This window comes from Anabas testudineus, chromosome 2, assembly GCF_900324465.2.
Source record: "Anabas testudineus chromosome 2, fAnaTes1.2, whole genome shotgun sequence".
NCBI classification, from domain to species: Eukaryota; Metazoa; Chordata; class Actinopteri; order Anabantiformes; family Anabantidae; genus Anabas; species Anabas testudineus.
This window is the reverse complement of record NC_046611.1, coordinates 12,358,524-12,430,612: the sequence shown is the minus strand read 5'-3', so window position 1 is coordinate 12,430,612 and position 72,089 is coordinate 12,358,524. Positions and strand designations below refer to the sequence as shown.

At 40.0% G+C, this 72,089-nt stretch overlaps 2 protein-coding genes across 2 annotated transcripts; both read left to right on the top strand.

Annotated features, from left to right (window-relative positions):
* The first annotated feature begins 13,421 nt into the window (after positions 1-13,421).
* Positions 13,422-58,422, top strand: runx1 (RUNX family transcription factor 1). Its single transcript, XM_026363579.1, is given in 10 exon segments — positions 13,422-13,516; positions 35,347-35,443; positions 41,517-41,665; positions 41,819-41,929; positions 43,805-43,961; positions 49,192-49,296; positions 50,632-50,835; positions 55,652-55,798; positions 55,884-56,134; positions 56,136-58,422. Coding segments are annotated over 9 exon segments (1,509 nt in total). The 5' UTR covers positions 13,422-13,516; positions 35,347-35,355; the 3' UTR covers positions 56,433-58,422.
* A 1,884-nt stretch (positions 58,423-60,306) lies between these two features.
* LOC113164324 (DNA replication fork stabilization factor DONSON) lies at positions 60,307-64,058 on the top strand. Its single transcript, XM_026363577.1, has 12 exons — positions 60,307-60,842; positions 61,102-61,176; positions 61,295-61,495; positions 61,584-61,762; positions 61,995-62,070; positions 62,168-62,270; positions 62,404-62,515; positions 62,640-62,762; positions 62,863-63,061; positions 63,161-63,230; positions 63,412-63,542; positions 63,686-64,058. The coding sequence occupies exons 1-12, from the start codon at positions 60,390-60,392 to the stop codon at positions 63,824-63,826; spliced, it is 1,863 nt and encodes a 620-aa protein (XP_026219362.1). The 5' UTR covers positions 60,307-60,389; the 3' UTR covers positions 63,827-64,058.
* Positions 64,059-72,089: the final 8,031 nt, after the last annotated feature.

The window sequence follows — 72,089 nt, the reverse complement described above, 5'->3', positions numbered from 1 at the left end:
TTTTCAGCAGTCTGTGCTAAAGTAGCTTTTCCTTGTGATCAGACTAGATATCCTTTGCTTAGCAAGACACAGAACCTACCTCTGAAAGTCATACCCAGTTCAATAAATGTGTGATGTTGCTATGATGACGTTTGGCACACAGCCATGATTCCCATAGTATTTGACAGTACCACTCCTAGAACAGCAAAGTGGGATGAGAAGGCATTGGTATGACGTTTTGTATTATTTCTACTTCTACTAAACGTCCTGGCAGGAAGGAATTCTGTTTAGAAACTCAACAGTGTTAAAGTTTTGGACTCATTATCATATTAAATATCAATAGCAGTGAGTTGGGAGACACTTTATGAATTAGTGAATCATTCACTTTGTCATTAATTTAAATGCTTGTGAGGAAAAAGTTTTTTTAAATTGATAAACATTTCAATTGATCTGGTTCATCAAAAAGTTGAAACCGAAAAACGAGCACTTCTGTAGGAACTATGTAATGACTATTTAAAATCAGACAAGCAACTCCAGAAATCCTTTCACTAGTGTTTGAGTCCCTGAGGTGTGTTTAAGCGTCCAGTCAAGAGGCATCAGACAATAGGATATTGCAGCCACCTGCTGTTCTTCGTAGCTCCTTTTACCTGTAATTACACATTGTGTGTGTGTGTGTGTGTGTGTGTGTGTGTGTGTGTGTGTGTGTGCTGGTGACATAATTATGGTGTTCAAGGTAGCGTGGCGCTCTTGTGTCAGTGCACAGCCTGCAATTAACACGCCAATGATCAGGTTGCTGCACGTGTATGTGTGTGTGTGAGTGTGTGTGCTGCTTGATAATTAGCTGGAGCGTTGTGGACAGCTTTGATGTAAACAGCAGAGAGACGGAGAGACATGAGGAGACAGGGAGACAGAGTGGACAGATGCAGGAGGTGTATCCACCCCAAACACACAGCAAACCTATGCGTTACACATTGCCGGCGTCAGCATTTGACTGACTGTGTGTGTTTGTGTGTTTATCATGGATAAATCCTGCACTGAATGTGTTCAGACTTTGAATGTACACATGTACCTGTTGTACTCTGATTGTACAGTACACGCTGCTACTTTACAAAAATGTTTGTCCAACTGAGAAGAATTCATTTTCTAGCAAATTATATATATTATGTCCTTTGTTCTTGACTTGACTCAACTTAAAATGATGAGTTGAATCAATTAATTCATTTTAATGAAACACTGAGAGTTCGTTCATTAACTCATTAATTCAAGTTGGTAAAAAAAAACTATCATGCCAGTAGAGTTACCAACATACTGTACAGTGTTTAAAAGGTTATAACTTAAAGAAAATATTCACAGTGGAAACTTGCTATTTGTTATCAAAACAAGTAAACATTAGATGGTGTTCAAGGGTAAATTAAACTGAGTTAATTCCAACTTCCATAACTCTAATTAAATCAACCTGTTTTACATATTAGTTACAAGATCCAACAACTCCTATACTTCCTGTTGTTGCTGGTGCTATGCAGAAAAGGAATGCCACTTGCTCGTGGTCTCTTCTCCAGACTTTTACCTGCCGTGTTCACGCATGAACTCACACAGACAATACGTGGACGTTGTAATAGTGAAAGTCTGGATAATCCCCAAGCTGACTGACTCAGACATTTGCGCTTTCACATGCAGCTCGCCCAGGTGAATCTAGAGAAGTTCAGGGTTCCAGTGCATATGTGAAAATGCACTGGAAACCTGACCAGTGTGTTATGTTCAGGTTACACAACAGTTAGGTGCTTAGGTTCCACTTTTTGATGTGCAACCCCATAAGTAGGAGCCCCTACTCCCACCACTTAGCCATTAGGCCATTAGTGACATTGAATCACACATAAGATAGTCAGCTTGTTAATGTAGTCATTAGCACACTCTCACACAATATACAGTAAACGTGCCATCTAATTGTTTCTTATCACTAATTATGTCATAAATGCCAAACGGACACACACACACACTGTAAGAGTGCAGTCCAACCCTAAACCATAAACCTGCTCGTTACATCGTAAGCCCTCACACACACACACACACACACACACACACACACAATGCAAATGTGCCATTAAATGTGCACGGGCTTTAAATTTACTAATCATGTCATAAACGTCAAACACACAACGCGTCATAGTCGTCAGCGTGGATCGTCAGCAGCGTTAGTCCTCGTTACTGGAGGAGGTCCACATGTGTCTCCCCCTCCCTCCCAGCCATATATCCATCATGCTGGTGGTTCCTCGGGGGGCTGTTCATCAGTCAGATCATGTAAAGAGGAAATGTGTATTGTTGTTACCCAAACAGGCAACTTTCAGGCTCTACTTTCACAAGTCTAATAAAGCTCTTTTCTACTAAAAACTCAAGTTTGCATCAGTTTTATTAATTTAATAGACCACACTTTTATACTGTTACTATACTGTTTATTATTAATTCTTATCTGAAGTCAAAACGGCTTCATACTATACAATTGCAAACCTGGAAATGAGTTGCTTCTGACCTCACCAGAAGTTTTTATATGCAGCTGAAAGTAATGTTTAATTTCAGTTCAGCCATCAGTAGAACACAAAGATTTTTGGGGATGTGAAGCTCATGGTTCAGCGGTTTCAGAGTAACACCGAGGTCACAGAAAGCTGCACAAACACTCAGACACATGGATGTGCTTGTAGGGATTTGAGGCGAAAACATAGCATCAGCATAATGGCACATTTTCTTTTAAAAAATATTATAATTAAGAATCTAAAATCATGAGATGGCTTTAATAGAAATAATGAGACAAAGAATTATTTTTCCTATTTGTAGTAAGCTGTTCAGCTTCAGTCATTACTGGAAAATAATGAGTCACATGTTGCCTCATGTGTTGCATCACAGTGATGTTTAGTAATAAACTCTTATTTATTAAATTTGCCTTCATCTATCTGTCAAGACACTTAAATCTGCTTATTGAAATAAAACTTTGATGCAGTTCAACCTTATGTTAACTTTCTTTCTACTGATATACATGACATTTGATTATACTAATGCCTGTTCCTGTTCTCTCGACTCTGCACCCATCGTGACCACATCACAACATGTACCTTGTATCCTTTCCTGAGAAATTGATTCTGGTTTCTAATGAATCTCAGTGTGCTTCAACATACAACGCAAGTGAGAAAAAAAGCACACACAGTATAAAAATCTGTGTTTGTAGTATATATATGTGTGTGATGTAATATTGAGATGGGTTTAAAATGGGAGTTTTAGAAACTCACCTAAAGTAATACATATGACACATTTGATAACTGAACTGTATTAAAAACAAACTAATTAACTACAGATGTAATTTACAGCATATTTACAGATTGAACCACTATCAGTAATTTGTATGCAGATAATGTTTTATTACAATATGATATTTTACAATACATTATGATACTACCACATGTTACAATGATATATCAGGTCACAATGCAATATAACATGATACAATACAATATTACTTAATTGTCAGTTGACACTAAAATCCATCTGGCATCTCATCTCAGCTCCATCCAGTTGTTAAATAAGTGGTCAGCTTGACTTTAACATCTAACAACATTAAAGTCAGATAATAAATAATGGATATTGGAAACTTAAATCCAAAAATATCAGCCTCTTATTTTTCTGCCTTGTGTGTTTACGATCTTACTACGGTTTTACTTTACGTTTCTATTCCTGCTTTCTTTACTATCTTCCTCTTTCTGTGATAGTGTCTCCACTTTCTCTCCTCAACCTTTTTTAAATTTCAGTTCTCACAGTTAGTGAGAACTTTTTGCACTTTTACACTAAGTGCTACAGTATAAATTATGTAAAATAAAAAAAGGTCTTATTCAAAAAGACTGAATAAACAAATAAACAACCCCCCCCCCCCCCCAGACACACAATGAAATACACTCCTGAAAACCACTTGGGACCAATTATCACATTTGCTATGCTCTGTTTGCCAACCCCGGATCTCTATAATGACAAAGAGAGAGAAAGAGAGAGAGAAATACAGTAAATGCTCAGACTGTCATCACCTCATTAGCCTTAGATAGCATACAGCTTCTGTGTGTGTGGTTAATAATGCTGTATGTATTGAATCTGTTCTGTAAATATGTTTTAGGTTACACTGAATATGACAGCGTCCAGTTGAGACTATTATGTTCACTAAAGTCTTTTAATGCAAAATGCACAGTGCAATCAAATCAGTAAAGTCCCGATATAGATATGACGCTGATGTTTGTGCGTATATATATATATATATATATATATATATAAATATATATATATATATATATATATATATATATAAATAACAATGTCATATCTATATTACCGCTCAAAGGTTTGAGATCACATGCCAATTTCTTTGTTTTCCAAAGAAAAACACATTCATGCAATTCACAAACAATTAAATTAAATAGGCCTCTATGTAGATAAAATATAGGTCATTCTTTAAAAATCAACTGTTATTAGTAATTGTCAGTCATCTCCTGGTATGGCTGCTAATTCAAGTTAATTATTTTAAGGTTAATTGATTATTAGAAAACCCTGCAATTGTGTTGCTCAGCTGACAACAGTTGTACTAATGGAGCAAACAAGGACACATGACGTTCTTTAGGTTAGTTAGTGGTTAGTATCTGAACATCAGCAGTTGTTTGTTTACAGGTTCCTATAGGTACCAACAGCCAGAAAGAAAGAGCAATAATTTCACTATTGTTGTCCTTAGTATAGACTCTGTGCTAGAAATTGTGAGGAATCTTAAAACTTCCTATCATGCTGTTAACTACTCACAACTGTCTGTAACAGAGACAGAAAAGGGAGTGGGAGGCCCTGATGCACAACTGTAAACAAAGACAAATATCTGAGAGTGTGTAGTTTAAGACACCTCACAGGTCCTCAACAGACAGCTGCACTAAATAGTACACGTCAAACATCAGTGTCAGCATCAACAGTGAAGAGGAGACTTCAGGATGCTGGACTTCAAGAAAAAGCTGTAAGATTATATTTGTTAATACTTTTGACTTCAGATCATGTTTTACCACAAATTAATGAAGAAATCCCCAAAATTCCAAAGGGTTCACATACTTTTTCTTGCCAATACACATCACACCTCGAGTCTTTTCAGTATTATGCTACAAGCTTGGCACAGCTATTTTTGGGCAGTTTCTCCCGTTCATCTTTGCAGTACATCTCAGGTTCTATCAGGTTGGATGGGGAGTGTCACTGCACATTTTCAGATTTCTCCAGAGATGTTCAGTTGGGTCACTTATAATGGACTATTTTTTATATTGTCGTATATACTGCAAGTTAAGTATCTAAATACATCTGTGCTGTGTGCACCCAGCATTAGTGTTCCTATATAGAAAGATCGTATGTAACAGAAGCATAGCAGGCTTTTGTTTAGCCCACACAATTGCTCTGATTACTTTCAGTTTTGATTTGGTATAAATCTACGTTGTTTTTGAGATTCTTTTTTCCATGAACACTCAGATACTGAATATTTACACACAGCCTCTCTAAACCTGACGTGCCGTCCATGTTATCTGTGTTAATGTGCAGCTGTCAGACGGAACAGTGACTGACACAGAGACTGAGGAATGACAACACCAGGTGTCTCGGACTCAATGTGTGTGTGATGCAATATCTCCAACATCTCACTGCTCCATTATCTACTGGTGTGTGTGTGTGTGTGTGTGTGTGTGTGTGTGTGTGTGAGGAGGTGTTTTACTGGAAGAATCCCCCTTCTGCTGTTGAGTCATCAAAATGGAGGCGATGGAATCTCCCTCACATCTCTGTGAAATACACACACAAACACACAGACACATTTTCCCACTACTTCTGTGTGTCTACCTTTTAGATCCCTAAATCTTTCTTTAAATGTACTTTTTTTGTTTTGTGCCTGTGTTCTTCTTTAATCACACACACATGCATACATAGTAACAAACATTCATGTAAAATGTAAGAACAAAAGAGGTTCTTCAAGGACAACGTTGCTCAGACGATGCCTCATCGACATCTGTTAAACTCACAAACACACACACACTATTCAACTGCATGGCTAAATGATCACTCATCCATTACATCACCAACGCTCAAAGGAGCTGAGGAATAAAACACCCAGTGTGTGTGTGTGTGTGTGTGTTTCTCCTGGTAAATGAGCTGACCCCCTATAATGTTGCAGACACACACATAAGGAAAATTCTTTGTTCCCAGATGGTTACTTATAGTGTTGTGGTTTAACAGCCCCGCTTTCTGATCAAACGTTCCTCTGTATTTATATATTTTTTAATTATAGCTTTGGTTCTAACATTAAATATTGTTTCTCACAGACTCAGAGACTAATGTTAACTCAACAGCTTAACTGTTAAAGAAGCAGGAGCAGGGCAGAGGGGGACCAGAGGAGGCACAGGCCCCTAAATAACCTCCACCCAGGTCAGAAGGTAACAGGTACCAGGCTTATTATCAAGGCTTATTATAATTGACTGGAGAACTGATCAAATTTAACAGTGGAAAAAAATATTTGCTTAATGAATAATATATATAATAAAATATAATAAGTTTGTAGTAGTTGCAACCAAGCAGCTGTTATTATTTGTTTATGACTATTTGATTTACACACTATATTTGATTAATGTTATTATTTATTATCAGAAATGTCAACTGTATTTTATATGAATAAAGTTTTGTATCCGGCCCCTAACTACACTACCTTTCTGTGACAATGTGCCTCGGTCTGGCCACCCCATGAATTTCTATACTCAGAGCTCACTGACATCAATAAGAAGTTTTTACATTAGGTCTGTTAGGAAATCCAGAATTATACTATTCATGCTGCCGATTTGTTTGCAGCTTAATTTATATACATTTACAGTATATTAATCAATGACTACTGTGACCATAAAAGACCATCACATGTCAGTGATATTAACAGTTTTGGTGTTCACTGTAGTTTAGAAATAAATAGTAAGAAGTTTGTAGAGACTCATTCAAAAAGAATCAGAGCTGTGATTCCTGCAAAAGGGCTTCAGCACTGAATTAATGTTGTGAATACTTGTGTATTGGATTTCAGTTTTCATTTCAAAAACATTAGTCATATTACGTGTTACTGAACGTATATTGATTAACAAAATTAATGCAGAAAATAAAAGGATGAGAATGTTTTCTGCAGCAACAGTATATCTGATATTCCTCTGGCTAAACTAGTGTGTATCTATTGTTCGGACTGTCAAGGCTGCAGTTTCAGCTGCGTATGTCTGTGAGGATGACTAACTGTGCTTCCAACAGTTTCTCACACTGATCAGACAGGCAGCCAACTGGGAGAACGTCTTTCCTTCTGTCTCTTTGTGGCCTACACTCCACCTCGCCTCCTCCTCCTCCTCCTCCTCCTCCTCCTCCATCAACCGTTTCCCAATACCCCTCCTCGCCTCCTCTCAGTCATCACTGTATTGCTATGGCAGGACTGGCTGCATACATATAAAATGTCTGTCTAAAAATTAGGAAATAGGCTCACGGGGAATGAACCTAGATTTCCAGCCTAGAGGAAAACTAACAATAGCAGCTGTAAAGGACCCATCCTGGAGGCTGAGTCAGGAATCCCCCTTACTCTCCTGATGGTTGCAGTGGTACAAGATGCCTACACCTTCTTTAATGTATGAGGCAGTGAGGCTCTCAATTGTCTTTGAATGATAATTTAGTGTTTTTTCTTTTTTTTATAGAAACAATTTCAACTATATGTAAACCTAAACGTATTTAAAGTTCCAGTCTAAAACAACTTTCTGTTTTAGCTACTGTAACTACAAGGACGTGACATGTCATTAAATATATGACGTATGTTAAGGTACAAGTGATTTTAAGTCAAACCTCATATTTACAGTATGTATTTATTAACCCTAACTGAGGTTAAAGATCAAAACAGAGCTAATAGATGAGTAAATATTGGACTTCAGATGGACACAATCATGACTCCATGACAGGATGTTCTGCTCTGTGTTTTCAGTAGCCTAATATAGCTCAATAATATTATTAATTATTGAACTGCTGTATATTCAAACTCACTGCCAATTTGACATCATTTGGTTTATGATATGTGAGCTCAGTTTAGGTTTCTTGTAGCTGTCTAACTGCTTATTACTAAAATATTTGTCAGAAAATAGTTAGGATTTTGTACTTCAGGGCCACACAGACTTATGAGAAGCCAGTAATTTAAATCTACAAATCTAAGAAAGATATATGGTAAATTCTAGCTGTGGCTGTTAAAAGGTAACAGCTGCTCCAGAATCAAAGACATTACACTTTTTAGTTTTATAGATATCTGACCAGTCAGCAGGCTCAGTCTCTGTTCTCAAAAGACACGAGTGAGTCGAGTATGATGACTCAAAGTCTGGCCATGTAGCCAATTTAGTCCACTCTGAAGTTGAATGGTAGCCAGTGAAGACCGTCTGCCATTGGACAGCATCCAGGCTTCACTTATAAATTGACTTTTTTTTGTTTTTTGTTTGTTGATGAATTCAAAGGCCACTTCAACTGTTGTATTTTAGCAGCTGGTAAGAACACACACAGCGACGTGCCCACACACACATGTGAGCAGGGTCTAGACATGATGGGATTTGATGTCGTGGGAGCTCTGTGGGGTGTAGAGAAGGATGAAGAGAGGGAAGGAAGGGGGGGAAGGGAAAGAAATGGAGAAAAGGAAGAGAGACGGAAAAAGCTGAATTAAAGGAGGACGCTGAGAGAGAGAGAGTGTGTGTCGGGTGGGACTGGGGGGTGGGGGTGGACAGCTGTTCATGAGACTGGACCTGCATATACTGAAGAACCTCCTCCCACCAACTCCTTATATACTTTGGTGTTTTTCAGCTTGTCATTTTATTTGTACATGAGTCTACCTGACAGTGCAGGCTCTGCCAGACACAGCCCAGTTACATTTACATTTCAGAAAAGCTTTTTGTTTCATAGTTTGAAATATTATTAAATATTTAATAACATTTAATACAAAATGTGCAGGAAGAAACATTGATACTAAAAAAAAAGAAAAGTAAAGTTGATAAAAACTGTATTTAGACCAGGCTGTGTTGAAGAATGCACAGACTCGCTGCTTTAAAGTCTAATAAAACGGTAGTGGACCTGCTCTCTGTTTATTATGTATGTGCAAAATGCCACATCTGTGCTCCATTCTTTTGTTGTTTTGATTTATCAAAGCTACTATAGTACTGTTTATGTAAGCTGGATTTGTATTAAATCCACCATGGGGTCCATAGTGCTGTTTATAGCTTTGAACTTGTGTGTCTATTTTGTTGCTTCTGTAATTGTAATGTAATTGTAATTGCTTCTGCTCACTCCCCCAGCAGCATTTGTTTCATGGTATTCACACTTGAAATTGCCTTTGTCTCTTACAATGGTGCTAAAAGGGTGGCTAGCATTTTCCTCCCCTAAATAAACCCCAAAGCAATACAGTAAATGTATGTAATGAGTGTTAAAGTTGGAGGACTTGTATTGTAATTAATTGCAAAAGCAAAGTAGTGCTGAGGATGATGGAAACGGCAGTAGTTTTGCAGACAGTTTGTGAAAGAACTGCCTAAGGACCATTAGTATACATCATCAGGATCAGGGGTGGCAGTAAAGAACTTCATGCCTTCAGTCTGGGCCCAAGTGGTGAGTAGAAACACAGACTGACCATCCTACCAGGTCAAGCTCTACACACTGGTTTTGTTCTTTGTTTCCTTAATCAGTGGCTACTTAATAAAAGATCTGATTAAAAAGAAAATCTCTCAGTAATATCGTCTCTGTTTTTCTCTTCCTCACAGTCATAGCCGACTCACCCTTGTGTTGGTGTCTGACCCTGGTGTCACCTAGGAAGTTGCAGCTGAAGGTCATGTTGTGTCTGGGAGGGGTCAGGGTGAGCAGCCTCCCACTGAGCTCTCCCAGGACATACTGTAGTACAGTTCCCAACCTAGTCCCTGTGTCCTGATGGTTTTGGATCAAAACGTGGGACACCTGACCCAATAAAAGGCTTGAGGGCTATTGGCGGACATGTACAGTCCAACGCCAAAACAAGCATTTTCAGTTAATGTTTTTGTAACATGATCAGATTTAGTTTGAGGCTCAGGGTCAGAAACCTAAACCTGCTGAGGTGAGGCAGCAGCTGTCCAGGTATTGTGCATGTAAGTGTGTTGAGGTGGCAGAGGTGGCGTTAAGGAGGGGTAGAAGTGTGTCAGTACAGGTGTTGGGGTGTAAAGAGGCGTGGATCTGAGGGTCAAGTTGCTTGTGGGCGTGCGTGTGTTTGCACTCCAACAACCCTGCTCACAAAAAACTGATTACAGACACAAAACCAGCAGGTGTTAGATGTTTAGTCGCACAAACTCACTCCGATCAGACAGACTTCTTACAAGGTTTTTTATTATACAGTAAATATCAGCTTTTCATTTGCTAAAACAATGCAGCATGAAACAGTGAGTGGGACTTAGAACCTAGTTTAGACTGTAACTTTCCAAATCCAAATGACAACATTTACTCAGGCTCAGAGGATGAGAGCCCCCGTGGGCATGTTCTACTGGGCACAAATAACATCGCTCAAAAAAGTCAGAGAAGACAAACACAACAGGACTTAGAACTCTGCTTTAAATCCTATTGGCTGCATCCTTTTGAAATAAACCTAAAGTGAAATGAATAGTAAATAATAATTTTACTCATGCAATTGTATAACCATCTGCCTATACGGCATTTCTGTGATTAGATTACAACCATGAGGTGGTAATTCTAGGTTTTTCTTTAAATCCATAACCATCTCTGATGGGACACATATTCTGGTCTCTTGAAAGAAGTCTCTCATCCAGCACCTGGACTTTAATAAAGAATCATTACTCTAAAAGGATGCCCAAAATCTAGACTGTGGAAGATGGGCTGACATTTAGTGCTTGTAGCACGTGTTAAACTGCAGATTCCAAACCTTTGAATCCCATATTTCCCATAATGCAGCTCACTAGTGCCTCATGTTTGATCATCACTAACATCTTAGTGAAAAGCCTGGGGCTTTAATTTGAAACAGAGGTTTAATTTTTGTTGAAAAGTCTTAACAATCAATCATTGTTTTTCCACTGTATCTGACTGATCCAACATGACTCCTCTTGACCTGACTCTTCTTGATTTCCTTTTAGTACCTAGTGCTTCACTTTCCAGACACAGTCTGTCAAAAACAGTATCCTCAGAGAAGGGGGTACTGTATTTGACAGACTGATGAAGAAATCAAGAGAGTTTGGGAAATACTATATAAGATAAGACAACATGAAAACTGAGGTAGTAAGTTTCTCTCTGACCTTTTGGTATCACCTCAGCTTGTTTGGAAACCTGAAGCACCAGGTAACGGGTATTATTCACTTGCCTGATGGAAAAAAAAGATGAGTATGTTTGAATTGAGCTAGTACCATATGGTTGACAACAAATTTGCTGTCACTCTAACTGGCTCCTGATTTTTTACTATAACAAAATTTCAAACCTGCTTTAAGTGGCACAATTAGTAACAGTCATAAGGGATTTTTAAAAGTAACATTCACTCTATTAGCATTGTGATTATTAAAGATAAAATAACAATTATTGTAGTGTGGAATGCTCCTTTAATTTGTTTATTATTATTGTGTATCTCATAAAGAACCTTAATCTCACACACACACACACACACACACACACACACACACCAGTGGTCACAGTGGTCTAACATTATGACCTGCAGTGAGGCTCGTTGAAGTAGAGGTGACTCACTCACTCTCAAACCCCTGCTACACACACACGCACGCACAAACCACAAATGCACATATGGGTGCTCAAGAACACACACACCACAACGTCCTCTCCCTCCATTTCTGTCTCTCTAACCACAGCTACTTCCTCAGTGAAAACTGTTGGCTGAGGGGGGCAGGTGGTTTGTTTGATTGCACACACGCCAGCACGTACACCAACACACTCACATGCACACTCCAAAGCCACAATGCCAGATTAATAGAAACCAAACTTGGTGGCTTGTGATATTGACAGAAAGACAATCTCTCTTCTGAACGTCAGGGAGACAATAAACTCTGAAGACAAAAAGCCATCAGCAAGGGGATTTGGACCACAAACCAAAACCCGGGTGAGAGAAGAAGGGAGACAGTCAAAACAGCACAGAGAGATAAAGGAAGATGCGCATGGCAGCAGAGAGAAGGAGCGGAAGCAGAACAGAGCAGTGAGCAAGCCAAGAAACCGAGAACGATACTGCAAGTAGAAAAAGAGAAAGCAAGAGAAGGGTTTGTGGATTATTTTACATCTGAGTCACTGGTCAGCTGGAAAAAACCACAAGTACCACATCTGCCCAGGAACAGGACGCCTCAGCTGGGGTAAGAATAACACAGCTTCTTCACTTCTTCTGTTAACGTGTTTTAATGATGCTTCTTTTACTGATGCATCATACTTTACACTCCAAAATATCAGTATCTATTCTGTATCAGAAAGTTTTACAGTGAAAAGGAAAGCAGCTTCAGCAGAGAACTTCCCTGCGATTAAATCATCACCAAATTATTTCGAGCATAATCGTGAGTTTAGTGTGCATCAGTCGTTCATCTTCCAAATTTATAATAGCGCCAGCCTCATTTGAGCAGGTAAAACAGCATCGACATCATTTTTATTGTACGTTTCACGAGACTTTCCTTCACATTTGCCCATGTTTCTCACACTAGTTGTAAGACAACTAATGCAAAACTAAAATTCTCCTCAGTTTTTGTGTAATAAAATAATGCCGATCTCTAGTATTGTGTATGTTTTGTTTGATGTCTGTTTAAAATAACTTTCAATTCACCAGTCACTACGTGACATCACTCTATGGCTCACTGTAGTGGGATTCTGTATGTTAACTCAACTTTTAACAAACCACAAGTTTTTAAAATCCACTTGTCATGTGCAAGATAAATCAAAGAGCAATTTAATGAGAATATACACACACACAGAATTCAGGCAGTACCAGGATGACTGTTGCATTTACTGAGCAAACTATTCAACATCCTATAAACTGGGCTCAGGTATGTGAAACTTGAATTCTCAAAGAGATCAAACAGGAAATGATTTCATATCCTCAATGAGCAGTGACACACCAGCTACTAGCACATACCCCCACTTAACGTAAATTTTGCTTGGTAATTTTATATCTTATTCTTTTTTATGGAGCAGTAATCTCTGCATGATGTGTTAGTGTAATCCATGTTTTTTAACAGTGCTGCAAATAAATTACACTACATGCTTTTCTTCACACACCCGCCCACATAGACAAATGTGGTTTGTGGTAAAAAGACTGGTCATGAATGTTGACGTTTTAGCCTGTTGGAGAATCTCTCATTGACTTTTTTATTGTCTGTGCGTGACTGTGTAATTTGTCATATGTTATTTATGTACAGAGGGCAGAGAGGAAGTCATCAAAAGAATAATCGTTTCATGGCATCTAACAGTATCTTTGAGCCTCTACCATCCAATCAGCCCATTTATTTACGAGGTAAGGTTGTTTTTCTGTACGTGTATGTGTACCTTATCTATTGATGTGGTATTTTAGGGAGTTTCTATTAAAACTGCACAAATATTAGCAGTGGCAAGGTCCAATATTTGATTGGTTTGATTTGGGGTGCTGTAACAGCTAGATGGGGTGGTGAACTGATTCACTTTACTGTATCAAAGGGAAATTACAATTATATAAATACACAATAGTTCACACATGGCTGACAGCTGCAGCATAGGTTAGGTAAAACAAGATGCAAATAGAACTTTTCCACTGCAGGAACTTACCTATCCGTAACTGAACCTTACTTCTTGGTTCTGGTTGTGTTTTTGTTTCCACTGTCCTCCGCCCACTTTGGAAACTATTTCTGGGAATTCAATTTTAGTACCCCTCAGGTACCCCTCAGAAGGTATTGCTAAATCATGTTCTAGGAACCTGAGGGGCGCTTGTGCGGCTGTCACCTGTGACTGGCTAAAGGTAAGACCTGTCATGTCTGAAGAATTGGCACAACTTGCACAATGTGAAAACACTCACAGGTTGTAAACAGCAGCCAGCACAAATAGAAAAGTGGAAGAGCAAACTAGAACAGAACCACGTTTGTCCTGTAACCACATGTTCTAGGAAGCTCCGTGTTCCAGTATGGCTCAGGAAGGTCCTGCTGCTGCAAAGAGCTAAAAGTGGAAACTAGCAAGCTAGGAAGGTAGTTAGCACAACTTTATCTCTATCATCACTATCTCTTCAAATGTCTATTTGTGGCAGTGGTAGCAGTAGTAGTCCTCTAGCATCAGAATTTAGTACCTTACTCCTAATTGTGATTCAAATTGGAAATACGTCCTAAGTGCAGAGGCTGACTGGATATAAAACTTAACACACTGTGTTTGGCAACTCTTCAATCTGGGCTGTAAGGTTGGGCATCACATCTTCTAAAGTGCGAATCTCATAACACCTTTTAATCATAAATAAAAATAAAAAAAATTTGATTAAAATGTTTACATGATCCTAATGAAATAACTTTATGTAAACTTATGTGAACTGCCTCAGTGCAGTTGGAGATTCAGGTGTCTCATCCACATGAGAAAGTGTAGTGAACCAGCAGCCTTCAGGTCACACGGCCGCCTCGGTCAGACTGCAGGTTCCCAGCTAACAGGGAGGATGAGAAGAGGGAGGAGAGTGAGGAATGTAGCAGGCATTCCTTCCTGGTGCATCAAGCAGCAGCTGTGAGAATTACTTTACATGTCTACTTCACTTTCCCAGCACTGACTGTCTGTATGTTATCCAGCCTATGAACATTAGTTTGCGACCTCCGACTGCTGCTATGGTTTTAGTTAGTGTGTTAGAAAGACGAATCCCCAACACATATGTTGTTCTGGACAGTTAGTACAACAGCACAGAAAACCATGGCTGTAAATACTGTAGGCAACTGTAAAAGTAAAACATGTCTTCACTTGGGTCAGTAAAAAAACTATAGCAATAATGAAACGAGTATACTGGTGCTGGTGGAGACAACACTGGCATCATTTGTTGGTTAATGTAGTGTTTGCAGCTTCTTTTAATGCAGATTTAACACAACAGACTATATGGGTGTGTTGAGTGTTTAGTGTTCTCTGGCTAATGTCATTTTCAGTCAGAGCTAATGCCAGCGTCATTTATCACATACGACAGTATGAGGATTTACATTTTTAATGCAGTATTACATCAAAGTAAACATGGACAGAGCTGTAGCACTGAACGGTTTATCTCCAAACTAATGTAATCAGAAGTCTTTCAGCTGTTGCTGTATTAGTATTATCACAATACTGGTTGATGTACTAGATAGTGTGAGAAATTGTATTTCCTGAAAACTGATGTTGCATGTCTCCAGCAGTTTTTGCTGCGGAAATTCTCAAGAACACTATGTGACAGCGTGCTTGTACGTAAGTGTGTGTGTATATGTATGTGTGTTTCCTGTTCATTTTTGGTTCAGTGCTTTAAGTGTCACAAAGAAGTACACATTTTCATGACTGTGTTCTCACTTCTGACATCCCTGTTTGCATCTGCACAGACTTAAGTTGCACACATCAGCGGATATGCTTTCACCTATAAACCTACCGTCTTGTCTAGAAACTTGAAAAAATAAATATTACCTACCTAATATCTCTACATGTGCACTGACTGTTGTGTGTTCTTTGAACTTCACTGTCAATTCACAGTGCAGAATCTACATGACTGCCCCCTCTGATTGGTTTTCATTTGCCATAGTTACATTGGTTATTGGTGCATGCTTATGTCGTTAGTTAACAATCACTGCTTCTGCAGCCACACGTACACTGAAGTCACTTTTTTGTACATCAGTCTGCAGTTTTATCAGTGAGTGCAGTTGCAGCAGTAGCTCACTTGTTGAGATGACCTGCTGTGACTTATCTGTACTCCAGCATAGAACAGGCTTCATGTTATCTGAGCACATTCAGCTGATTCAGAGGGCACACCTTATTTGAATTGAGAAGTTAGAATGTCCAAACTTCAAGTCAGAGATTTTATATAGAATATCCTCTGACGTTGGAACCTCTTCAACCCTGACTTCAAAATTGAAGATGCTGCTTCACACATCAGCAGGGAAAGCTGTAGTAATGTATAGTAAAGTACCATCCAACTTCGACCTTTGAACATTTTGCTATGGTGGCCAATCCATGTGTGAAAATGATGTGCCATGCTCCCTGAACCACTCTTTCACTATTTGAACCTGATGAATCTTGTCATCCTGGAATATGTCCAGTTCATCAGGGAATTAAAAATCCATTGATGGAATAACCTGGTCATTCAGTATATTCAGGTAGTCAGCTCACCTCATTCTTTGGACACATAATGTTGCTGAACCTAGACCTGACCGACTGCAGCAACCCCAGACCATAGCACTGCCCCCACAGGCATGATGGGTGCATCACTTCACCCTCCTCTCTTCTTACCCTGACGCTCCCATCACTCTGGAACAGGGTAAATCTGGACTCATCAGACCACATGACTTTCTTCCACTGGATAGTTCTTAACCCAGTTTTAGTAGTTTCATCAATCTCCTTAGATGTTTTCTTTGCTTGATGCCAATAATTTGACCCTTCTGAAACTGATTAACATCTTTTCCACGACCACAGGATGTGTCTTCAGTTGTTTAAGAAATAACAAGTTACTCACTGCATCAGTCAGAGTTAAATAACTTGTTGCTAGCTGAACAATAACCATCCTTGCAGTAATTATCTAGTGGAAGGCTCTTACTGTAACTATTTGCTTAGTTAAATCCAGGTGGTGTATAAAGTGTAATGGGTTGTTGTAAACTTTGTACTGGAAGGTGGTCAGCTTGTGTCATTTCCAGCTCTAATATCCATGGTAAATGATATGCTTGTGTCTGGTTACAAAATATCATATCTTGGACAGTTGGATCATATATGGGCAAAGCTGAATACAAGTGTAAACAACCAATATGGATCATGATCAGACCACTTGCAGAGTTGGTCTGGGACCCATTTGACTACATAACTGTTGTAGTGTTAACGCTGATGTTTCTTGATGCAACGTTGTTGCAGGACAAAGTGTCAATAATGCAAGACATAGTTGTATTTTTGGTTTTAACTTCTGAACTATAAAAAAGATCCATATTTTCTCATATTGATGCTAAGTAACATTTATAAAGTTTATAAAGAGATCTGATTAAAGAAGTGGTTGATTTTATGCAGAATAAATTTTTAAATTTAAATATTATTCATTTATGGATATCTATTATTATTTACTATCACTCTGAAAGATTTGATGTTATTTTTTTATTTCTAAATTTGAATGATCACACTATTACAAAATAGTTACCAATTGTTAATATTACTTTTCATCCATCCTCTCCATCCTCCCCACCTCATCTTGCTCACCTACTTTTTCTTCTTCTTCTTCCCTTCCCGGTCCATATATCTAGGTTGTCTGGCTTAAACTCCAAACCACTCCAAGTTGTTTTCGTGCATTTCCATCATCTAAGAGTAGAATGTGCATTGTTTCTTTACTTCAATTCATATGTCAAACTACTTTGAAACTTGTTTTTCTGCTTTTCTGTCACTTTTAATTTACACCTTTCATCACGTCTCATTTCGCCTGGCTTCATCAGCCACTTGTCAACATTGTTCGCCTTTCTTGTCCACAAAGTACGTGCCTGTCCAGAGCCAATTCTGGTTATCTGGAGACTACACCTGCTTTTTGTGTGTGTTATCAGGAGACAGCAAAGCTCAACAGAGGAAACTCCACAGGTCTGCTTCAAGCTGATTTCAAAAGAGGTGATGCTGACATATTCACACATTCATACAGTTCTTATAATCTCACACAACAATAATATATGAGCTTTCTCACATTCATAACTTATTGCAGTGTCAAAGTACACTTGTGTTTTTTCAGTAAATAAGGAGCAACAAGTGCCAGAGTTCACTGGAACTTCCACCCAGGGCAGATATCAGGGGCACACTGGACTTATATAAAAATGCCCCTCTTCTCTGTGTGCTCCAAAATGATGGATACATCATATTTGACTATAGTTAGGAACTATTTTCATTATTGATTTCCTTATTGATTGATCAATTTGTTTAGACTACTATTTAAATATCACAAAAACAGTAAAACAAAATCAAATATTCCCAAGGCGATGATATTAGATGCCTTGTATTGTTGAATGTGTTCTGTCCAAAATCCAAAAATAATAATAATAATTTCCGTGACATAAAACAATAGACAATTACTGCAAACCAAACACATAGAAGTTATGAAATAGTCATTTAAACAATTACTCACTTCCAAAAAATGGATAATTGACTTTATTTTTAAATACATTGTGTTCACATCCGTTTATTTTTAGAGCCTTATAAAATCAGAGCCTACTTGATAAAAATAATAACATAACCAAAATATAAACAAAATATACTGTATATATTGTACATACATGCCTTACACTACATGTACATATGCCCAAATCGAGTTAAATGAGCTAATTAGTAAACAAATAAAATCACAAAGAAAGAAATTTGAAAATGTATTTAATTTTTAAATAATAGTAAAAATCAAGTTAGGTTTTACTACATAAATGTAGAAAATATTTAAAATAGCTGTATTACTGTAAGCATATCACTTCAGTAAAGAAAAATAAATAAACAAAGCGACAGTTCGCCTGAAGAAAACACTAAACACCACTAAATTACGTTAATGTACGCATTTTTTTTAGCTTTGACAACTAATTTCATTCCAATTATTCACTATCATTAAATGTCAGAAATGTGAAGTAATTAAGAAATGACACTTATTTGTGTCTATTAGTTGTTTTAACTGAAAATTAAAGTATAGAGTGACTTCGTGTTTATTTACAGCTACACAATGGGCTCAATAAAGAGCCTTTAGTATAAAGTTATTTATTACACAACAGTTATTCAGGATATGTTGTTAGATATGTTGCTTAATAACTGTAAATAATTGCATGAGTGAAAGATGATACATGAGATTATATATGTTTATCATGTTGAAAGGTAGTAGATAGTGTTTTTTGTAAATATGAAGAAATAGTGGCACATTGTTGATATCCAGCTGAACAGTTACAGTGCATATAATACTAATACTTATACTACCAAATAATGAGAAATGACAATAAAAAGTCATTGTGGGTGGATGGGAGACAGGGCCTATTTCAAACCAAGAGTCAATATTATAACTTTAGTTAGGTCTTTTCTTTCAACCTAACCAACTTTTGTTTGTCCTAAACCCTAACCTTGTAGTTTTTTTGCCTAATACTTTGTAGATCCACCTTTATTATTGTGACCATGAAGGTCTGGAGCCTGGTAGTACATGATAACCACCTACTGTGCCTACTAAGATATGTATGGGCTGATAAGAACTGATAACAGGCCATTGAATGGAGTGATAACATCCAAATAAGGTGGTAGAGAAGAGAAGTGTTTGATGTAGATGAGAAAAAAAAAGGTTTGACAGAAACTGATCCATTTATATTTATACATGTGTGTTAGTATGGTGCACATGAGTTTTGCATTGTGTTACTGAAGATCAAAAGATACTTCAAAGATCAAGACTGTTCTATTTTGTAATGCTGCTGGTTGTTACAATCTGTGGCTTATGAGTGGCAATGTTTTCTTCTGACTCGTGAAGTGTGTTAGTTGCATTTCGTGACATTTTCTGAGGTGTAACTGTTTTGCTGAGCTGCTTGTGGGTAAAGACACTTCGAAAAAACATGAGCACAAAAAAGTATGTGTAACTACATTTACAAAAAATAAACGTGTTCCACTAGTTAAAACGTGAACATGTATGTTTTTGTGGAGTGTCTTGCTGTTTATGATGGCAGGTGGACAAAATGTGTTAGAATTCTCCCTTGAATTACACAGTGTAAACTTAGTTTACTCAATCCAGCTTTACTAACAGAGTCTGTTTCAAAATGTCTGTTGGCTGTGTGTGTGTGTGTGTGTGTGTGTGTGTGTGTGTGTGTGTGTATGTGTGTGTGTGTTGTAACAGACAGAAGATAGTGGGGGAAGAAGGAAGCGAGGAGGATGTGTGCGACAGAGCAACCGTTAGGGAGACAAGTCCTCACATTCAACACACACACACACACACACACACACACACACACACACACACACAAGCATTTACATGTCTTTCTAGGGTTGGTAGTTCAGTATCATTGTTGTAAAGATATTTTGATCAGTCCTCACAACTTTAGGAGGCTGTCTGAGGGGTAAGACTTGATTTTAGAGTTTAGTTTAGGATCCTGTTAGGTTTGGTTAGGATTAGGGTCAGGGGCTTAGGCAAGTAGTGGTTAGGGTTATAGTAAGCCTCTAGGATATTAATGTAAGTCTATGTAACAAAGCACACAAATAGATAAAGGCAAACGATTGTATGTAGCGTCAAGTTTTGCATTTAGGGTGTATTGGTTAGCCATGCTGGTAAACCACACACACCAACTATTTCTCTGTCACACACACACACACACACACTCTCTTAAACCAAAGCCACAAACAAAGAAGCTACACAAGTAACCACAAGAGAAGGCTGCCTGGACTTCAGCTCGGTGTGTGTGTGTGTGTGTGTGTGTGTGTGTGTGTGTGTGTGTGTGTGTGTGTGTGTGTGTGTGTGTGTGTGTGTGTGTGTGTGTGTGAGGGTGCCTGCATGAAGAAAACTAGAAAAACTGCAGTGTGAGGAGAGAAACGGAAATATTTTTTTAGTAGACAAGTGACAGGAAGGAGCGAGGAGGAGGAGCAAACAAGAGAAAAGAAAAGAAAAGAGGTGGTGAGAACTAAGGAGTGAAGAAAGCATGAGGAGAGATAAGCGCAACAGAAGAAAGAAATAGAGATTACAAGAGGCAGGAGTCTCCTGATGATGATGGTGCAGAGATATGTGATTTGATAAGTTGTCACTCATTTGAACAAGACATCTTCAGATCCTGCCTTTAATATTACTATATTCAGTACAATTTTAAGGTACTCTTGTTTCTCAAATAATTTAAATTTCTATCACTAGGCCGATAGGTGTTAAAAACACAACACACAGGACTTTGAAATGACCACGGGTGGTATATCATGCTGCATCATAACAACTTGATGAGCCAAGTTGCAAGGGGATTAAAGACCTACTCAGCCATATCTATGGTCACAATTACAGCAGATAACGGCCATTGTGTGGCACGATAACATCCAGTGGGTGTTGCACACACACACACAACACATAACTTTAACATATGTTTTGTGATTTGACCTACTGTATTTTTTTATTGCCAGTAAGCATTTACAAACATCATTGCAAACAACGCTGCATTTTTAAATGCAGATCAATGTATGTCCAGGGCAAAGATCACTCTACCAACTGCTGGTTATTTCTTGGTTAGTATATGAATGCCATGCTGTGGACCTGTGGACAGTTTTGTTGTTCTATAGGAGGCTATTCAGATAAAAAAAAAGAAAGAAAAAAGAAATTACAACAGATCTAACACCAGGACAAATTGTGATCCACTTGACTTGGCATATGTTTGGGTCTGTTTTATTCCTACACTGACAGCTTCATATAAGTTGAGTTCAGATAGACACTTCAGCCAGCAAAAACTAGATGCTTCATGAAAAACTCATAAATAAAGACTGACCAACTGCATGTTGAGATATCTTTAATATTTTCTGTCAACGAAGAAAGAGTTAACAAATCTAATGTAAATCTTAATGTAATTAGCATTTAGAAAAGGGTCTGAAATTGGATGTCAGCCGTCCATCCATGTTTCCCAGTATGGTGCTGGTGTGGGGAAGAGGGTGAGAACGATGGGAAAAGGGACAGATAAAAGGAAGGAAGGACTTATGGGAAATAGTAGTGTTCTTTTACCAGAAACTCCTCCTTCTGCTCCCTTCAGTTCAGAGTGACCATTTCTCAACGTGTTGCTGTTGACACTGCTGTCTGAAAAGTCTCTGTGTTTCATTCTGTTATCAGCTGCTCTGTGAAAATGCAACCAGTGACCAGTAAAGTAACTGCACTGACTTCACATACAGTTATGATGTTGTGCATTATCATCATATATCACTTGCACTTGTGTTTCTCTTGACCAACATGTGCATAGTCAGAACCTATGTCGTCTCTAGCTGCCTGTTCACAGTCAGCCGTGTGGCTCCTTGCCTGTCAGCATTTATGCATGAAAATTTCTGGTAACTAAATTGTAATTGCATTATGTTTTTGTAGCAATTATCATGTTGTGATGCAGAATGTATAATGTGAGTTGCATGGAAGTGCTTGGGGTGGATGGAGGGTTTATAATGTGCAGGACTGACAAACGGCCAGACCGAAGTCTCAAACTGTACAGCACTGTGTTTCATTGGTATTGAAACTCCAGATGATGAAAGAGTGTGTGTGTGTGTGTGTGTGTGTGTGTGTGTGTGTGTGTGTGTGTGTGTGTGTGTGTGTGTTGGTTGTTGGAGTCAGGTTTAGGTTTATCTTAAGGTGTAGGGTTGGGGTCACGGGTTTAGACCTGGCTATAGAGGCACCAACGTGTGCGTTTCCTCCCACTCTTCAACTTTTACACAGTAAGGTTTTATGCCAGGGTCTCACTGAGAACCTTGTTATGATTCAGCACTTCAGCCACATATACCTAGCATCTAGTTACATTATCATGCTGATACACACCAATAAAGAAGTCATAATGAGTCAATACGGTCTTTCTGTCTTCGTATTGGTCTTGTTGCATATGATACATGCATGTTTCCTGTTATTTAACTCTCTCGCTCTCTCTCTCTCTCTGTCTCTCTCTATCTCTCTGCGTGTGTGTGTCGCGTCATTTGTCCAGCTGTGATCTTTTGCTCTTACTTTGAAGCTTGGGAATAAGCACAGAATGCCCTCTATGGATTCATCTTCAGCCTGTCTGTCTTTTTTCTCCACTCCTACTCCTACTCCTACTACTACTACTACTACTACACACACACACATATGCATTTTATACACCTACACACACTTACAACGGCTCCCATGTGGCAATCTGGCTGCACATCACACACTGCAGCTTTTTCTGTTTGATCTCTCCACCTTCCGCTGCAAAAAAAGTCAACACACAACTGGTGGTTTTATCCCATGTCCTCCAGTTGGTTGTATGCCAGTGTGTGAGGAATTCAGTGTGATGAATACAAAATTATCTTAATCAGTGAATGTGGATATTGTATTGAAATATCTTATCAGGCAAATAAGCCAGAACCAAAACACATAAAGAGTGTTTATGTTTTCAAAAACCATAAAGTTCAGAAGTAGAGTACCAGGCACGTGCAGAAGAGTGGTTGGTCTGGAGGCTCAAGCCCCTTTTTCCACCTAATAAAAAGTCCGCGGGAGCCCAGTTGTGAACACAGCAGGTAATAGTCACAGCGAGTGAGGGGGCGTTTTCTTTCAGTCAATCTACAGCACAACATCAGAAAGCTGAGAAGTTAAAAACAGACTTTCTGTTGAAGGATCCCACTTCTTTTCTTCAGAACACCTGAGTTATAAACATGAAGCGTTGTTTCTAATCATGTGACTTCCTCTACTGATGCGCTGTAAACAGAATTGATTTCCGCTGTGTATTTTTTGTGTCATGTCGTGTCTCCTGCTTAATCTACCCCCACCCTACACACCCTAAAATCAAATGCACTATTTGCCTAGATTAAAAATGCATGTCACCCGGACTTTGCTGCATGTGTGTATGCACAACTCCGCACAATGTCCTGATTTTCCAGGCATTATCTAGAATGAATATATGAAAATGGCTTATGCCTTATGGTTTGTCCCTGAACTAAACACGTGATACTGAAAGGAAACTACAGATACTACATTACACTACTGAAACTTCAGACAGACTGTAGAAGTGTACTTTGTTATGGGGCTTGTGCTGTCATTGCATGCTTTTGCAACTCCACAGTTCGTCGTAGATATGAAGTCCAATGTGACCAACTATACATACTGTAGATCAAAACTTCACAACAACTGGGGAATATTGTGACAGATTCCCTGAAACTCCAACTACAGCAGCGAAATAAAGCACAATCAGCACCCTTAAACTAATGTAAGTGATAAAGCCATTTTCATTAGTTGGTTGCTTATAGGTTATAAATCCAGATGTTTGCTCCTGAGCGACATCTGTCAAAGTCACTGTGCTCTAATAAAACACAGCAGACAGAGTCTAAATACTGTATAGCAAAACATGGCTGTGACTGAAAGTAGTAGTCTCATATTAATAACATCTGCTCCTCACTACCGAAATTATGTGTAGACACATCAAAGACCAACAGTAACCTGGATAATGTTAAAATCATACAGCCATATGAATAATCAGGTTATGTTCTAAATCTGAACATGATGAAAACCAGCTTTGGTTCCAATGGACTGTCCAGTAACGGCCCTGCAGCCACTGGACCTTGTGTGAGCCAAATGTTGGTGGACAGAGAGGGGTTCTGGAGGACCGTGGTGGATTAGAAATGTTTTACAGTACACTGTAAGATGTTAACATCATTTTTTACAGCGTGTCCATTTTCCCATCCTCCTGCTGCAGCAGGAAGGGGAGCCAATAAAGATCCCTTCATTTCCTCCCCTCTTTTTCATCTTTCCTCCTCTCTCGCCGCCCTATCTCACTTCCTCCCGACTGCCTCCTTAATCAATTCAGTGTTTTAATATCACAGTACTTTTGGTGATCTGGATAATGTCTGCACTCGTGTCATGTAAGATTAGTTCCATACAGTTTCATACATAATCATGTTTCTCTAGAGAAGAGTATGCATTTCATTATTGCAAGTGAGTTAGTCTTTTCTTTTCGTGTTCATGTCTTTCCAGAGTCATATTCCAATACATTTATCTAAGTGGATGTTTGTCCAAAAGTTGAAGAAATTTTCATCAGGTGTTCTTCAGAAACTGCGTTCAGGAGAATTAATATACTTGAGGTCACAGTGACCTTAACCTTTGACCTTTGACCTTAACCATCAAAATCTAAGTTCAAGTGAATCATTGTGCAAAATTTTAAGTAACTCCCACCTTGCTGAGTCAACTTGGCGTTTAACCTCTGACCGAAATCAGAGGTGAGTTCATCAAAAAGTCAGTTCATCTTTGAGATTTTGAAGAAATTCCCTTAAGGATTTCCTGAAATATTGCATCTAAAAAAAATGAGGCATATAGATGGACTAATGGACCAAGTACCTAAATCTACTGGATGAAACTTGACCTCTCCACCACAAGATCAGTTCTGGAACAAGCTTTTACTACAAAATGTGTAAAAAAAACACTGCAGCTTCAAGTACAGTAGATGAGTAGAGGTTCTTAGTTACTTAGCAACTCTATCAATATAATGTCTTTGCTGCTCTGAGTCAATCATAGTAAGGTTTGGGTTACAGTGTGTGTATGTGTGTGTGTGTTTTGTTAGTTCAAGGGGAACCACCAGCAAGGCCACAGACCCATATGGTAACAGTAGAGGTGAACTTCACCACAGCGTGCACCCTATCCAAGCACAGCTACTTTGGTCAATGCCAAGCTTTCAGTGTGTGTGTGTGTGTGTGTGTTTAGCAGGGGTAGGAAATCAGTGGTTATGTTTAGGTTTGCAGCTGGGTTAGGGTTACAACATCTTATTCTTCTCTGAATTGTTATTGTTTTATTTAACTTTAGGCTACTTTGGCAAAAAATCACACTTTATGTATTGAAATATTATCCTTAACTTGCCTAGACAAAGACATACATCGACAACTGTAACAACTTTTGTTGGCATTTTTAAAGAAAGTCGTTGCCCATCTGTTTTACCAGTTGCCCTGTTTGTCTCACTACACTTCCCCGCTGACTGTGATCTCCTCCGAAGGTTAGAAAAACCGCCAACAGCGAGCGGCTGTCTAACAATCGATGAAACCTCTGATCATCGGGAGCTTTTTCAGTGTTCCCAGCCCATTTTCTGTCCCGACCACACTGGTTCCCCTCAGCCTTAATGGGCTAGATGGCGTCTTGTGCAGGCCTTTGAAGTCTGGTGGGACGGGTGTCCCGTGTGAGGCGAGGCGAAGTCCCTTCAGTCCTGTGGTTAACGAAGAAGCCGTGCAAAGTGTCGACTCACCCTTTCCTCACTCCTCCTCACCCACTTTCTTCCTTCCATCCCCATTTGTCCCCACATTGTGGTTAACAAGTGAATGCAAAGTGTTGTCTTTTATGTGTGTGTACGTCTGGCCCATGCCCATTAGCACACTTCTATTCGGTATTGTAAATTCTGCCAACCGATTACGCCTTCTGATTTATTCATTGGCTCGTTTGGGACTCTGTGTCCCCGTGTGGTTGGGTTTAGGGTGTCTGATTGGCTGATTTCACTAGTTCTTTCCACTTTGGTGATCCGTTTGTGTTTCCCAGAATCTTCAAGAGTACTTAGCATGCAAACACGTGTACACATACTCACACATGCAGACATGACTGCACTTCTGTCTTTGTGAGGACACTCATGGACATAATGCATTCTCTAGCCCCCATACCCTTCAGCCGTCACAACTAATGCCAACAACTCCAGCAACCTAATTATAACCCTAAACCAAGGTCTTAACTATCAGGTGTGTAAGTAAGTGAGCTGTCCTCACTCAGGGTATAACATTTAAATGGCTGCTATCACAGCCATACACACACACACACACTATAAAAAGCAATAAGTAACAACAGCCTGAGGCGTGTGAATGATTAATTAGTTGATTGGAAGTGTCCATCTCTGATTGTCAGAAATTATCTAGGTCATGGAAAACAGTCATTGATTTTTGTGGCTGTCAACTGTGACAGCGGCAGTACAGTATTTTCCATAATCATGAAAGCACATTCTGAAAAAATCTACCATGACAAACCAGTAGCTTAGGAGCATCGTTGAGCAAAAGCTAGATGCTGTAAAGTCAGAATTCTCCTGCTGTGTGACTAATTTAGTTTGCTTTGGTAATTCACAGTATATCTTCTGTAGAGTTGAGGTCTCCTTAACAGTGAAGTTAGTTTATTTCAATGGAAACACAGCAGGAGCAAAGGACGTGTTTGTAGTTGAACGGTCGTTAGGAAGCAAACCAAACTGTAGGAGGTTCGGCCTAAAAGATCACCTAATGTACAGTAGGATGCAAGAAAAGTCATTCAGAGCTGATTTAGGTTTGTCACTAATAATTTTAGCCACATGAAAATTAAATGATCTGCACTTACACTATATCTTTTCTACCTAATCTGTACTCAGAGCACTTTACATTGCTTCTAATTCAGCCATTTACACACTCTGATAATCTGCAGATCCATTTCTCTACTGCACAGAGTGAAATACAAGAAGAAGAAGCTGCATTTATGCAAATGACTGGTTTAACTATCACTGTTTGACTGTAATGTGAACTGAAAAGGTTGTCACAGACACACAGATGCAGATGTTTGCTGCTGCTGGGTGACAAGCAAGTGTTATATTAAAACAGTTTCGGTAACGTGCACCTGATTGGAAAGGACACACAAACAAAGTTATTCAAGGCAACAGCTTCACAAGTGGCTAGAGACTAGGTGTAATGGCTTTTAATGACATCTGACGTATAATTCAACAATTGAATGGCCAATATCTATATCACATATGAATGAAATAACACTTCAAGATGAAAGATTTTCCCAGTTCTCTGTTGTTTTTCTCTATTCGATCCCTCATTTCCTCACAGATCTCCTCCTCAATCCTTTTCTCATCCTTCTCTTCCTGACCTCAGGGCCCAGATTCATCCCTCCATCCATACACCATTGTTGCTATTCTATTTATGCATGCATCCATCAATCAAGCTATTATGCCATCCTATTACTTTAGCTTGAAAAGTTGTATACAGTAACTTGCTTACATAATTCATTCCATAAATGTATTCATTCCACGTACATATTCACCATAAACCTTTTCTCCTATTTGCTCCAACCTTGCTGCTCGTACTATCGTACCTACTGATCATAAGTCTTGGAGGCATCTTGTGTAATATACAACATTAGCCATCTTGCAGAATTTCCTACAGTGTACTCTAACAGGGGTGCACTGCATTGAATTTGTATCCTTAGAAATTATGTCCATATTAAATGGCTCTGTACCCACAAATGTATGTCCAATGCTACTGCTAATATACGAAGAAGCATGCCCTTTAATGTGCTACACAGATAAAGTAGAAGTAGTAGATTTGATTAAATTAATTTAGCAATAGAAAAAGGATGGGGCAGTTTTATTGGTAGAAGTAGTACATTTAGCTTGTGGAAAACCAGAGCGTAGGTTTAAATGTCCCATAATCATCAGCTGTACCCTAGTTTAAACTTACCACTGGATGGATAAATGAAGGCTAAAGCTTTAACATGTAATTCACCTTTATTGGCCATATACACTGCCTGTACACCAAACAAAAAAAACGTTACCATCTGGATTTAACTAAGTAAATAGGTAAGAGCCTCTCATTGGATAATTACTGCATGGATCAATTAAAGAAAACATCTGAGGAGATTGATAAAACTACTAAAACTGGGTTAAGAACTATCCAGTGGAAGAAGGTCATGTGGTCAGATGAGTCCAGATTTACCCTGTTCCAGAGTGATGGGAGCATCACGGTAAGAAGAGAGGCAGGTGAAGTGAAGCACCCATCATGTCTACTGTACAAGACTGTGGGGGCAGTGCTATGATCTGGGGTTGCTGCATTTGGTCAGGTCTAGGTTCAGCAACATTATGAACCCAAAGAATGAGGTCAGCTGACTACCTGAATATACTGACTACAGTTTTCCCAAAGGGATTAGTCCAGACCTTAACCCCATTCTTCGAGATGAGCTAGAGAAGTTATCAACAAGATCTAAGTGAGGAATGAATGCAAACTCTGGAAGGGAATAAATGTTATGCCATCGCAGACGTTTATTGAAACGATACCACAGTAAATGTGTGCTGTAATCAAAGATAAAGGGTGGTCCAGAGAATTAATTAGAGTGTGACTTTTCTTTCTTCCTGTTTCAGTTTAGTGTGGATCAAACTCCAGAGTGGTGTGATTTAAATGTGTCATCATTCCCGTGGCCTTGGATTGAGGCATCTGTCAGGAACCTAGTTCATTAATCTCTTAGCACAGACTTGACAAAAAGAGTGCACAGAACTGGACTTCCCTGCAGTAAAACCTTTGCGATCAGTTGTGACGTTCACTGTCCAGCCTGCAGTGTGTATTTGTGTTAGTCCTTTTTCCGTGTGTGTGAGTTAAGAGTTTCTGCTCTAATGCACCTGCTCAGCCATTCAAACTGAACTAAATACAGCCTGAGGCACTTCTATCTTTCTCTCTGAGTCCGTCTCTCAGTCTCATCCCATCTCACTCTGTCAGATACACAGTGTCTCACTTTTCCCTCACTGTCTTCCTCCATTTTATTTCCATTTCTACGTTGAAAGAATGAACATTTAACTAACTTTGACTGTGTGCATGATTGAATAGGTGTGCCTCTCTCTCTCTTTCTCTCTCTTTTCCTCTCTCTCCGTCCTTCATTTCTTGTGTCAGAAAATCAATTTTTAGTTTAGCAAGAATAAGCCAGTCTTCTCTCATCACAGAAGCTAGCTGAATAATTCAACACACACACACACACACACAAACAAAAATGACAACTAAAACAAGTTGTTTTTTTGAACATTAAAAGTATATATTTTGCCCTTTTGGAATTTTTCTTCCCCAAAAATCTAATTCGACAACTGGCTACTAACCTGAGTGTGCACTTGTACGACACATAAATCTGTTTATACAGTCACATTGTGGGGACCAACTCCTTTTTTGGGGACGAGGCCCATGATTTACATTGTTTAAATCTAAGGTGAAGACCTGGTTCAAAGTTACGGTAAATTTATTAAGGTTAGGTATCATCTCATGGGCACGAGTCAGTATCAGTGAGTGTGTGTTTGTGTATGACTGGCATTGTGTGAACTGAAACCTACATATTCCCCTTTTCATATCATCCTTTTTGTCACTAACCCTCATCACCTGTACTGCTAAATACTACAAACAACAATGTCTCTACAAGTGTTGGTCCTCACTTTACTCACTTTCAAGCCATCCAAATACTACTGGTCCAACACATATGCACTGCTCGTTGTGATCATTATGTACAGCAATTATTGATGAATCATGATGATATCAGTTATGTTTTGATTGTTGTTAAAGCTTAACATTGGATGTTGTTGTTTTTTAGCTTTAGCCTTTAGCTAGATAATTATCATAATTAAAAATATCTATAATATCAATAATAAATAATAGATTTTCTACATAGTTCTAGTTGAGTTTGTTGGTCACGATAGTCTAGTCCCAGCCCGTGACAAAGGGGTACTCATAACTAGACCAGCAAAGAGTTTGTGATAGTCTGGCACATGGCCTGGATGAGAGCTAGATCTTTGACTAACAAAATGCAAAGACCTGGTTCAAAACTAACCACTGGCTCCAGACGTGAACCTGGCTTGGTAGAAAAGTGTACTACTAGCTGGTATTTGGTGAGGTTGGTAGTTTTCCATGATATGCAGTACAAATATCACTCTCAAAACAGTCTGACAAGATGAAGCTAGCCATGAGGACCCTTGCTAATCTTTGCTGACAGTCAGCCTTTCCCTTCTTCCTCCATCTGCCTCTGGTCTAAACTCTAAAAGCTTTACAACAGGACCCATTTACATTAAAGCTGTAAACTATGACCATTTGTGTCATGAAGTGATCGGACTGTATTTAGCCTGACTGTATCTGTTTAATCTCAACATACACATATAATGTATCAGCAAGGTGCTAAAGGTGTGCAGAAGTTTGGTGTTTGTATATGTGTGTGTGTGTTATGAAAAATGGACGTGGGGAAGATTATATTTATTAACAACTTTAATTACAGCTAGGTTGAGTGTCTGTGTCATCGTACGACTTGTGTGTGTGTGTGTGTGTGTGTGTGTGTGTGTGTGTGTGTCATTTGGTGCTGCTGCTAACTGATATGTCAGAAAATCAATTAATTACTTTTAAGCGGCAGTTAACTGCATCCGCACAATACACCCCATGAATTATAGACGAGGTGTGTGTGTGCATATACAGAGAGAGAGAGAGAGAGAATTGGCTCTGTTGCTCTGTTAACTGGAGACAATTGCTAACTCCTCCGTTACTGATCAATTGATGAGAGTGCCTCAATACAAATCTACTGATCCACTGAAGTGTCTTATCCATGTCTACTTCAGTGTTTTTATTGGGCCTGCGTGTCTGTGTGTGATTTATACTAACCATGTTATGTATTAAACCTTTAAGCTTTATTCACCTAACATCATAATAATTATAAGAGGCTTCAGTTAAAGCAAATTGCAAGCACGAGACACAGTTTAAAGTGCAGCACTTGATCTCATCAGTACAGATCCTAGATTCTGCGAGGACCCAGGCCAAAGAAGCCCCCTGGTACCTAAAATGGGGCCTATTTAGGGGTTTTTGAGGCAGTGATGATGCAGCATATCGTGCCTCTATAGGAAGTTTAAGGGGAGCTGTTATTACAAAATGTGCCAACATGAGTGACCAAAACAAATCTATTTTTCTTAGGGTGCCCCAAACAATTATACTGTGTCTCATTAAACTATAGGTCAGCACTAAAAGGTTACAGAGCAAACATTATGACCAAAAATAAAGTGAAATGTGATAAATCTTTATCACACTTTAATGTTTTGGCTTTAGTTCATTAAGGAAACCAATCTGTGGCAGGTAGAGCAGAGGGCAGAGTTTTAACATGGACTAACACTGTGACAGTTCAATCAACATCCACATGATGCTCTTTAATTCATCAAATTTCAAGAGTTGAAGCTGATTGAACCTAGTTTCACTGTAACTCGAAGTGTTAGTGTTGAGTTTAGTAATGCTAGAAAAGTGCAATACTTGCAAAGTACCATGAAGGGTGCACAGGAAGATTTTTAGTAATTAGGCTATGTAACAGAAGTCATAACCTATATAATTATTATTTTATTTTTATTTATATATATATATATTTAAATATATATATTTATTTTATTATTATAATATTTTTGACTGCAATGAAAGAATTCTGTTGTTATTAGGGTTATATGCAACCCTAATTTTTAATACAAATGTAGAATTATTAATTGTGCCCTGGACCAAGCTGTGTTAGTCATATAGTAACTGCTATTACACTACCTGAACAATTAACACTGAATACTTTAAAAGATACAGAAATTATCAATAATTCAGTTATTTAACTCATCATTTAACCTGTTTAATCTTCTATTTTTAAATCATTCCTATTCATTTTCTATTAACAAAAGGACATTTGAAGGACATTTACAGTACTAATCTGGGTGGATGCTACAGAGAGGGATTGTCTTGATGTGATGAACTAAAGGTGCTGATGATCAACCAGAGAGATAAAACCAGCGAATGTCTCCTTTTCCCCAGACTCGCCGTTTCCCTCTATCGATCCCTCGGTCGGGGTGGCAGTGTGTGTGTGTGTGTGTGTGTGTGTGTGTGTGTGTGTGTGTGTGTGTGTGTGTGTGTGTGTGTGGTATTGATCCTTGCCATGCCACCACCACTGGCCTCAGGGTGGCCTCAACTCAGGGGACGACAGGGACAGACAGCCGCTGGCAGATAGAGAGAGGCTGAGGTGTCATCTCCTTTCCACTTTATGCTGATTATAGTGTTTAACTATGTTTTCTCTTAAATTCTTTGTGAACTTTAAATAGGTGAACAAAACATAATGACTCTTGAGACGTGTTTGATTTTAAAATAAACTAATTTGTGAAAGTGTGTTAGAAATAAGACATTCTTCAGAATAGCTTATCTTAAATTATAACAAATATATATTTGAATATATAGTCTCATTAAATTCACATTTTAATGCCTTATATATTCCCACAGTCAGGCCAACTACAAGTGTGTCATCCAATGAAGCCACAGGCACCTAGCTGAGGACATCTCAGCTGCAGTGAACGAGGCTGCACTAGTGTCTGGTTCACAAACAGTCAGACTGACTTTACTAACATTCAACACCAGGACAGTGAACAGCGTCAAGGGGCCTTCTGTTTCCATCATCAGTAACTCATCAGTTACCTTGTGTATGTACAGTACAATGTTTAAGTTCACCTGCAGTGATGGTCTAAAGGTTGGATAACTGAGCTTGTGTCCAGTACCTTGTCCTAGTGGAGCTGCTCGGCGGTCACAGTTCAGGCTGTGGTTGAACTGGGCAGCTTAAGGATGATTGTGTGTAACTGTGAATGTTTTCAGGGTGTTGCTGAAAAAAAAATGTAACCACTCAGCAAATCATCCCTAATTAAATTAAATGAATTATAGTAAAAATGTAGATGTAAAAATGAATAGTAATAATGTTCACTGTTAGCAATTAGACACCAGGAGGAGGTGTAATTTTGTACAAAATTAATTAAATTTAGTTACACAGACAGACAATGATTCTGAACCAGATGGGGCCCCACTTAAGGGTTCTTGCAGTGCAGAAACTGATGGCTTTAAACGAATATGTGCATAATAACATAGAAAGACATGTACACTGACACACACATATGCACACACACTTTTGGTCTGAGGTTGCCATTGAGGGTTGCATGGATTTGTTGCTCCAACAGTCACATAGTCTACACACACACTCCCTGTGTCTGTCTGAAGCACACTCATAGGCAGTTTGTGGTGATTTGACCAGCTGAACGGCCTCTGGGAGAGTCACTGCGGGAAGCTCAGTGTCCACCAGTGTGAGTGTGTCACAGTGGTCACCTTGAGGTTTGGTACTTTATCTGTGTTTAGCTTTAACCATCAGAGAGCAATGGTCTGGTGAGGTAACACACAATAAAACTAGAATTTACATTTAAAAATGACATAACTGAGATTAAGCTTTTCTTTAGGTTAACATTTTCCTGTTTTTTTTTTTGTTTTTTTTTTTTTTAGATTCAGTATTTTAAAATACAATATTCAATCAAAAAGGAAATTCTAATTCTGATTTCAATTTAAGTTGTAAAGTAAAGTTGTTTCTTCTGTGTTTATGAGAAGTCACCAACACATTTGTCCATATCTATAAAAAAGAAAACAGCTTTTTAAAATTTTATTTCAATTATTAACAACCATTATTTTATTTACATTATTTAAATTATGTCAACTGCTTATCAGTGTAAATAGATATTATGTTGAACACAAAGCCTACAAGCTTATATAAAGATGTGCTAAAATGATTTTTATCAGGAAAAACATACTAATACTATTTACAAAATAAAAAACATAATAAAAAATACCACCACCAGTTAAACGCAACTAAAACAAAACAGAAGACCTGTATAAAAAGAACAGTTGTTTTGTCTTTGCAGAACAAGTACAGGTGACAGGTGATAAAGACATAGACTCAAATTATTATGTATGTAAGTATTATTTTTTATTTAATATGAACAAGGTAAAGGTACTTTAGGTGTGTCTTGGTATTTCTAGCAGATTAATTCAGAGTTTATGTTTAGTATACATTGTTAGTCTATTTGTAGCTAACTGTAGCTAACATCAAAGTTTTAACAGCTGATCAATTACAAGCCAAAATTGATTAACATCCATTTACTTGTATATAAAGAAGCTAAATGTCTTTTTATGAAGTATTAATATAAATTCTCACATCCTCTCTTAATATAATATTTAAGTTTGACAATAGGTAGTTGATAATTAGTTGTTTAGCATTGCTAGCTAACTAGCTAGTCACAGGAGAAGTACAGTGTCCATCTTGGAAAAAGGAGAAATTCAAGAAGTAAACTTCTGGCAGGTTGAAATTCATACGAGTCAAGTGTGTGACCTCGATTTTTCAACCAGAACTTGTGAAAATGGGGGGTTTGAAGGAGGGAGGGCGAGAGCGAGGGAGAAAATCATTTGAGTAGCTAAATGAAATTAGCAGGTTTAAAGAGCCTGAGGGCAAAGTGGAGCCGTGTCCCCCGTGGCTACGCTTTAGAGAAGGGGGGAATGAATTAAGCTTGACTGGATCCTCTCCTGCTTCCTCACCTCCTCCTCATCTCCCCCTCGCTTCTTACTCCCTCACTTTTTCCTGTTTTTTACTAATGTGCAGGGTGAGATCGAGGGAGGGGGGAGGTGGATGAGGGGTTGAATGAGGGATATAAAAGGAGTTTGTGCAGGTGATGATAGGCTTCAGCTTCTCTCCTTTGACTGTTCTTGATTGATTACTCGGACTTTGGACACGAAAAAAGTGAAAAACCTTAATTTTCTTTGTCTTTTTCTTTGAGCTGTTACTTCCCTTTTTCTTTCGTTCTGCTCCTGTTTCCCTCTAGTTTATTATTTTTCCCTTGATACCTTCTTTTTCTCTCTCTTCTGGGTGTTGGCTCTTGCTGCTTCTGCACCCAGGACTGAAGCATGAACCATGGGGCATTCTCCAGCTCTGGCCCTCTGTCCTGGGCTATGTACCTGATGAGGAAAGGCCGGACAGGCAGCGCAATCTTTGGTAAAGCGAATTCTTCTCGATACCTCATAATCATCATCGTCACCATCACGTCTAGTCTCTTCATCTAGTTGTCTCTGAACTATAAAGTCAGTGTTTTTGTCTTTTGGTTGTTTTTGGTTTCTGGAAGAGAAACGTTTACTTATTAGCAAATTCGAAAAACTCATTACTCATTTTTGTGGCTCGTTGTTCCAGCAAAAGTTTAATTGAACTATTAGAATGACGTTCTGTTCTCCTGCTTTAGTGACCTTTCATCACACTATTACATTACGTCCTCAACTCACTGGCTGCATTAGAAATCACTCGCACCTTCACTTACTCGCTTCTTCTGCTCCAGCAGTAATCCTCACACATCTTTAAATAGTGGAGCACTAAGAGTTGTGATGCTATTTAATTTTTTTTTAATTCACAGTCAGGATTTGGACACTGAAATGAAATAGTGAGCATGAACTGAAGAGCACTAAATTAAAAATAGGGAGTGACTACAACACACTTTTTGTTCTATAGTTCTTTGAGAGTTCTAGTGATTCTGGACAGGTTCCACGAGTTCTTTGTGCAGTTCTAAGTGTTGCTCACGTGGGGAAGTTGTGGATGTGTTCGGTAGATTCCACTCAGGTTTAAGATGATTTGATCAATAATGACATTGTTATTAATAGTATGTTGTTTTTCATGGCTTGATATCACTTTTCGAGAGGAGCCCTGCATTTTTCTGTACTTCTAACAGAAGATATACCAATTCTTTTAATTCTGTTTATGGTTGCATGGTGATTTTTGATGTATGATTTATTTGATCCAAGTTATTGCAACTGTAGTAACATGAAGTCATGCTGGTGTCAATAATTCTGATAGGTGATTGGAACTGGGTATTGATTATGGATCACAGGAAACTGAGAAGTGAGCCAGTCAGTGGGAAACGCTGGCAGAGTGAAACCCAACTCCTCTCCCTCGATCATGTTCTTTCATTCTTTCTTTCTCCTCTGTTTTATTTGTCTCTTTATACATTATCACTTTCAGAATTGTCTCTAATACTTTGTTAATGCATTTTCATACCAAACATTTCCCACCTCCCACAGATAGTTATAACACTCAAAGGACTGTTTTGGACATTGCATTTAGTCATACATTTAATTGTTGTACATTTTGTGGCAACATATGACATCTTGAACATACTTTCCTATACTGATTTACATGTATGATGAGACATGACTGTACAAATTGCTGCAGGCGTCAAAACTCACTTTGTAGCTATTGTATGCGTATTTGGCATAAGGCCTGAAGTTGTCGTAGATATATAGTTACAAAGCACCGTTCAGTATTTGAATTATTTATGATGGTTATATGAGGAATAAATGTTCAGTGTCAGATAGAATAATGCTAACTTTTATGAAACCGTAGTTTGGCAGAAGTGCTTCAGTTGCAGGTTTAATTTGTTGTATTTGAAGAAGAATTTCCTTGTGCGACCTGTTTTAGCTTTTGTAAATGTAAATCTGAAACTAAGACAATGTTGTTTTCGAATTCATGAGATGAGATCTTAAAATCTGCAAATAAGGAAAGGATAGATAGGTTTTTGACAAGTAAGTGAAAAATGAATATTTCTGAGGGCAAATAACGTCAGATTCATCTCAGGCCAAGATGAGAGTGGAGGCATTTACATTTTTTATCATTTCCCCTTTGGCTACAAGAGGGATGGATGCACAGGTAGACTGACGTTTCCCTAAAACTCCTCCGACAGCATGTTGATTTGACTTAAATCGACGGACTCCCAAAAAGGCCTCTTGGAAACAGGCAGGTGCTCTTTATGTTGTTGACCCATAACTAGCAAAGAATTATAAAGTTTTGTGGTTCTGGGACAGAGGAACAAAACACTGCCTTTGTCATTAGGGCATTTAGTGAAGGAACTGATATGACAGCTAACATTTAAGAGCTGTTTGTATGACATGATGGTTTTAATAAAGTTACTGTATCTGTGATCATTTACCTCTGAAAGAGACGTTTAAAGCAGGTTTATGATTGACCAGATTGTATATGGAGGCAAATAACGGCCACACAGTTGGAGAAATGTAGATAATGAAGTTTAAATGGAAAAACTCAAATGTGGACGCCTGCACTATGAGGAAGAAGTAATGGTGACGTTATTCATTTGACCAAAGAAAGACGTTCAGATGTGCAAAGTAAAAATCCATGTATGTGGTTTTTCTATCCGAATTTTTTTTTCTAACCCATACATTTTTCAGTTTGGATATTTCAAAGAGAGGAATACAAGATAAAAAATTCAGATAGGAAGGTTTAAAGTTAAATATGTCAATGCTGTGAAATTTATATTTTTAACATCATTTTGTCTTTTTTGCTTCTATATATTATAGGTTTGTCATTAAGATCAGTTTAAAAGCAACAAGGCAGTTATTGTATTTCTACGAGTGATGATGTGATACCCCATCAACGCTAAGGTGGTCAAAGTTGGTTTAAATTGTATATTTAGATGTGGGAATAATTGAAACAACAATGGATTAAATGTAAGTTGAAGCTGAGTTATAAACGGACACATTCTGGGATGCTGAGGTAACCAAGATGCTGCACAGCTGATACACCCGCTTCATCATCTGTCAGCTGTTTGTTAAAAATAAATGCATCACGTAGCTGTTTGCAGCTTGTGTGTACGCTGCAGATCCGTGCACGGTGATAAAACTAATAATAATACCAGATATTGAACTGCCTTCCAAAATGGAATAACATAATCTTTTCTCAAACTTACAGCATCATTTTTGACTTTTTTGCATTTCTGCATCTTGTTTGCATGAAGATGAAGCACAAAGAACCAACAACTTCATGATATTAACCTTATTTAGAGAGAGAGAGAAAGAACACACAGTTTGTGCCTCGATTACAATTTCCCATTTGAATTTGTGACTTTAAATTTTAAGTTTGATCCAAATAGGGGCAAATTAAGATTTTAATTAAAGCAAACTGTACTAAATTTAAATTTAAATTAGCTCCTAATATTTGGGATGTATTAATGTTTATGCTGACCTTAAACAACGCTATATAAAGCTGTTGTTTCTTGGTTTGAGGTTGTTTAATCAGTCCGGATCTTCAGGAGGCAAGAGGACAGCGTTATGACGGAGATCACCTACTGCCCCCTATCGTCTGTAGCCGGTACTGACAGCATGGTGTGACTGAGTGGTTTTACCAGAGACGAAACTGGGCGCACTGCCTCAGGAACAGAGACGGAGGCAGCATGGGAACTGTATTTTATTCATTTCACTGGCGTTACAGTTTTTTGCGCTCACTCTTTATTTTCTTGTTACATTTTAAGCTGCAGAATATTAGATTTAACACATGTTCCCGCATAAAATCACCGTTGTATGTCACCGTGGGCTTCCTCAGCTTTGCTTTCTCCGCTAAACCCCGCCTCCTCCTTCGCGGACGCTGCGCTGATTGGCCCATCCCCTTCTAGTGAGGGCCCGCTCCATTGGCTGAGAGCCGCTCGGGGCACGGATGTCATGCAAATTCTCAGCTCTGCCGGTAAAAGCCTGGCGCTGTCAGAAAGGATGTCCATTCACCTAGAGAGAGAGAGACAGACAGACAGAGCGACAGACTGTTTGTGTATAACGGGCCATTCGGTTCAGGCTGCTGGAACTGGTGAAATGAAACAAGAGTTAAAGTTATTTACTTTTCCTGCTTCTTGGTACTTTTCGTTTCTCTTTTGGTGCCAACTATGTGTGGAAGCTTAATTTCAGCGGCGATGAGTGAGAAGGAGCTTTGAATCCTTCCTCAAAATCCATCACACGTCTCTCTCTCTCACACACACACACACACACACACACAAAGAGTCTGTAAAGTGAGCTCTACTTTGGAGATTTACCACGGGCTTTTACGCACAGCTGCTTAAACCCGGCGCGTCAGGACGGGACAGCGCGTCGACACTGGGCGACAGATAAGAAGAAGACGGCGGCGTGAGGCTGCAGCGACAAACACACGGAGCAGAAGCAGCAGAGCGCGAGGTTTACAGTGAAGATTGGGGAGTTTGAGTATTTGTGGAGGCACTGTGGCGCACAAATGGTGTTTCTGTGGGACGCAAAATACGGTACAAGTCATTTCTTTATGATTTTTATTTTTTATATATATATAAATGTTTGATGTATGTGGGTCTCCAGCTCATCAGCATGATGCCTTTATAATCGCTCATATTTTCATGTTCAAAAAACGGAAACACTGTCTCGTGTTTCACAGTTTACCTCTTATCTGTGGCGGTAACATCCAGCTGAGAGTTTGTGTTATTGTGGGTATTTAGAAATCCTCTCTTCCTCCGCTGATTTACACATAAGACTCAGCTCAGACAATATTACCTGTTCATTATAAAATGTGAGAGTTAATCTAAAAATACTTCTGATAGATTATTACATTTTATACATAAAAAATATGTGTTTAAAGCACTTTAAATATGTTATCTGCCAGGGCTAGTGGTGATATTTACACACTTTGAAGCTCTGATTATGCTTTAGTAGACATATTATTACTGTTATTCTAATGTAGGATTGGATTTTCAGCTCAGGGTTAGGAACTCATGTGGAGTCACAGGAGACTTAGCACTGATATTTGATTTATATTGTTTAAATAAAAAATAACTTAAATTAGTCCATTAATTTTTTCTCAAAAGGGAAAATTTGAGATCAGGTTGTGAGGCCAAACACACTCACAGAACCTCTATAAGGATCCAGAGGACTTTAAAACTGTTTAAAATAAAGGGCTTGTCGCCACATAAACTACACTGAGGGCTCATTTGCCTCAGTTCTCATGTTGTGGTAAAAAAAAAATGAACACAGAGCTTTACACTTATTTTCCTTCCTCAATGGCTGACTCTTCACCCACCACTCGTGCCACTTGTGCCGTTGCTCGGCTCAGACCTCTAACTTTCCCTGGCTGTTTTGACACTGAGACAACACAGATCTCTCAGACCTTCAAGTATCTCTAACATCTCAGTCCTCAAAAAAAGTCATATGTGATGCCACATGTCAGTTTGATTAGATTTCAGGTCACCAAACCACAGGACATGTGTCGTTTTAGTAGATTTACTAGTGAACTGTGGATCTCTATGTAGGATTATTGGCGTGAACTAACTTTCCTTTCTGTGGACTCCGTGTTGAAACTACTAATCGTTTGGTGAGCTCTGCCTGAGGTTGCAGCTGTAGCGTACAGTAGCAGTAGGAGAGTTTCAAACTGTCAGCCAGCATGTGGCTTCAGTTGCGGGTTGGCTCCCTGACAAAGCAGCACAGCTCCTGATGCTGCAGATGGACAGACTGAGACAGACCTGCTTATTTATCAGATTTCCTCTGCTTCACTCAACTGTCTGACTAGTTTTAGTGTCTTCAACTGAACTGAAAGTGAATCTTCAGTTGTACTTTGGGCTTCATTTTTATTTTTAATCTTTTGAAGACTTCAGAACAGATGGGGGGTGAGTGCAGTGCTGCTGCTGAGTTTAGTTTCATGACTACACACTCTGGTATTTAAGTCAGTGTGATCACAGTGTGTGTCATCAAGCGCTGTATACAGCATGTGTGTGTGTGTGTGTGTGTGTGTGTGTGTGTGTGTGTGTGTGTGTGTGTGTGTGTGTGTGTGTGTGTGTGTGTGTCATTTACTTATCTCTCAGTTTCATCAGCGTGTTATGTTTTATTTTATACATCCTGTTTGTTCCTGTTACTGTGATTTTCATGTACCCTGATCCATATTTAAACTGAATTAATACTGTACAGAACGCAGGGTTAATTATCATACACCATTTACAGAAATTAAGGTGCATCCACCCTACTTTACTGTTTTTTACCTGTTTGTATGGTCAGTCTAGGAATATTTATAATAATTTAAATCACATATGGGAAATTATCAATTACAATTTCAGGATCCCAAACAGATATCTTTATACATGTTAGTTTGTCAAACAACCAACACAAAACCTCCACATTTGACACCAGAAAAGATTAATTTGTCATATTAGTTTGCATTTGATAATTTTCACCAAAAAGAAACCTTCATATTTCAAGCTATATAAATTCACCTAACCATCTACATTCTCTCCCAGACCCAGCCCCTGGCCGGCGTTACACTCCCCCCTCCACTACCCTTGCCTCAGGGGGGAAGATGGCCGAAGCCCTGCCCCTGGGTGCCCAGGAAGCCGGAGGTGGGACTCTGGTGGGCAAACTGCGCATGGCGGACCGCGGCATGGTGGAGGTACGATAACATAGAACTTAAAAGCCACATGAATGCAACAGCAAGCGTCCCCGAATTAAAATCATGCTCCCAGCCCCCGGTTGGTGCTTCACAGTAAGACTCCACACAGTTGACGGTTTAAAATCTAAAAATCAAATTGTGATGTTTTTGCAGGTGATCTCAGATCATCCAGGAGAGTTGGTGAAGACAGACAGCCCTAACTTCCTCTGCTCTGTGCTGCCTACTCACTGGAGGTGTAACAAGACTCTGCCTATTGCCTTTAAGGTTTGTACAGTGTGTCAGCACAACTGCAGTTCCTCTCAATGTTCTTTATTTTAGCCAGCATGTAAATAACGAAGCACACTGGTACTTTTACATTTGATACATCAAATACATTTTGCTTATAATATTTTTAATTTATGTTGCAATGCCGCATGCGTTTGGATGGAAACAAAAGCACGAGGAGGTGGTTAGGGTGGATGGTCGGCACATGACGGCACACGACCTGGCCTGAGCTTGAGTTCGAGTGTGGACCCCCCTGTGGTTAGGTTTTCACAACAGAAGCCCTTTGGTTACGGCTGGGAAAGGTTGTGGTTTTGTTTTAAGTTGAGGAAAACTTGTGTGTAAATATTTCTCTATTAAACCAAACAACAATCTTTCCCCAACCTTAACCAAACGCTGTGAGCGCCTGAACATAAAAACGTCTACTAATGCTGTTGTCACTGGATGTTGTACTGCAAGAATACTTGGGTGCAAATGTGTTTGAGACTCCAAACCAGAACTCTTACATCATCTGCAAGTTTTTAAGTTGGAAGTAGAGGAGGAAGTTTAACATTTCTAAATATACGTACCGACCAAAGTAGAAGCATAAGAAGCAACTTTAAAATCAATGATTCAAAATTGTTGAAAAACAGTGAATTCCCTCATGCACTGATGTGTGTGTGTGTGTGTGTGTGTGTGTGTGTGTGGCTACGTATGGATGTCTTTCCTGCACTTTGAGACAAAATGCATTTGTGGAAAAGCAGCTTTTAGCCACAAAACACAAAGTTGATTGATTTATTGAATTTTATGCACTGTAAGTGTCTGCGTATACATGCATGTGTGAGGGGGGGTTTGGTGCATTATGCATCATTATGGTGTGTCATGAACGGATGTCACTGCCTCTTACTGATAATGGATGACTGTTATGATGTATGCAGACACACACACACAAACACACACACACACACACACACACAAATACACATTTGATGAACATGCACAAGTGTACATATATGACATCACATACTGCAAACTAATGGTACACACACTGGTAAAGTGTGTATCTATACACAGGCATACGTACAAAACTGCGTACAGACACATTGGCCCCGATCTGAGAGCTTCATAATCACTTTCTTTGTCTTGTTTATTCTGCTGGAATGGTTTCACGCTCCAGTGCTGCCAGTCTCTCTCTTGTCTGCATGAGTGTGTGTGTTTATGTGTGAATGCTTGTCTGAGTTTTTTCTTCCTTTCCCAATTCTTGACTATGAACTATTTCCTATCGAAGTCTCAGCTCAGATCAATATTGACATTGACTGATTATTGGAACAGCACTACAGGAAAAATAGTTGGCACACAACACATTTGCCTGATTTTTAAAGGCCTTTATGGGACATTTTTAGGCAGAAATCAAGGTTTAACAAAGAGGTCAACCCAAGAGCATGTTTTTGTGGGCTGTGGTTACTCACTGGAGGAGCTCAGTGTTAAAGGAGAAACCGTCCATAGTATCTGCGGTAGCCATTTGCACAATGATGGTTTGGTGCGATTATCGTTAATATGGAAATCAACCTCCCTGGCTCTACATTTGCGTAGCTGTGGAGAAGAAGAATGTGCTCTCTAGTGCACTAGAGCACACGTTTCCAATTTATGTATCTGTTTTAGATTTTTTTTCCCCTCAATAGGGAAGATTATTTACTTTTTATGACATCATTTGCATCTTTGATATAAAATTTGAGAGGTGTGTTTGACAGTTGAGACCAGTGTGTGGTCGTGTTGTTTGTTTACTTTCACACCTGCAGACATAAGAATAGAAAAATGAGGACAACCATGAGTTCCAACCAGTGAACTATGCTCTTGGATATACATCCTAAACTCCTGTTTTCTTCCTCCTGTCCCAAGGTGGTGACCCTAGGCGACATTCCCGACGGCACCTTGGTAACGGTGATGGCGGGCAATGATGAGAACTACTCAGCAGAGCTTCGCAATGCCACAGCGGCCATCAAGAACCAAGTGGCCAGATTCAACGACCTCCGTTTTGTTGGCCGCAGCGGACGAGGTACGCACGCATAAAAACACGCATGAATATAGTGGTGGTCAAGTACAACAAATGTACAGATATTTACTTTCAGGGTTACAGAAGTGTCAGTCCAAATGTCAGTGAGAGCAGTATCTGCCTTTAAAAATGTAATGTTGGTTGAAATTTAATAGAGTGTTTTGCACAAGTACACAACACAGCATGGATAAATTAGGGGAAGTACATGTGAATAAAAACAGTATTCACACAACTTCCTCGTAACACCCCATTCAACATCAACCCCCCCCCCCCAACGGACACACTAGACCACAGTTACTCTAAATCAGTTGCAGGCAAATGTCCCAACTTATCTATTTAAAACAGCAGTTCTGTGTACACAAGCTCTGCTAACACTCGCTCACATTCACAAACACACGTGTAAAATGACAAGTACGCCCCGGCTGGATGGAAATATGGGAATAACTGTCGATGTCTGACAGATTCCACACTCCTGCTACTGAAAAATGAGCATATTAATAATTCATGTGCTGCAGAATTCAAATGAAGAAAGTAGAGGAGCAGAAATTTGTTTTCATGCAAATTTAGGAGCACAGAGTACAATGTGGTTCATGTTCCAACTCACTCTATCTCAGGAGTATTTAAGATACAAAACAAGTTGATTCATACTGTTTCTGGATCAGAGGTGATTACTCAGGAAAACTACTGCTGTGAGCTTCTGTGTCACTATGAATACTGTATCTGAATCCTTTTCACATATATATTTTTCTTTTTTATAATCCCCTGTTGTTTCAGTTTAAAACTAACAACATGTCTAGGAAGAAAACCAAAATGTCACCCAAACCTTTTAAAATGGGAGCGTACGAAGCACTGTCACAGCACTGTCCCAGTGTGACTCCAGAGCCACATCTGTGATTTAACAAAAGCACTGTGGTTAAGATTATTTAAAGGGAAAGATGGTGGTTTTGGTCGAATGTAAATAAACATATTGTGTTTGAAGTCACTATTATTTCACTATGATACCAGACCACATTCTTTCTCTATACATAAACGAGTGCTGTGAAGGTCTAAATGTAGTAAATGTGACATTAAAAAGTTAACTGAAATGTGAATTAACATCATATTTACAACATGTCATTTGCATAAAATACCTCATGACTCCCAATCATGTTAACAGAAAATTTAATCTATTTGCCATTATGTTGCGCTTGTTTGGTTTTATAGAGTCAAAATAAACCGTATGCTTGCATGTACATGTTAGAGATGAAATGGTGTGCCTTTCTGTGTGAATGATTAACCACGAAGCTGGTACAAAATTACTATTACTGGATTACTAACCGTATCTGATCTCTGTCACTCAAGTCTCCCTTTCCTGATATGATGGATGGATGGTAATGAAATTCTATACATGATAGTGGATCCTGTGTTGTTTAAGGAAGTTTTCCACCCTGATTTCTTCAGTAAACTGTGGCTAAATTCAGCGTTTAATGTGTTGTATGATAATAAGCCACATCAACCCACGAGTCGAGTCGAACTTCTCCACTTAAAACCTCTAACTGTCATTAACTGTCAGTGTGGGAAGTGGTTAGTTTAGCTGCCGACACCAATGAGCGGTTTGGTGGTTTGACTAGTGGTTTCTCTGTCTGTGTGTGTTTCTGTGTGTGTGTTTGTGTGTGTGCGTGTGTGTGTGTCTGTGGGAGTCAAAGTTCTCAGACCTAGTCATGATTAGTCACAAATACAGATACAGACATTTACACTCATTTAAGCAGTATTTACTCAGAAATAGTGCAGTTCAAAGTGAATAGACTATTTCCAGAAGTGGCTTATGAGTTGATAAATTTAAATTGTCTTGTACAACATGTATTTTTAATACCGTACATACACTTTCACCAGGTACTACACTGTTAAGGCATTTCACTATAATGCTCAACATTCCTAAAAGCTGTCCCCACTGACTTTTACCCACTCATACATTATTATAGATTATTATAGATTTTGGAGATATGGGAAATGTTCTACAGTATTAGAATCTGATCAGATTAACTCCATAATAAGCAACAGTCCCACATCAACTCAGCCTCAAATGTAGGTCTAAAGACAGAAAGTGTTACTCAGACAGGATTGCAGGCCATGTGGCAGTGAAGTTGTGACACCAACCTTCCTTAACCACACCTTAAGGAACAACTGTTAATTTACACCAAAGCAAGCCTGCAAGCAGAATTATGTTTTGAGGACCCTCGCGAACAGGGAGGTCAGACTCTCAAATCTCAGTGTCCAGAAACTTGTGTCCACATGAACTCTCCACATTGCCAGTGCGCTGATTGCGCATGTATCAGAATGTGAAGTCCATTTTGACATAGCTGATGCTACTATTGCGAAGCAGTTACACAAATTCAATTCAATTTTTTACTTTTTAATAGTGTCTAGTCACAAACAAACAACAACAAACAACAAAGGAGCCCTTCTCCTCCCTGTTGCTACTGATTATATAGTAGTATATATAGATATATATATCTATAGATATCTATATATATACACACACACAGACACGCAGACACCTGTAGTTCATGTGCAGATTAGATTAGAAAAATCTAGCTTCTCTCTAATACAAATGATGATGATTGTAGTAGATTGGCTGTAACTCCTTAAAAGTAGCTGCAATGAAGCAGATACACCTCAGAAAGCAGAGAGATGATGCAATAACTGTCAAGTCTTGTGTGTTTGTTTCATATGATGTTTCAGCCTATTACCTCTGTATGTGCTTCTGTGTGTTTGTGTGGACACATGTGCAACACGTTTTCAGTGTCTCTTTTAGTTCCTCTTTTGAACAGGACAATAATTTTTCTCTTTCGCTATATCTGATTTTATGTACGCACACATACACGTGCACACACGCCGACTTGTTATTTCTGGAACACATACGCTGCTTTGTTAAGGGTGGTGTAAATAAGAGATTCCGTCTGATCGTCTGACTGTGAGAGAAACCGGGTGACTGCCAGCCAGCAAGCCCTGACATGATATGCACAGACTGACACACACGTCACTCGTGAAATCTGCCCTTATCTACAAAGAGTGATGGAAACGTAGAGAGAAAGTCCCGGAAAACTCAGTTGTCAAGACACACAAAAATGTTTGTGTGTCTTGTTGTGTCTTTCCACATTTTTCTCACTTTTAGAGAGAACTAAAGAATAGAAAAGGGGGTTAGACATTTAGGTGTAATGGTTAAGTTTATGGTAAAAGACTTTGTCATTTAGTGTCCTCACAAAGATAGCTGTGAAATCGTGTGTGTGTGTGTGTGTGTGTGTGTGTGTGTGTGTGTGTGTGTGTGTGTGTGTGTGTGTGTGTGTGTGTGCGCATGTGCGCGCGCAAGTGCGTGTGTGAGCATGTGTGAGTGGGATGCGACCGGCTGGCTGATAGACACAACAGACACAAAGACTTCAGCTGTTCCCTCACTCCCTCTTCTCTATCAGCCTAAATCTCTTACTGTAAACTCTCCCTGTGTAAACAAACTGCACAAAAACACCGTACATACATGCTACAGAGGATACACTGTGCATAGAGCAGGAAACAGTGCATATGAGTATTCATATGTCACTTACATATGTGTATCAGTGTCGAGAGAGTTAGAGGAAAGAAAGACAGCAAGGCTTTTGGTGATAACACACCCTCTAGTGGCTGGCAAGTATGGTAAATGGAGGTTTTAACCCCAAGAGGCACAATGCCAATTTGCCCCCTATGTACTTTAATCAGTGGGTTTTAGCAAGTAGACAGAATACCACATGCGCCTTTAATAGACTTTTACTGAAAATAAATACTACTTACAGATAGTGAAACATGTTCATTTTCTTCTATTGCCTCTTTCTGTAACTGTATAAGTCAACAGCAAAGTGTTACCCCAGCATCTAATCAAACTTTAGTAAAGTTATTTATCATTTTTATGGCCATAATGTCATAAATAATCAGTGTTCTGAGCAATAATATAAAAGGGAAATGTTAATAGGGACAAACTACAGACGAGCAGGGAGAAAGAGAAGTGAGAGAAACACCTGGCATTACCCACATATGTGTCTGCAGCGTGTGTGGCATCAGACTGTCTGCATGTGGTAACTTTACTCCAGACCTGGTACACAACAGTGGTGGTCTGCACGTGTGTGTGTGTGTGTGTGTGTGTGTGTGTGTGTGTGTGTGTGTGTGTGTATATGTGTGTGTGTGTGAGATGTTGCAGCAAGCATAGTGTTGAGTGAGTGCTACTTCCAAACCTGACGATAGCAGTGTCCACACACACAAATGGGAAATACAAGCACTTGTATGTATATTTGTCCTCAGATATGACCAAGGCTCAACTACGATATTTTTGGATTATGCCCGAGTCAAATAAAACACCTGTTTCTGATTGGCTGGCAATTACCCATTAAAATTATATATTGGGAAACCTTAATTATAGCTATGGCCAACACATTATTCTCTTTTATAAGAGGTGAGGTGAGACTGTTTTAGGCCACAGTAGCCATAGCAACAGCACCAAAAGTAGCAGAAGTACACAAACTCAATACTTAATTTTAAGTGCAAGTAACTACCATTTAAAATTCTTTACTCAAGTTGAAAGCACCACAAAACGTAACTGCGTCTGGCTCAGGTCAGGTTTGGATTCAGGTCAGGTTCTGACATTAATGTGTGACCTACAGTATACTCTATAGTAGGTAGTAGTATTAGTATTAGTAGTAGTAGTAGTAGTAGTAGTAGTAGTAGTAGAGGGTCACTAGCTAGCACTGCAAGTATTTCTTAAAACTGTTTTTTGCAAAAAATTGGTGATAGAAGCTAAAAGCAAAGACATATGTTTGAATTTTTTTGGTGTGATGGGACCTTATTCTATGACCCCTTAAAATAAATTAAACTTAAATTAAATGATGGTCTAATCACAATGAGATAAAATCTTAAATGTAATTCATCATCACACGACCACTTGATGTATTAGCCTGTCACGGTCTTTTTCTTTTTCTTAAGTCCATGTCTTAATGTATCAAACAGGACAAAATTGTATCTGAGAACTGGGCAGTGGAAGAGAGAAAAGATGTGAACACAAGAGGAAAAGCATTGGTTAAAAAATATCTTAATACTAATAAACACATTTTTTCTTTTTTCCCTTCTTATCTTATTTCTCATCTGCACCTGCCCCCCCCCCCACCCCACCCCCTGCCTTTTCTCTCCCTCTCTCATCTTTCTTGAACCCTTTTAATCTCCTTACCTTTCTTAGGAAAGAGTTTCACTCTGACCATCACAGTGTTCACCAACCCCCCTCAGGTGGCCACTTACCAGAGAGCTATTAAAATTACGGTGGACGGTCCTAGAGAACCACGACGTGAGTTACATAAACACACACAAATACGAACAAGATTGACATTTTCCTCCTCTGCAGATAATGAAATATGGAGTTCCACAAGGTTTATTTGTGGGTCCTATATAATTCTTTGTTATATTGGATTTAGTTTTTAATACACTGGAATTATTAAAATTTTGAAGGGCAATACAACAATTTTAACAATAATAACCAGTACTTTGTAGTGTACTCTCAAAATATATTTACAGTTAGATCTTATATAGCTATTTCAAGCTGGGGTTTACAACCCACCGGTGGTTTGTGAATGCACTGAAGGTTGCCCACAACCGTGCATTTAATAATGTAGTTTTAAAGCAGGAATGGGATTTTTGTAACAATTCCAGATTTGTTACTGTTAATCAAAATTATGCTCAGAATCATATTTGTACAAAACTAAGTACATTGCTGTGCAATATCACAAAATTCAAAATAAAAATAAAGAAAATAAGATTATGACACTTACTTGTTATTATTTAAAGTTGAAATTAAGGGCATTACATTCTCAGCGTAATTTAAAAAATCTAGTTGTTTAGGAATGTAGCCTATGGGCCGTGAATATGATGTTAACAAATCACTTAAAGACTTAGGTAATGTTAACACACTAGCTTGATATTTAATGAGGACATGCCTCTAATCCCTTCAGACAATCCCTCAATGAGTCAATAAGGAACCTGATGCAACACTGAGTTCCCCTCTCACTGAGTGTGCTGAAACTTGGGGATTTCTAATGGCAAATGAAAGCACACAAATATGTCATATGGATAATAGTCATTCATATTAAATTGAAGGGAGTGGACTGAGTGGCACGAAGATGGTTAGCAGAGTCAGGAGAGATGTGAGGTAACAGAAGGAGAGGAAGACTCCTGCCAGCTCTGCTCAGCTGTGAATAACCATCATTCGTCTCTAACTCGCCCACACATACACACACACACAGTATAAATACACATACATGCACACTTCCCCCATAGGGAGGAAGTGCCTGTAACTGGAGCTCAGTCTCAATACTTTGAAGTGCAGCCAACACCACAGACAGCACGACCGACCACCATACACACAGGGAGACAGCATATACACACTCTCTTATGTGGCGTCTGTTTTCAGATTCCCGAATGCAGTAGCAGACAGTGTTAATAAAGTCGGGACACTGCTGTAACTGTTACTGTAATCCCTGGATTATGTAATCAGATTACAAGCAGGACGTAATCTAATGATAAATCACCGCTACACAGCTTTTTGCTGCACACTGTTTGCAGGACTGCAGGACTTTTTGAAGGTCACAGGAATAATAATCATAATTTTAACCCTTCTCTCATGCAGGTCATCGTCAGAAGATGGACGAGGGCAAACCTGGCTCTTTGGCTTTCTCTGAGAGACTAACAGAGCTGGAACAGCTGAGACGGAGCACAATGAGGGTCACGCCTCCTCACCACCATCACCACCAGCCCTCAGCTAACAGTCGCCAATCTGCAGCCCTCAACTCTGCCTCGTTCTCCAGTCCCACACACTCTCAGATAACTGCTGGTAAGAACCAGTAACAACATTTACATCATTTTACAAAAAGTTGAAATCAGTACAAGCGAGCGAAGAAGGAGCTAAGAAGAACTGAATGTGGTTAAATGCGGTTGATCTATTTTATTACAATTCCTTTGGAGTGCCAAGAATTACTCAGTATCAGATGATGTGGTAAAGTAGTTCAGACACAGTTGAGTTCATCAGCTCCCAGCTGTGGAAGGGATATTTTGGGATTTCATTTGGTATTTGTCACTTCTTGTGTAGAGGTTACATCCCACTCATTATTTTAAGGACCAATTCATTTTACCTAATGATTCAACAATGTCTCACACCCACAGAACCTATCGCCATCTTTGGTCAAATCTGCACTTCCTTATTCAGACTGATAAGACTTTTTCATGTGAAAAATAAAGGAAATGTATTTTTATTTTTTGTTTCTACAAAGAAACCCTATATACCAACATTTCCCCTGACAGCCGAGTTTTAAGTATTAGTGTGTTGCCATTGCTTGGAGAAAAAACATATTTTCATTCTCACCAATAATTTGACAAGAGGATAAACACAAATGTCTGTAACTATAAAGCTACAGCCAGGATGTGGTTAGCTTAGCCTAAAGTAAGGACTGGTAATAAGTCAAAATAGCTAGCCTGGCTTCATCCAAAGATATAAACATCAGCCTACCAGCACCTCTAAACTTCACTAAAACTGACAAGTTATCATTTTAGAGGAGCTTATGCACTGGACTAGTTTTTGGTGAGGCACAGTGAGGTGATGTAACATGTAAGCCCCAACATGCAATAACCCTTTTTTAACTCTTTACTTTAAATTTTTTCACATTTGCACTCCTGAATGACTACTTCTTTCATCTCTATGCTGAGTGCTTTTTGTTCTCTGACGTGTTTCTTAATGATGGTAAAAAAAAACAAACAAACATTGTTTTATTATTTTAAAGGTTATTTAGGCCTTTTCTTTTCAACGCCAAAAAAATCAGACATGTTATTATAAACTTTGCTCTAGATGCACTTGTCTGTTGATAATATATAGTGTAGCTTACAGAAGAGTCGTGCACTGGTTGGGTACATGCAAATACCAGTGGGTAAGACAGACAAATTATGGGAATGTGTAAAAAAATCATATTAAATAGTGAGTAAAGGCACAGGTAAAAATTGACTAAATGCAGGTGGGCAGTGGGTGACAGTTTTTATAATATATAAAATTGGTAAATAATAAGATGTTCTAAAACAGTTCAAACTGAGAATGCAGCTGACTGACAGTTTAGACATTTAGACAAATGATTAGCATAAAATCTATTTATTTGCATTACAACATAACAACTGGAGCTTGGTGAGTGTGTTGTATATCTGGACGGGGGAGTATCAGACAGGTCATTCTGCAAGCCCTATTTAACTATCCCACAACATAGATGAGTTTTTAAGGGGAGTAACTATCGTTTAATATCAGTGTTAGCCTACAAGTACAGTTCAGGTAGTGGGTCTTAAATTAAGGGGTCAGGTCAGTCTGGATCTCATTTAGAGACAGCTGCAAGTAACAGGTTATCACTCAGCTTAGTGGATATGGGTTTGCAAACTTGGAGCCCCACAAGACTCGTCTATGGTGTATTGTACACACAAATCCAATTTTGATACAGCATTGCCTCTTAAGTATAAATGCAGCTTTACCCTAGAGCCCCATGTAGAAATGGGGCCTCTTCATTTCCTGAGAACAGTGAAGATTTGTCGGTTTAAATCAAATTTTAGTGCTAAAATGCAAATGTGCAAAACAACAATTCCAACATCTAGTAGCAGACAAAATGAATACACTGTGTGTTTTCCCAAACTTGTGCATTCCGCTTGCATCAAACCTCATTGTTCCTTTTTGTGGTTTGATTGAGATCTGTTGTGGTCTGTGTGTGTGTGTGTGTATTAGTGTGTGTGTGTGTGTGTGTGTGTATGTGTGTGTGTGTATGTGTGTGTGTGTGCGTGTTGCTGTGGATACTCTGTGGCAGTGGCAAAAGACAGTATCTGTTCCTCTTCTGCCTTCAGCGGTAGTGACGCTGTAAATGTGTGTTTACGCATGCAAGCAACTGTTGAAGTGCAGTTAGAAACTGTTCTTATTTGTGTGTTTGTGTCTGTAAGTGAGGAAGCAAGTTAGCATTTAAGGAGGAAATGAGAGTCAGCTGGCAGGAAGTGCTACTGTGACAAATAGATATTCAAAAGTAGATATATAACTTATAGAATCTATAGAATCATATACCTATAGATAGATAGATATATATAGCTAAAAAAAATCCCAGAGGACTGGGCATGACTTGGACTCGAACACGTATTGTAAATTAGAAAAAGTAAAGGAGAATGAGTAAATAAAATTCAACACATCAGAGTTCTACAAATCCTCAAACTAAATATTAATTATTAAGACATGATTAAGATATATATATATATCAAGGGGGGTTTCTAGTAAGTCATTAGATGCAGTATGTAGTGGTCTCGAGGGAAAGTGCATCTGAAGAAATTCTCGGTTGTAGAGTTACTAAAATCACACTTCCAACTCAATGAACCACAGTACTTGAACATTATCATTATTAAGATTTTCTACTGAACTATAAAAAAGTATATTATCTTAACACTCTAGCAGTGAATAGTTCCCCCTCAAAACTAAACTAAGCTCAGCTAAAATCACCACTCACCTCCCTTTAAACAACACATACGCTGGAAGTTGAGACATGGCAACTGGACTTCCTTCTTGTATCTTCATTCTCAGCATTCAGCATTTGAATGTGGGGTTTGATTATTTTGCAACAGAGAACCTCTTTATTCTTTAAAACCATAGAAAATGTATTTTGGTGGTGAGACAAACCCATGTTGTTGTAGATGGAGGAAAAGAGAAACAGTGAGTTTTCAGTCCTTCTTGCTTTCCCTCTAAAAATGAAAATAGCAACAGGAAACCGTTATGAAGCCATTTAAGAGCTCACTTTTTTTTTCTTCTTCTTCTTTCTCTTCCCCCTTTCTTTCCTCGTCTCTCATCGCTCTCCCCCCATCATCAGACCCTGCCATGCTTTCATTTCTCTTTTGATGTTTGTCTTCCGTTCTTTCACTTCACAAATTTTACTGTGACTAATAAATATTGCACATATAGCTCAGCAGGCTGGTAATGAGAACAACCAAGCACAGATTCTACAACTATTCAAATGTATTACAAAGATATGTCGATTATACACAGTGGTATGTGTTCTAGACATGTGGCAAAATAACAACATGTCAGCAAAAGAAACATGCAGCTTGTACAATGTGAAATTGCTTAAAGTAAGTATATGAAGATAATAGACAGACAGGCAGGTAGTGTGGATCAGTGAACTTTAAGATAGGTGGGAACAGGTATTCTGACAGAGGCCAGGATGAGAAGGTGATCCAGGGGAACAGAAGGAGATGGGGACCTCTAGTGGATATATTGGAGATGGGCAGGAGGCAGAAAAAACTGGACCAAAATGTGACAGTTCCTGTTGGATCTTGTTTTCCTGGTTAATTGGTTAGCTGGTTTATCTTCATACAGAAGATAGACGAGTCAGTCGCATTATTTCTGACATTAAGTAGCTGCCCATAAACACCACAAATGAATTTCTAACTTCTGCACTTCTGTTGCCAAACATCCAGCCTTCTACCACTGCTGGCCCACATTAGTGCACTCTGCCTGGGGAGAAAATTCAGGAAAGGAGGGGGCTTGGCACAGGGCCTATGCTTCACCACCACACACACACGCGCGCGCGCGCACATACGTCAATGCCTGGGAGAACTCTTGGCGAGACTTGAAAAGCCGTCATTGACATCTTGGCTGCTGTGTACAATTTGCTTCCTCGTCTGTCTGCACACACAAACACACACTCTTGTCTGAGAGTCTGTGGGTGATCAGTGCCATTTATTAAACTGTTGGGAAAAAGACAGGATTGAATGAAAGAACTCTCTCTCACACACACACACACACACACACAGCTCTCCCCTTCATCCGTCCACCCCCACACTAAGTTAATTGCTTCCTTTCCTCCATCTCTCTTACTTCTGTTTCTTTCACTATCAACAGATTCTGTCTCATGACCAAGTTAATTTAAATCAGCCTTTATTTCAATTCTACACAATGAAGGCAATTCAGTATTTTGTTTATATATACATATCTAGTTAATACCAATGTATTATCCCAAACAAAACTAGGCTTTTTTAATTTTCTCTTTTTTATAGGTCACTTTCTACCTTCTTTTCATCTCTTACTACAAGACTTGTTCTTTGTATCCATAAATCATTATAAATCAGCAAGTTACTCACAGTAGGCTGAATACATAATGCAGTCGTAAGCTCCAGAATCAGTTCAGAACTGAAACACGAGATTAAAATATTGGATCACACATCTGTATTTTTAAAAATGTGCTCTTGTTCATGGTAAATGGTGGCAGCTATAAAACTAAATATTGGACAAATTAAGATATTACACTGTTTTTTCTTACCATAATTATCAGAACAGGCCAACTAAGTCATCCAATGCTGGGTTTTGTTATTAGCTCTGTTAGAAATCTCAGTGAGATTTTGAATGGGGTTCTCATACCTGGAAGTTCTGGTTTCACTTTAGCCCTCAGTAAACAGTAGGGCTATCTCATCGTCTTCTGGTTTCATTTAGACTATACTTTTTTTTAATATGTCTCTTCATAGTGCTGTTATACTACTGTAATTCTCTGAAGTGCCACATTAAGAAATAAAGGTGACTCTCACAACATTTAACTGCTTCATTATGATTCTTAAGGTTTCAATGACTAATTTCTCTCTTTCTCTCTTTCTCTCAGACTCCAGACAGATGCAGTCGTCTCCATCTTGGCCCTACGACCAATCATATCCCTACCTTAGCCAAATAACCACGCCTACTGTCCACACAGCCAATCCTCTTTCACCTGGACGCTCTTCACTCGGTGACTTGTCCTCACGACTCACAGGTAACACACACAGACGTGTACACATAAAGAAAACAGAACTGAATAGATAAGTAGGTTGTAACCTTTGACCTTTGCTCTTTCTCAGGTTCTGACCTCACAGCCTTCAGTGACCCCAGGATGACTTTAGAACGGCCCTTCACATCCCTCCCCTCCCTGCCTGACTCCCGCTTCTCAGATCCCCGTGTCCACTATCCTCCCACCGCAGCCGCCTTCACATACACCCCCTCTCACAATCCCGTCTCCAATGGTGCCCTTGGTATCACCATGGCGACAGCCATGGCAACCACCCCTGCAGGGAGGTACCACACCTACCTGCCTCCCCCCTATCCCAGCAAACACCCCTCACCAGGCTCAGAACGGGCCTTTCCAGTCCACCTCTTCACCGTATCACCTGTATTACTCCACAGCTGCCGGATCGTACCATGTCTCTATGATGGCTGGAGGAGGATGCGGCAGCGATTCACGCTCCCCACCAAGGATCCTGCCACCCTGCACCAATGCCTCCACAGGCTCCTCCCTCCTGCACCCCTCTCTGCCCAGTCAGAATGAAGGAGTTGGTGTAGAGGTGGAGTCCAGCCACAGCAGCTCCCCAACAAACATGGCTGCTGCTGAAGCTGTCTGGAGACCTTACTGAAGCAGTTGAGCCGGTAGAGTATGCTGAATGACGCACAATGGCTCCTGGTCATGTGATGGCTGACAGTGAATCATAAATACACATCAATCATCAATCATTAAAAAGTGACAAGAGGGGCCATGAATCAACTTACAACCCCTACTGTCAGAGGTTTAGCAAAGTTTGATCTTATTCTATATTTGTTTTGTCAAAATTTCAAAAAAAAATTTCTAATATTTTCAAATAAATTATGTTTAGGCTATTTTCAGCTGCGGAACAATCCACATTTTATTTTTATTTTAGTGAATGTTTGATGGCGATAATGTGGTGTTAGTCGAAAATAAATGCAGTGTGTAATGACAGAACATGTCACCCACTGTAACTGTGTGTATTAATTAGTAATTTTAGGGCAACAGTGGAGCTCTGATGAGTACGATATGTCACACAGTGATATGGATAAGATAGAATGGATGGATAGGTTCCATACAATCTGTAACTCAAACTTCTTCAGTTAAACAATTCATCACACTCTCAAGTTTAACATTTTGGAGAAGATTCATCCTTTTACATGTTCCTCCAGTACAGAACAAGTAAGATACACACCCATTTTCACCAAGCCAGTTTCAAGGCTGGTTTTATTTTATTTATACTACATTCTCAATGTACTTCATCACATGACCAGGAGCCAGATGAGTGCAACTGTCTGACACACCGCGATAGTAAATGAAAAACAAGCACAACAACTGACAGGTGCTTCGGCCAACAGACCGTGGTGGATGGACCGACTCACTGGGCTGTACAAACCTGACACCCTAGTTTCACTGCAGGGTGGAGAAAAAGACACTGGACTCCACAGAAGAGCATCTGTGTAATAAAAGGATCCAAGCATGGACATAATTGGAGACAAGCTTTTGGTTTTACACTGACAAGGTGCATCCAGCACGAGACTGATCTCAGTTCAGCTTCCTTTGTAAAATAACAGGACATTTTCCCCAAAGATGTTGTTGTGAATAGACAATTTGCTCATGCCAAATATTGTGATGGCCTGTTTATGTTTAGCTCCACCCCTCCACCCATTTTTGTCTCTATTACCACTCCTCTCTCAACTATTGGTTGACTAGAAGAACTGAGACTCTCATGTCTGCAAATGAAAGAAAATACGGAAACATCACTGAGGTGGGAAATCTGGATAAAAACGAATTCATCTTAACCCAGACGTAATCCCCGACCATCAGAGGATTTGTGTCTCAGATCTTTTTGCAAATGAAACAGAATATTGTTATTGGCATAAAATGCTTTTAAACAAAATACAAGGATTTCTTTGTCTTTGACTTGTTTTCTTGCTGCACTGAGAAATCATTACAGCATGAGGTTTGGCAAAATAGTTAATTTATTTCTGCAAAAGCATTTTTGGTTGCATTTCAAGTTTGTTTCTGTGTGTGTGTGTGTGTGTGTGTGTGTGTGTGTGTGTGTGTGTGTGTGTGTGTGTGTGTGTGTGTGTGTGTGTGTGTGTGTGTCATTGTGAGGACATTTTTACAAAGTGAGGACATTTTAGCCGGTCCTCACAATGACAAGGATGTTTAAAGAGTAATTTTGGGGTTAAGACTAGGTTTTAGGGTTAGACTTGGGTTATGGTTAGGGTTAGGATGTAGCTTAGGGTGAGGCAGTTAGTTGTGATGGTTAGGGTTAGGATAAGGCAGAAAAATTTTAACCGAGTAGATTAGCTACACGACAATAGGGGAGTGCATTATGTCAATGAGTGTCCTCACACTGACTGCCATACAAAAGTGTGTGTGTGTGTGTGTGTGTGTGTGTGTGTGTGTCTCAGTTCCACATGACCCACTTTTTATTTGCACTGTATATAGCCATGTCTGTAAATAAATAACACTGCATTTGGTTGTGTTTTCATCACCTCCTCCTCTCTCTCTCTGTCATCCACACACACACACACACGTTTATTTTGACATTGTTGATGACACACATTGGATTGTGATTTATATAAATATTCTTATGAAGAAAATACAACTGTTGTTCTGTGTTTACTGGTTATTTTTTTCTTTATATGGGTGCAGCTGACATCTTCGCTAACCTCCAACCATGCACCACACACACATATACACACGTCGTCTTTAACTATTCCTGAACCCGAAGAGTTTCTACAGACAGACAAGCCGTAGCTTGACTCCAAAAACCGAGCAAAAACACGTTCATTTATTTAGCAACAAAAATAAGTTGCTAAATGAATGCGAAGTGTCTCAGTATAAAACAATGATCGACTGAAGCCCTGAAGTTCAAAAAGTTTACTAGATTATTAAATACACTATACAATACACAGTGTACCAAACAACATGATCCCGAGGGTCTATACATGCATGAAGCAACACCAACCCCTTTAAAACCCAGATGATGCTCTTTCAGAGCAACTGAGTGAGGAAGGAAAAGCTTGAGTACATTTCATACATCAGAAGTGTGTTATGGTATTTCAGCATTTTTGACACAGTAGTTACAAATACTTTTCTATATTTATCATGTTTTCATGTTATTCAATCCAATAAAACACACCAAGAAAACATTTTTCTTACTGTTCTACTGTGCAGCGGTGCCATCATGCTTTGTTATAAATATACGTATATAAGTATGTGAAAAATGTCTCGGTGCGAAACTCTAGCATGTAATATGAAGGGAAGGGTGTGTGTGTGTGTGTGTGTGTGTGTGTGTGTGTGTGTGTGTGTGTGTGTGTGTGTGTGTGTGTGTGTGTTGTTCCCTGACTGCAATATTCTTGACAGCTCAGTGTTTGGTTGTTTGAGAAAGTTAACAAGTGAAATTGTCCTGCAGGTCTGAACAGGACAGTGACTTGTAATAGTCTAATGCATTCTGCTGTCACGATGTGGAGCGTGGTCCCAGGAGGAAAAAGGCTCAGTGTCAGTTAATAGATAAATGGATAGTTCATACATCAGAGGTCAATTTTTATTTGGATTTTTCTGGGAAATAATGCATTACTGAGACAAACCTGATTAAATAGAAGTTTAAAGAAAACTAACATGTGCTCTATGGGCTCTGACAACATCAAATAACATCAAATAAGGGTTCCTAAGGTCTAATGCGTCCATTTGCGATCAAAAACATTTCAGGGTAAAGTCGTAAAACCTTGAATCGCTGTTGTGATGCTTTAGGAGCTTGTGAATTGATTTCCTAACAGCAGCCATCATTGGCGCTTGGCTGAGGTTCAGATGTGATTGATGACCCACAGTCTTGATAAATGAGGGGAAAATGAACAGAGAGCCAGAATTTACGTAATGTCCTATTAATCACTGTGACAGGGGGGCAGAGGTGGTGATAGCAAGGGGTTTGGTGAGTGTACTACTGAGATAAATCGCAAACTTTTTATTAATAATAAAAATGTACAATAACCCACTGCAATTATATGGTAATTTTACATTTGCAGAAGCAATGAAGGTGACTGAAACATATATAACTTATATCTGGGGTTAAACTATGTTTAATCCATGCTTAAATTTTAATATATTTATAATAAAATAGACGTAAAATTTTAATTAATTATTACAGATCAATGCAAAAGTGAGTAGCTTTGTCGGAGATGGTGCATTTATAGTACTGATGTTACTGTTTATATCCTATTTGAGTTCGTGTTTTACAGTAAATAAGACATGCCATTCACAGTAAAAGAGATATTATTCCTTACTATTAGGTACTTGGAGGGTTGTGATCAAGTGAACAGTCAGTTACAACCGCACATTTACTTTGGAAAAACATAGAATTTTCTTGTGATGTCCAGCGTCTGTGAACGGTATCTCTATTTTCCCATAAACTGAAACGCAACACGAGCGGCACCCACTACGTCAGCACGCTACGCGCCAAATTTGTTTAGTGCGGAAGAGACGACGACGACCCTCCGGCGGGTTTTGTGTTTTTAAGTTTACTCGGTGACGTTCAGCTGTTCTTCCTTCGCTCTTCACCATGTCTCAGCAAGCAGGTTATTCACCCAGCTTCAAGCGACCGGCCGAAATAATGCGAATGAGGAGAAAAAGAGCCCGAAGCGACGCCGGCGTCTTCTCAAGTCCGAGCGGCCCGGACTCCACTGGCAGTCCCGGACAAAGCGGCTCCTCTTCGGCCGGCGTTCGACCGTTCTCCCCGGGGCCGCTTTTCAACACGCAGAACCGCTCCGGAGGTGGAATAAAACGCCGAAACCCGTTCGCAAACATTGAAAACACATACAGTCCAAAAAAGAAATTTGTAATTTATAACGACGACGGGAACCGAGAAGCTACCGACAGTCCGCACATAAACAGGACGACAGAAAAGGAGGAAGATGAGGAGATGTCAGGGAAGAAGGACTGTCAGGGAGGTTTCTCTTTCAGTGCAAGTTTGACTAATGCAGAAAAACTGGAGCACCGAGATGTCTCCAGCAAGGTTGGTTATATTTAAATCTAAAAACATTTCACGTTACACTATCAGTTCATCTTAACATATAAACACTCCTATAATAGTATGTAGCTACAAAGACTTTTATAGTGAATGTGCTGGAAATGTAAAATGAAAGACCTATAATAAAGACTAGTATGTGGCCACAAGAGAAAGATCCAATGCATGCTTCGTTGTTATGCTTTAATGATAAACTATGTTTGAGGTGGACCTTTTCATATTTTTCATGATCACATCTTTGCTGTAGAAGAGTCTGAATTTCTCTGAAGATGATTCTCTCTTTGAAGAAGAGGAGGAAGATGTTCAAAGTCCACTGCTCAAGGTTTGGTTTTCACAACTTTGATTTATAATTCCTGTGCAGAACGTCTCTTTTTGTGCTAAAGCCGTGTGTGTTCAGTTCAAACACGCTTTAAAACCTCCTGTTTCGTCCATCTTTCCAGAGTCCTCGTGCCATTTCTCCTGCTTCCATTGTTCCTCCTGTTTGCACAGAATATCCAGCAGACTGGAGTCTGAAGACTCGTCTCCTCTTCACCTCCCCACTCTCCCTTTCATGGGCTGAGCAGCCTAAAGCCCAGGAGCAAGCTCTGGGGCTCAGCCAGAACTGCAGAGCTCAGTTTAACACCCTTCCTCACAGTCTACAGGTAGTTTTGTTTTGTTACTACTTAGGCTTTTGCTGTGTAGCATCATATTTAGCTTCAGTCAGTGAATGTCTCTCTGTTGACCATGCAGGATCCAAGATCCTGCTCAGAGCTTCGCTGTGCCTTCCAGCAGAGTCTGGTTTACTGGCAGCATCCGTCCCTGCCCTGGATCTCTCTGTTTCCCCGCATCAATGCAGAGAGAAGCTTCAGTGGGAAGAGCACCCCCTGGGCACAAGATACAGCGCTACAACAGAGCCTCATGAGTGAATGGTGAGAGGATATGTTCGGTTTAGCCACACTAACAACATGGTGTCATAGACAGTGATATAAAGTTCATCAGAGCAGCAATTACTTCTATAAGGTAGTAAACAAATAACTGGGACACGAATAAGGAAATGTGCATGTCATCTAGCTGATTAATATTAAATTTGTTCATGTGAAGTCATAAAAGTCTTTAGTCTTTTATTTAGATGATTTTATATCAGTTTTCTCTTCCCCACAGGTCAGTCAGCCTGTCTTCACTCTATAGTCTACTGAAGGCCAGACTGTGCCCTTACTTCTACATCTGTTCCTATCAGGTGGGTATAGCTTATTTTTAAAATTAAAAGGATGTCCTCATATTAGTTAGCCTGTTTTTTCCTTGTAGATCTAATTTCCTTTTTGCTTTGCTATCAGTTTACAGTGTTATTCAGGGCAGCAGGTCTCAGTGGTTGTAGCAGCATCACAGCTTTGATTTCTCCTACGACCAGAGGTCTCAGAGAAGCCATGAAGGCTGAAGGTGTGTTTTAAGAGCAATCACTTCTTTCCACATTGATACAATAGTCGGAACTAAAATGTTCTTTACGTCTTCATCTTTAATTCTCATCTTTTGTCTCATTTGTCTGTGTTGCCGGTACTGTGTACTTGTTCAGGTATTGAGTTTAGTCTCCCTCTAGTGGAGGAGAGGAGGAAGAGCAAGGAGCAACAGAACGTGACGGTGCACCAAGGAGAGGAGGAAGAGGAGGAGCACAAGGAGAAAGAGGAGTAAGACTGTTTTTCTTTTCAGCATAAATACAGGTTAATGACCACAGCTTCTGTATATGTAGCTGTACTCACGTGGTTTATAGCCAGGATGAATTGGTGGTTCTGAGAAAATGTTTTATTACAGATGTTCTGAGCTGAAGGAAGGCGATGATGAGGAAAATGACAACGAGGACAGCAGCTTTTCCTGGCTAAAAGAGATGGGTATCCAGGATAAAATCAAGAAGCCAGACAGCATCACCATACAACTGTATCCTTCTGCTGACATTATCAGCTCCCAGTTTGCTGATTGTTGGCTGTGTCACACACAGTTTCATGGAATATAGCAGGCTCCTTGATCACTTGTATAGTCGTAAAGAGGGTCACACAGTGTCTCTGGACCATAAACCAGAGTCTGTGGTGTGTGTGGAAGGATCACACACATTCACCCTCATTAACTTCCTCATTAACTGCAAGAGTCTTGTGGCTGCAGCAGGATCTCAGGCCGGGTTACCCCCAACACTGCTGGCTCCTGTCGCCTTCAGAGGAGCTACTGTCCACACACTGAAGGTATAGAAACACATACACACACACACACACACACACACCTACACCTACTGTAAAATATACACCCACAGCTCTTAATTGACTGGAATGTGTGTTTTCCAGTCCCGCAGTGTCAATGTGAAGAGCCAGGTTGGTTCCACCTACCAGAATATTAGCAGTCTGGAGATCACAGGTACACAGCTGAACTCTTCTCATTCACTCCAAATGTATTTGGACACATGATTTTGCCTCTGTACACCACCACAGTGGATTTTAAACGGTTTTTCAGTTCATTATGAAATAGTTAAACATTGACAGGAAATTATTGTATGAAATGGTTCTGAATTGTTAAACATTTTTTTACTTCCCCATAGGACCCATCCTTCCTTCATCTCTTCATGCCATCACAAATCTCCTTAAGCCTGCACAGAAAGGAAACTTTTCAGCTACTCTTTACTCACACGCACCTACCTCTGTCATGAATATACACATCTCCAAGCAACAGGTACGACTGTCAAAAGGATTTATAAAACGTTGCTGCCAGTTCAGACATGTTGTTTTATGATGATCTCTTTTTACAGTGAAAATGTTATTTGTATTCACAGCGTCATGTTCGCTTCAGCTTATACACTTTGTTTGTATTCGCAGTGCACTACTGAGTGTGTGGACCTCTCTGGTTGTGGTCTCCATCCTACTTCCATCGAGCAGCTGCAGCAGCCCTCCAGCCTTGGAAAGACTGCTCTGACACACATCAATATGAACAACTACAGCTACACCTGGAAGAACTGAGAGGGCTGTTTGAATGTGTGTGCGTTCCTGGAGCTATCAAGTTTCTAATGATTACACTATGTCTGATAGACAAATACTCTGCTGCACTACTACTGTGTGTTTTACTTAGATGTCTATTGCTCTTGTTTCTTTTTAAATGCATTTTAAAAATTAACTTTATTACATGTATTCACTTTTTAAGCTGTGAATTTATTTTAGATTTTATTTTTCTCCCAATTGTTCAACATCAAAAGCAGTTATTGATGCACTTGGAAGTTTAGCTATTCCAGAACTCCTTTGCTGAGCAAATAAATACATTTTAATCAAATCTGGATTTATTTAATAGCCATATTATGAAGATATGAGACTAAGTTAGTGCATTTCCATAACACAAAGACTGGTGATTTACATGTTGACACCTGAGCAGACTTTAAACTGCTTACAGTACATTATTTGCTTTACATTTGCTACTGCGGCTGTATATTTTGAAGTTCAATTCACCTTTACATCCATCTTATGGAGGAACAAAAGTCCCAAAGAAGCAACAAAAACAAGGAAAGTAAGTAGTTGATCAAATGCTTAACTTGTCCCAATGACGTTAAATGACCAAATGTAGTGTTGATTGCTGCAGTCTCTACTTTCTGGTATGCTTATTTATTGCCAGTGAAGTGATTTGTCTATTTGAGAGAAGTGTTCTATTTTGTGCTTCCACATTTATCAAATATCTTAAAAATGAACCAGTCCACCTTGTAAAACAAGCAAGATTAACTTAATTAACAGTAAATGCATGCATCAGTGCATCATGCATCTTTGAAAACTTCTCAAAACAAAAAACGACTTCAGATTTGGTGTATTGTTTTGTTATCCTTCAACAGCTTAGGCTACTCGGGGCGTTTTCCATATGAGCTTTTGAATTTACTGAAGTTGAACTGAGTTGTGCATTTTTGTTTTGTCCCCAAACTAACTTTAATAAGCAGAGCCACTTTGCTAGAGAGTGTAGGGGACCACAACCATCTGACCTGTACAGTCTGGGATCAGCTGATCTCACTGAGGACAGCCGGCGTAAAAGATCCTTCGTCCGAGACTTTACACATCCCTGATGAGATCAGAAAGAGGACAACGAGAGGATGCAGGTGAGGCAGAAAACAGCAAAGAGGAAATAAAGAACGGAGAAGAGCGTTGTCCAGAGAGAAGGTGAGAAGATTTAAGCCGCATCTCCCCTTTCTGATTATGGGTAATGTGAGATCACTGGACAATAAGATGGACGAACTGACAGTGAGGATGGAGAAAATCTTTGCAGAGTGTAGTCTGATGTGTTTCACAGAGACATGGCTGCATGACAGTATTCCAGACTCCAGCATTAATATAGACCGTTTCAGCACCATGTGCTGGCACAGGAGAGGAGAGGAGGGCGGCTTGCCATTCTCCTTAACAGGTGGTGCCATCCTGGTCATGTAACTGAAAGGGTGTGTCTGTAGCCCTGACATTGAACTGCTGGCTGTGGGACTTTGTCTATACTATTTGCCCAGAGAGTTTTTCACTCCTTATTAATCTGTTTACGTTCCTCCATCCACCAACGCTGCTGCTGCGTGAGACGTAATTCAGCCGGTCACCTCCAGCCTGCAGACCAGACACCCTGACGCCTTCTCTATGATCTCTGGAGACTTTATTCACACCAACCTCACCAAGACATTTCCTACATTTACCCGTTTTTGAGCTGTCCCACCAGGGGGGAGAGGACACTAGACCTGATGTATGCTAATGTTAAAGACGCCTACAGCTCCACTGGAAAAGTCGGATCACAACCTGGAACATCTCCCATGTCAGTGAAGATTTTTAGTCGTCCATGGGAAGTTATCTGGAAGTTGCGTCTTGAAACGTTTCGCCAAATTGCTTCATCAGTCTGAAGATAGTTGGTTGGAGCCCTCAAATTTGTACTCCAGGTTTGGTTTTACTATACCCCTTGGCCTGAATAGGCTTGTTAGGGAACACTTCCTCTCTCATCAGAGGTGGACGGGTTGATCAGGCCATCCTCCCCATCTTTGTTACACCTGACTCCTCTCTTGAACCACTTGTCCTCTTTGTTCAAAATGTGAACGTCATTGTCCTTGAACAAGTGTCCTTTATCGTTAGGACCTGAACCAGCTGTGTACCTGCATCTTGAGGTGTTACCCCTACTGTGGTGTGCCATCCTCCTGTGTAGCTTACCTCTCTATTTTCCCTCTTCCTGTCTTTCTGTCGAGCTACACGTCATTCCACCCTTTGCCCTCTGGACCTGTCTGACTCGTCCTGATGCCCAACTTCTGGATGAAGATCTCGACGCCTGGATCCACCGTTTGCCCAATGGGATGCGTGTGGAGACCGGTTCCTCTCAAGGTTTCTTCCTGTAGCCTTCTCAGGGAGTTTATCCCTTGCCACCGTCGCCCTCGGCTTGCTCATCAGGCACAATCTGATTATGATTCATACACATTCACTGTTCATGTACTGTTCTTTGGTTGTGTAAAGCTGCTTTGTGACAATGTCAATTGTAAAAATCGCTCTACAAATAAAATTGAATTGAATAGCTTACCTCCTGTTTGGTTTCTTCAATGTACAGCTCAAAGCATTCTTCACTGTGTGTTGAGGGGGTTGAAGTAGGCAGGTATGATGCGTTTCCTAAAAATCCCTTTCAGCTTCTCTAAACCCCAGCCATGTAAAGTATGACCAGGTTTTTGCATTGGACCTGGAACTCCAGCTGTTCCATTGTTCTTTTTCTGGAACAGGGTGCTGCCTTGTTGAAGGCCCACTTGGGGTATCCACAGGTCTTGAGAGATGTCCTCAGATGCCCATCTTCCTTCTTTTGGGCTTCTGTGGAGGTGGGGATGTTTTGCGCTCTATGGTTGAGAATCCTCATGACTCCTAGTTTGTGTTCTAGTGGGTAATGCAAGTCAAACAAAAAGGTTCTGGTCAGTGTGTAAACCTCTATTTCCAGTCTGCTGCCTGTCCCAATGATAACCACACAGTCTAGGATAGCCAAGCAGTTGTCTTTGGCTTCTTCCCTTGTGAATCTGTTGTTGGTGTCCACTGAGTAAATATGATCTGTGAAAGCCTGTATCTCCTGGACCCTGATCTTCACCCAGGTGTCATCCACACATCTGAACCAGTGGCTAGGTGTCATCTCCAGGAAGAAGTTAAGAGCCTTCTTCTCTACATCTTCCATGTATAAGTTGGCTGCAATTGGTGACAAGCACCAAACCAGGACAGGAGATCTACTGAATAAGTAAGGGTTGTTTGAAATTTGTTAGTTTCAGAGGTAGCAGAGTTTCTGTCAGTTCTCTCTAGTCTGCTGATTTAGCCTGTTTGTCAGTCTGTTTCAATAAGTGGAACAAGGCTGACTTCATTCCTGAGACGCCGATTACACCACAAAACAAGGCCACCCCAGCCGCGCTCTCTACCAGCTTTGCTTACACACACACACAGATTTACCGCTGTTCTCATGTTGTGATGTCTTTTTCTGTATTTTATCTTATTATTTTTATTACTTTTTGTAGATAAGTTACTAGTTTATCTCAGATCATGTTGTTCGAGAGAGTTTTTATCTCCGTTTTTACCTTTGGATTCATACTCTCACTAATCTGAAAGACCCGAGCGCAACAGCTGCTCCATCAACATGGAGCCAGCTCCTTTGTTTACACCCGGGATCAGCTGATCTTACTGAGGAAGGCCGGAGTAAAAGATCAAACTTTGTACGGGACGTTAAACATTCCAGAGGAGATCAGAAGAAGGACAACGAGGGGATGTAGGGGAAGTAAAAAAACAGCAAGGACCACATCTCCCCTCTGATTATGGGTAATGTGAGATCACTGGACGTTAAGATGGACGAACTGACAGCTCTAGTGAGGATGAAAAAAAATCTTTACAGAGGTACCCGTTTTTGAGCTGTCCCACCAGGGGGGAGAGGACACTAGACCTGATGTATGCTAATGTTAAAGATGCCAACAGCTTCACTGCCCTCCCCCCTCTGGAGAAGTCGGATCACAACCTGGTACATCTCCTCCTGCAGTACACACCTTTGGTTCAGAGACAGCCTGCAACCATTAAGACAGTAAGAGGTGGTCAGAGGGGGCACACCTTGCCCTGCAGGGATGCTTTGAAGAGACAGACTGGAAGACTCTCTGTGAGCCTCATGGTGAGGACATTGATGGACTGACTGACTGCATCTCTGACTACATCAATTTCTGTGTGGACACCCACGTACCCACAAAAAACATTCGCTGCTTCCCAAACAATAAGCCCTGGGTCACTCAGGACATCAAAGACATCCTGAATGACAAAAAGAAAGTATTCAGATCAGGAGACAGGGAGGCAGCAAGGAGGGTCCAGAGACTGCTTTCTGTCAAGATCAGGGAGGGGGGAAGGAGACGTACAGGTGAAAACTAGAACATAGCCTTCAACAGAACAACACCAGGGAGGTTTGGAGGGGCATGAGGACCATCACTGGCTATAAGTCCAGTAGCCAGGAGAATGTGGGCACAGTGGACCGAGCAAACGAATTTTATAATTTCTTCAGTCAATTCCAGGCTGAGTCACAGTGCCCACTTCAGTTTACCAACTGGTCCTCAGCCCCTGCCCCACACAACTCAGCCACCACCCTCACAGTCTCAGCTGAGCAGGTGAGAAGAGAACTGCATTCCTGATGGAGTCAGCCCAAGGGTGCTGAAAGCCTGTGCTCCTCAGCTATGTGGAGTTCTCCAGCACATTTTCAACCTCAGCCTGCAACTGGAGAGAGTTCCTCTTGGGTGGAAAAAGTCGTGCCTAAGATGAATAAGACGCCACGTCCCAGAGTCCTCAATGACTTCAGACCAGTGGCTCTGACCTCACATATTATGAAGGCTCTTGAGAGGCTAATCCTGGAGTCCCTCCGACCTTATCAGCTCCATCGCACCTACACCCACCTGGACAAGCTTGGGGGCTTAGTGAGGATAGTGTTTTTTGATTTCTCCAGTGCATTCAACACCATCCGGCCTGCACTGCTGGGAGAGAAATTAAAAAACATGCAGGTCAACACTCCCCTGATTTCCTGGATCATGGACTACCTCACCAACCGGCCACAGTACGTCCGCCTGCAGAACTGTGTGTCTGACACTGTTCTGTAGCACAGGTGCTCCACAGGGGACAACTCAGAGTCCTGTCATCTTCAGATGTTCTGATGACTCTGCAGTTGTAGGATGTATTAGGGGTGGACATGTCACAGAGTACCATGGATTGGTGGACAGTTTTGTTGACTGGTGTGGACTCAACCATCTGCAACTGAACATCAGTAAAACAAAAGGAGCTGGTGATGGACTTCAGGAAATCTGGGAGTCCTGTCATCCCTCTCTCTATACAGGGGGAGGAGGTGGAGGTTCTGTCCGAGTACAAATACCTCGGAGTGTACTTGGATAACAAACTGGACTGGACCAAAAACTCATCAGCATTGTACAGAAAGGCTCAGAGCCGGATGTACTTTCTGAGGAGACTCAGGTCCTTCAACGTCTGCAGCACCATGCTGCGGATGTTTTATGAGTCTGTGGTGGCCAGTGTAAACTTTTATGCTGTGGTCTGCTGGGGCAGCAACATGAAGGTGGCAGACACTAACAGACTAAACAAACTGATTAGGAGGGCTGGCTCTGTTCTGGGGGTGGAGCTGGACCCTCTACATGTTGTGGCTGAAAGGAGGATGCTGTCCAAACTCCTCTCAATCCTGGACAATCCCTCCCACCCACTGCACAGTGTGTTGGTTGGACAGAGGAGCACATTCAGCCAAAGACTTAAGTTTTTCTGTATTGATGTTATTGAGGGTTAAAGGCTAAATAATTTCCTTCTGGGATTAATAAAGTTTTTTTAATCTTGAATCCTCGTAGTCGACAAGTTTGTCACGATGGCACCCTTTAGTAATCCGTCTTCATTAGAATATCATGCCATTAGGATTACAGCACCGATCACAGCCCACATCATTGTGATCTACCGACCGCCGGGCCAGCTGGGGGACTTTTGTGACGAGCTGGATATGCTATTGTCTCAGTTCCCTGAAGATGGCACTCCTGTCATCGTCTTAGGAGATCTCAACATCCACCTGGACAAACCACAGGCAATTGACATGCTCACTCTTCTAAACACATTTGACTTGAGACAAGTCTCCACTCCTCCAACTCACAAAGCTGGCAACAACCTGGACCTCATTCTGATCCGAAACTGCACTGTGGACGACATCTCTGTCACTCCTCTGCATTTGTCGGATCACTTCTTCATTCAGCTCACAGTCATCTCTAGACCATCTCATTCTTCCACTGCACTGGAAACATTCCGCTGCAACCTCAGATCTCTCAACCCAGAGCAGCTTTCTTCCCTGGTTTCTGCAACGCTGCCCTCATTGCAGGTTCTATCCACCTCTAACACAGACAGCCACGGACAGGCTCTGCAATACTCCTTCATTCTGCCTGGATAGTCTCTTCCCGATATCTACTAGATCTGCTCGTCCTTCAGCTTCCAACTCGTGGATCACTGACCAGATCCGTGAATAACGCATGGTGCTCAGCAGTGCTGAAAGGAAGTGGCGCAAATCCAAGTCTTAACCTGCTCTAACTGATTATCAGGATTTGCTTCAATCTTTCTCTCAGTGTCACCAGGGCGAAGACTGAATACTACAAGGACAAGCTCAGCAACACCACAGACACCAGAAAGCTGTTCTCAACTTTCAAGTCTCTACTCTAGCCACCCCCAACTCCACCACCCACCTGTCTCACAGCTGACAACTTTGCCTCCTTTTTTACCAACAAGGTGGCAGCCATCAGCTCCCAGTTCTCTCCTCCTCTGACATTCTGCTTACTAAACCTGACGATGCATCTCACTTCACGTTTTCAACACTGTTGGAGGACGATGTATCCACCCTCCTCCTCTCAAATCGGCCGACCACCTGCTCTCTGGATCCGATCCCCTGTACTCTTCTTCAAGCTATCGCACCAACACTAATACCAGCCATTACACAGATCATCAACACCTCTTTCACATCAGGCACCTTCCCCACCTCGTTCAAGCAGGCCCAGATTACTCCACTGTAGAAGAAGCCTTCTCTGGATCCCTCCCTTGTGGAGAACTACAGACCGGTCTCTCTTCTTTCATTTCTGGCCAAGACTCTGGAACGTGCAGTCTTCAAACAACTGACTTTCTTTCCCAGAGCAATCTCCTCGATGTCAGTCTGGCTCCACAGAAACAGCATTTCTGACTGTTGTGGAATCCCTACGGGTGGGTAAAACTGCAGGTAACTCTTCTGTCCTTATTCTATTAGACCTATCTGCAGCCTTTGACACTGTGAACCATCAGATTCTCATGACTGCACTCTCAGTCTTGGGCAGCTCTGTCCGATTAAACCTTCAAGGTATCCTGGCAGGGGCATGTCTCTGACTCTCATAACCTCTCCACCGGTGTACCACAGGGCTCAGTCCTTGGTCCTCTTCTTTTTTCAATCTATACTTTTTCTCTAGGCTCCATCATCCATTGTCATGGCTTTTCTTATCACTGCTATGCAGATGACACACAGCTCTTCCTGTCTCTTCCGCTGGATGACTCAACTGTCTCGTCTCGCATCTCTGCCCGTCTGACATCTCTGCCTGGATGAGAAAGAAAAAAAAAAAAAAAAAAAGACACCTTCAACTCAACATCCCCAAAACCGAACTTCTAGTCTTCCCTGCCAGACCTTCAACTCAACACAACATCAGCATTAACATTGGATCAGCAGTGATTGTCCCTACTAAGTCAGCTAGAAACCTGGGGGTCATCTTTGATGAGATAACTTCTGTTGTAAATTGGCGCTATACAAATAAAATTGAATTGAATTGAATTGAATTGAAGTGATGATCAGCTGACCTTCACGGAACACATCGCCACAGTCTCTAGGTCGTGTAGATATGCCCTCCACAATATCAAAGATCAGACCCTACCTGACGGAGTACACAACCCAACTCATTGTACAGGCATTGATCTCATCTTGTCTTGACTACTGCAATGCATTGCCAATGGGTTTACCGGCATCCACAACTAAACCCCCCCAGATGATCGAAAATGCAGCAGCATGCCTCATTTTTAATCAACCAAAAAAGTCCTCATGTCACACTGCTCTTCAGATCTTTGCATTGGCTTCCTGTGGCTGCAAGGATCAAGTTCAAAGCTCTGTCTCTTGCTTACAGAGTGGTCAACTCCACAGGTCTATCTTATTAGTTCAGTCATTCAGGTCTACATCCCCTCTCGTTCACTGCGCTCAATCGGG

Coding starts and splice junctions, on each gene's coding strand:
- LOC113164324 (XM_026363577.1), top strand. CDS start 60,390: ATGTCTCAGCAAGCAGGTTATTCACCCAGCTTCAAGCGACCGGCCGAA. Junction 62,271..62,403: donor AGAAGCCATGAAGGCTGAAG/GTGTGTTTTAAG, acceptor GTACTTGTTCAG/GTATTGAGTTTAGTCTCCCT. Junction 63,543..63,685: donor TACACATCTCCAAGCAACAG/GTACGACTGTCA, acceptor TTGTATTCGCAG/TGCACTACTGAGTGTGTGGA.